Source organism: Sorex fumeus, unplaced genomic scaffold, assembly GCF_029834395.1.
Source record: "Sorex fumeus unplaced genomic scaffold, SorFum_2.1 ptg000055l, whole genome shotgun sequence".
Lineage (NCBI taxonomy): Eukaryota > Metazoa > Chordata > Mammalia > Eulipotyphla > Soricidae > Sorex > Sorex fumeus.
Genome location: NW_026606112.1, coordinates 16,636,567 through 16,708,655, shown reverse-complemented (window position 1 = coordinate 16,708,655; position 72,089 = coordinate 16,636,567). Strand labels below are relative to the sequence as shown.

The 72,089-nt window shown below is 46.4% G+C and overlaps 1 protein-coding gene across 1 annotated transcript; it reads right to left on the bottom strand.

The window, feature by feature from the left end:
- Positions 1-39,914: 39,914 nt before the first annotated feature.
- LGI2 (leucine rich repeat LGI family member 2) lies at positions 39,915-70,134 on the bottom strand. The gene is made up of 8 exons (XM_056125542.1): positions 69,777-70,134; positions 67,971-68,042; positions 65,400-65,471; positions 61,024-61,095; positions 54,539-54,610; positions 53,685-53,854; positions 48,434-48,598; positions 39,915-41,842 (listed from the first exon to the last, which is right to left on the bottom strand). The coding sequence occupies exons 1-8, from the start codon at positions 69,977-69,979 to the stop codon at positions 41,025-41,027; spliced, it is 1,644 nt and encodes a 547-aa protein (XP_055981517.1). The 5' UTR covers positions 69,980-70,134; the 3' UTR covers positions 39,915-41,024.
- Between the last annotated feature and the right edge of the window lie 1,955 nt (positions 70,135-72,089).

Sequence of the window (72,089 nt, the reverse complement as noted above, 5' to 3'; positions counted from 1 at the left end):
CGCCCCCGTTCACTGTCCCCTGTCCTCACTGCCGCACAGGGACACTGATTCCCTAAGTCCCAAAGAGCTCAGACTCCCCGCCAAGAGGAGGGTGACTCGTGTGTGCACGGGCTCCTGTGGTGTGTGTGGATTACACTTTCTGAACACTGCAACTCTGAGTCTCCGCATGTTTATTCCATGAGGGAGTGCTGGTAGCCCCTTCCGTCTGGAAGTGGGTGATGTCTAAATGGCTCCTTAAAAATGTTTTTGCACGGTGGTAAAAACAACCGAATTTTGTGGTGAAACAAAAATCTTCCAATTCAGCCTTCCTACAGAAAGTCATTTACAAGGCAACAAATATTCCTAGGATTCTACTTTGGGGGAGGTATCAAAGGTAGCCGTATTCTTAGAAGCCAGAAGTAGAAGGGGGAGGCGAAATGATCCCTAAAATTTGTTCTGTGGGTGGGGATAGAGGATGAAGGTAGACTCCTTTATTAAGATCCTTTAAAAAAACAGTTTTAGGGGTCAGAGAGATAGTACAGCAGTTAAGGTGCTTGTCTTGCATTCAGCCAACCTGGGTTCGAATCCTGGCACCCTAAGCCAGAAGTGAATCCTGAAACTACCTTGGTGTGGCTCCTACATTCTAGTTAGTAGAATGTAGGTCCTGCCACATGCATAGCCCTCCCACCTCCCTTACATACCCACCTGAGGAGGATGTTTGTTATAATTGATGAGCCTATACCAGCACATCATTGATCAGGCCGTGAATTTCACGTTACAGTTCACTCTTGCTATTCTACAGTCTCTGGGCTTGGACAAATGCATGATCATCCATGTCCGTCAATATGATGTCACACAAAGTATTTTCATGGCCTGAAAATTTCTTTGTCCTTTGCCTCTTTGTTCCTGACCCTCAGCCTCATCAAAATATTGTCACCTTGTAACCCATGAAATTCTAATTTTTCATTTTCCCTCCCTTTAGGGAATCACCATTCTGCTTTCTGCTGCTAACAACTTGGCTACCATAGATATCTCCCGTAAAGTGGAATCATAGAGTAATTCTGGATTAAAAGATTTCTATTAGGAGGCAGTCATGGTGTCACTGAAGCTATCACTCGTGGGATGGAGAGATAGGACAGCAGATGGCCCTGCTTTAATCCCTAGAACTGCATTTGGTTGTCTGAGCCCCACCACAAGTGAGCCCCGAGGGGTCTCCTGGGTAACTCGGGACAAGACAAAGTAAGGTCACATTAGTAGTAGGATTGGTATTTGAATACTGACTACCTAAAATGACTCTATTATGAACAACTTTATAAATCCTGGGGTTTAAATAGAGTTTTCAGAGGAGTGGGGGAAAGGAGTGATCCCTGAGCACAGAGGCAGGAATAAGCCCTCGTACAACTGGTATGGTCCCCAAACCCACCCAACCCCCATCAAAAAAAACCCTGAGATATCACCTGTACTGCTATGCTTCATTAGATCACCCATTAGGGACCTGCACGAGGTGCTCATCCCTTTCCTAAGCAACTCCTACCCACTGATGCTGTGGTTGGCCACTGTCATTTCCACACAGAGACAAGTGGCAAGTGGTTGATTCCGGGGGAAGAATTTCTGAAAGACCTCCAGGCCTGGAGGGAGGTTCCAGCATAGCTGATGCTATGATTTCGCTGCTCCCACCTCCTTTCCCACTGTCTGGATTGCTGAGGAGCCAACTTTCAGCCTGGGAGGGCCCACGGCTCTAAAGTGGCCAGGATAATTCTTCCAGCATGAGAGACATGAAGAACGATTTCCCCTCATGGACAGCAAAGGAGGGAAACCATCACACCAAGGTTATATTTGAAGGAGACTTTTTCAAAAGAAACTAGATCAAGTCCTTCTAGGGACTTTAGTTAAACAGCATCCTCCTCCCCCTCTCCCCAAACTGGAGGGAAGCAATCTTGGCATTAATCTTTACGCGAGAAGATGGCAGGAAGCTTAATGTGGGTATTAGACTCTAGAGGTCTAATTTGCTTCGAAAAATATTAGGCACAATGGTCAGAATATTGAGAGGCAAAAATAAAAGCCTCGAGGTTTTCATGTACTTGCTACCAAATTAAGTGGATCTGTGCTGAGTCATTTCTCCCTTTGCTGAGGTAAAAGCCAAAGTGATTCTTGGGAGATGACAGAAAACCTAGTTAACCCAACCTGACCCCACAACGAGGGTTTCTCTGAACTTGCCCCAGGCCTCATGGTCCCAACTTACCCTCTCTGTGACCCTCTATTAACAACGCGAAGACTTTCAAAGTGACTTCTAAAGCTGTCCTGTTTTGTTTACAGATTTCTGACAACCTTGGGCTCCATTCTCTAGCCTGAATGGCTGAAGAGACTGCACTGGTATTCTGAGAGGACCCAATCAGAGCTCGGAGGTTTCAGGAAATGAGTGTGCATTGTCTTTTGTCCCTGATCTATATTACACCAGCACAAACCTCACGCTCCCATCTTATTCTGGCTCTGCCGGATCCTCCCACACTCTCATGCCTATAACACAGCATTCCTAAGGTAAGCTGGGAGGGCAGACAGCTAATTACCACTCACTGTGTATAAAGGAGAGGTCAAGGAAGGGTGTGGACTAAATTCAGCCATCTTAGTAGAAAGTCATGACCATTTACTCTGTTTCTAGACCTAAGTTGGTTTTCACATGCAGAACCAGTTGACTGAAGAAGAAGATAAGCCTCACACAAATGGATCCTGCAACAGCAGAATAAGTATCAGCTGTCCTTAAGGCTGTCTGGGTTGTTAGTTCAGGCAACAGGGGCAAGAAGCATACCCAGGGCTTTTAAGGGCTTTGAACTTATTAACACTGATACCCAAAATCAAGGGCTGGAGTGATACCACAGTTGGTAGGGCTTTTGCCTTGCACATGGCCAACCCAGTTTCTATTCCTCCAGCCCTCTAGGAGAGCCCAGCAAGTTACCGAGAGTATCCCGCCTGCCCGGCAGAGCCTGACAAGCTCCCCATTGTATATTCGTATGCCAAAAACAGTAACAACAAGTCTCACAGTGGAGACATTACTGGTGCCCGCTGGAGCAAAATTGATGAACAACAGGAGGACAGTGCTACAGTGCTACAAAAATCAGAAGGTAACCTATTAGACAAGTGGGTTTTTGAGGCAAGTCTGTTTCTCACTGCCTTCACTGGGTCTATAAAAATACCCCCTGTTGGGTCTGGGGAAGAACTTTGTGGCTTGCAGCATGAGCTTTATAAATGCAAAGCTGCAAGTTCAATCCCTAGTTCAATCATTTCTTATTCTGAGCGTGGTCCCAACTACCCTGCTATGTGTGCCTGGAAGCATTGTCATCTGTGATTCCCAACACTACTAGTGATTTCTAGTCAGTCCACAGTCAGTGTGTGCAAGCACAGCAACCGAAAGGGGTGTGGGTTCCAGTGACCGCCACAGTCAAGGGTGCGAATGCCTGAACCAGGCAAGCATGGGAACCCCAGTTATTGTAACAACATCTACTGTGAAGAGTGAGGAAGGAGGGGGTGGAGTAAAAACAGGAAAGAAACTATCTACTGGTAACTTCTGTGGTTTCCAAATGTATATGCAGACACTGCAGTCATGAGTCAAGTAGAGCCATGTCTATCAATACAGGTAAACAGTGGTTTCAATAGATCACAGTGGACTATCTTACCAAAATTGCGCAATTCTAATTCATGACATTTGCACCATGATAAGATCACCTAACGATGCATTTCTGAGAACATATCCCCATTGTTCATCCAAGCAGGACTCCAGTTAGCCATTGAGATAGTTCTCACATTCGTTCCTTGATGCTGCTAAATCTTCAGCACCTGACATCCCCAGCCAAGAAACTATAGTAAAGAATATATACACATTTAGAGATACCTGTATCTTTGTGTCTGTCTGTCTAATTCTAGAAAGGGACATAAGAGACATAGTGCCTGGCTTGAAGGCTTGAAATAAATGGGTACAAGCCCCCATCATATCCCCGTTTAATGCATCATTTTTATCCCTGCAAAAATCAGATGGATCATGTGTGATGAAAAGAGACTTCCACAGACTTAACCAATTTATGCTACAAATTTCAGCTAATTTGCCACATATGGTATTTCTACAACAGCAAAATGGTACAATCTCAGAAACATGACATATAACCATGAATAGGGAAATGTGGTGTTTTTTTTCCACCCACACCCATAATAAGGGTCAAAAGCAGGTTGCATTTGTATGAACTGGACATTTGTTTGGGACACAGTTCTGCCTTGGAGTTATATAAAAGGTTTGCCTTGAACACATAGCTCCTGGCATTTAACTGAATTCTGTTTTTTTTTTAAAGAAATGATATATCTGACTATGGAGCTCAAGTGGCTATGTAACCAGAGCTGCTTATCTTAAGTTGGGAGCTGCCAAATCAGTCAAGCGGTAAAGCCGACTGACCCAGTGATGATCCCTTCTAAGATGGAAAAGGTCCCTCTCAAGAGAAATACAAGCAGTCAGAGGACATGAGGAAGCTTCATATAAGTCCTGATCCTCATGTTGCCTACCTGTTTCCTTGATTCTCTGTCACAGCTCACAGCTCCAGTAGATGGGGCTCCCTACAACACTTCGAAGAGGAGAAATAAACCCCAGCTCAGCCCACACTGATTCACTGACCTGATGGGTAGGTATGGGCCTGAAGTAGATCAGCACCATAGTATAGCACCACTCAGAGGTGGTCCTGAACATCAGAGGGAAGGGAAAACCTTTTCTCTGAGGGCAATAAATTTGGCACCTATGTTGTAGAGAACAAGAGATAACATCTAGGGAAAACATGTTCTCAGAGGCAAAAGAGAATGACTTAGTTCATGGACTGGCAAACTCTGGCCCATGAGTCAAATATGACCCCTGCCTGTTTTTGTAAGTAAAGTTTTATTGACACACAGTCACACCCATTTGTTTACATAATGCTCATAATTTCGTTGATGCTCCAGAGGCAGAGCAGAGTAGAAGCAGGAATTGTGTCAGAGATCATGGGTGTAACCTGACAAGGCCATGGTATTTACTAGCTGGGCCTTTCCTTTGCAAGTTGGCTAACTCCTAACTTTGGTGATTGATGAGAGGAGTAGAAGGTGAAATACTGAAATACTGGTAAGAAGAAGGTCTGGGGAAGACTCACATCTTATGTCCACTCTCCTGGGTCTACCCACAAGACGCCATTAAGTGCCTCCAGTCTTGTGGAGCCCCATTACCAAGTAATCCAGATGGACCCATGAGTTCATTCATAATTAATCATCCTGTTATTCGTCGATTGCCTCGAGCAGGCCCCAGTAACGTCTCTTTCATCCTAGCTCTGAGATTATATTCAAGGCTCTTTAGGAGGATGAGACCCATCATTGTTACTGGTATTTGGCATATTTGGTACTCCACGGGGAGTTTGCCAGACTCTGCCCTGTGGGCAGGCTACATTTGATAGCCTGCAAGTTTGTCCAAAGTAGGAATGAGATAATAAGATGTCATAAAAAGATGTCCTGATAAGATGTCATGCGGCTGCAAATGTGGCCGCGCGGTTCCGGGAGCTGGATTTTATAGTCTCTGAGTCTTGGCCGCTGATGGGATTACATGGCGCCAGGGGGCCAGGTGGTGGGTGTGACCCCCGCCTACTGGAATTTGGAGGATCTGGGTTGAGGATTCTCAACTCCAATCCGGGTAGGCTTGGAGATCTCGGCGGGGGTCACACCCACCACCTGGCCCCCTGGTGCCGTGGCTGGACCCATGAGAGTGGACATAAAATAGAGCTTGTTCAACTAGTATGTCAGAGTTTAGCAGAGAACATCCATTGCAACACAGAATTAAGCAGCCAAGTAGACTGATCATTCAAACAGATGGCAGTATCTGTTCTTGGTCATCTTGGTTCTTATGCAAAAGATCTTTACTGGAGTAGTTTTGGTGGCAGATAAAGAGACTTTTCATGAGCAGTCCCTCGCCATAGTCATCTGGCTCCTAATGCTGCCAAATACCTGATTTCTCCAAAACAGAAATCAATCACTGGTCCTTGCCTATGCATATTATTCTTTCAGGAGTCCAACTAGTCACTTTGATTCATCTTGATCTCAGAAGCCTTCCCCCTTGGAAAGAGCTATTCTTCATTCTAACCACGACTGAAATGCCTCTGACTCTGTATTTGCCTTTTCTCCCTTAATGGTACCTTTCCTACCCTACCTATCATCCAGCACCACTGTCAAATAGCAAACAAGGTTTCTGATTACTAGCAGTTGAGTCTCCATAACATTTTTTTCCAGACCATAGGCCTACTGTACAACAAAAGAGGAAGACGCCTAACCTTGGGACCCACTGATGTTAATCATATATCACACTATCCAGATCTAACATCCGCCCAAGATATTGAAACAATCACTATAACTATATTTCATATGTTGGAAGATATCAAAAAGATTGAAATATAGCCTCTAGAGATTAAAAATACAATACCCTAGATGAAAAAAGGTAATTGGCATTTCACTTCATCCATCCTCTGGTTTCAGCAGGGCCAACAGGGAGTTTAGTTTACACTCCCACTGAAAGGCAATAAGTTGGTACAAGTTGGTGCCTCACTTTTGCTGGGAGGATGTCAGCAGCAGTTGAACAGAGAAGAAAACAAGCACATCACTCAGCTATAGAACTATAGCTCAGATGGATTTTCTGCTACAAGAAGTTCAAGTAGGAACTAGAGTCTCTCCTATTTCTATTTTTTAAAAAAGAAGTTTTGTTTATTTGTTTGGGGCCATACTCAGTAGTGCTCAAGGCTTATTCCTGGTTCTATTCTCAGGGATCACTCCAGTGGAATGGGGTGCAATGGGACTCAAGGGACCATAATATGTGGTCCTGGGGGATTAAACCTGGTCAACTGCCCATACAAGATGAATGTCCCATTCTCTATAAGACCTAGCAATAGGGATCCTGAAGTCTCAGTGTAATAATGTTCAGGGCACAATAAAACTTGCTTGTCATACAAGAGCCAAGAAAATCTTGTAAGCATGAGAAACAATCCACAGATCCTAACAGTGACGGGGTGGAGATGTTAAAATTATTTAGCAAGGCTTTTGAGGTTGCCATCATATAAATGCTTCAACAAACCATTACAGAACATCTTGAAATAGATGGGGGGAAAGGCCAGAGCGTTTCAGCAGTGACATACCTCTTAAAAACAAATGGAAACTACAGAACCAAAAAAATCCAGTAACCAAAATATGCCTCTCACTGAATGGACTTGGTTGGAATGGAGGGACAGAGGACAAAATCAGTAACGCTGAGGTTGAAATTTACCCAAATCAAACTAAAAACAATAGATAAGAAAATAAAACCCACAAAAACAAACCAGAACCAAGGGGCTAGAGCCTGGGGAACTTGTGGAATGGTAACAAGAATGCTGGAGTGCAGATGACCAAGCGTCCAGAGTGGAGCCAAAAAGACATTTAATAACTGAGGGCTGAAAGCCCTCAAAATCAGCAAAAGGTATAAACTCAGAGATCCAAGAAGCTGGGTGCCTATGAAAATAGGATAAACCCAAACAAATGGTCAAATATGTTACAAAAATGAAAGACAAAGAAAAAAATTTTTTAAAAATGTTTATTAGTGAAACACCTTGAGGTAAGTTGTGGACCTACAAGTTTTTGTTCTTGGGTTTCAGTTCTACAATGATCGAGTACCCATCCCTCCACCAGTGCCCATTCTCCACCACCAATGATACCAGTATCCCTCCCACCCACCCTCATCCCCCCATCCCATCCTGCCTTTTGTTCTCTCTCTCTCTTTTTGGTTGCTGTGGTTTGCAAAAGAGGCATTGAGTGGCAATCATGAAGAAACAAATTCTTGAGATAGAAAGAATGCATCATACAATACTAACAGAATACCAACTCAACACTGTCTTATTTTATTTCCTTCCTCACTTATCTTTGTTACTGCTCTTATAACACGCAGGTCTCATCGACACCTTAGTGGCTGTGCTCACTGAAGGTCGCATACTTTGTTGAAGCGCTCGCATGCATGTTGCTGGAGATGCCACACTGTATGGTGACATGCAATCGCACTTGGCATGTGGGGTGCTGCTGAGGATTGAACTCAAAGTCCAACACAAGCAAGTCTCTAAGCCATTATTGAGTCATCCCTGGGTCTCCCAATCAAAGTTTGCTTTGAAATTTCACATCTGAAATCAAGGAGGTCAGGAGGAGTAGAAAGACCCATCCTCTACAAGTCTTATGTCTGGTGAAACCATCATTCAAATATTGTAAACAGGCCAAGGAAGATGCTTTTCTTGCACGCAACTGACCTGGTTTTGATTCCTGATACTACACATGGTCCCCCAAGCCTGCCAAGAGTGATCCCTGAGCACAGAGCCAGGAGTAAGCCCTGTGCACCGCTGGGTGTTGGCCCCAAACCAAAACCAAACAACCAAACAAAAGTACTGCAAATCTGAAAATCACAAAACCTCCATGCAATTGTTTAAACCTTTAAAAAAGGATTTACACTAGTCCGGAAATTTTTTAAATAAAAAATTTTTTAAAAGAAAACTTCTTTAAAGAATGGAAGGAAAACTGGCACATTCCATTCTGGAATCACCCATATATTGGTTCACAGTGTATGATTTGTCTTCCTTTATTTTATGAATCTCTCTTTCTTACTATCTCTCTCACACACACAAAGTTTTCTTTATCCTCAAATAAAAAATAATTTTAAATAAAATTATTTAAAAGCTAGAGAGATAGAACAATGATTAAGGTGGTTTCCTTGCATGCTGCCATCTTTGGTTCAATCCCCAGCACCCCATATGGTCTCCAAACACTGCCAGGACCAATCCCTGTACAGAGCCAGGAGCACCAACACGTATGGCAACAAATTTTTAAAAAAGCAAACAAAAAAAAAGACCACAGTAGAACTCAGCCCAGTTGGGGCACGTAAAGAAATGGTATTAGAGTATCAGATGTATTAGAGTATACAAAAAATGTCTACAGGTGACATTTAGGAAAAGTTGGGAGTCAGAGTGGACAGAGGACAGACAATGCCTGTTCTACCTCAGAAGGCAGAGAGCAGAGATGGAGAGAAGTTGGGTTCTTGCTGCTGTTCCTGATCTGCTGGATAAAACCTTTCATGAAGCATATATGGAGTCCTTATTTACTGGCACCTACACTGGTTTGGGTTGAGTTTTTTATTGTTCAAACAAAATTATTCCTAGGTCATTCCTTTTCTACCTTTTCCCCACAATTATGATGACCTCTCTGTGGTGTGAAAACTAAGAGATAGGCTGATGGGTAAACCACACTACCTTTTCCCTTTTGGAATGACAAAAGGGTGCTTGAGGGACATCTGATGGTGGCCAACTTCTCCTCTGACCCAGTATCATTCTAGTGGAGGGAACTGGTGTCTCACTGGAGAACTCATTCTGCTTTTTTCTATACTCAGTCAACTCAAAGTGACCAACTGCATTCCACATTCAGAACACTACTGTTTATGCTGGAAAACTGAATTCACACCGAGAATCTTGCTGTGGAAGCACAAAGACTTAAGAGGTTTCTTTGATGCTCCGGGAATCCGTGCAGAGAAACAAATGGAAAATGACTATGGAGCTATTTCATATACAATATGAAACAATTATTTCCACAAATAATTTATGAAAAATAACTAGGGAAGAAATTTCTCCTGACATTCATACCCCTTTACAAAGCTTCGTGAATTCAGGACATCTGGGCTTCAGAAAGATTCCGCATAACATCTGAGACTGCCCCCAAAGCCTGTCTCTCTTATATTCAGTCCCAAATATACCAGCTCAGATGAATTGGTCTTTTCAGGTTTTGCTTTGGAGGGTGAATGGGGTGGTATGGCAGGGATGAGAGGCAGGGAGAGACAGAGATAAAGAGAAAGAGAGAGACAGAGAGATGAGAGAGGAGAGATGGAGTTGTTTCTATTCCCTGTATAGCCACAAGAGGGGGCACCCAATGATTGCTGCTACTTGAAATTATAGTCCAGTCCATGGAAATTGACAACAAAGACTTGATTTAAAAGGTGTCCTCTGATAAACCTCAGCAGCTTCTTTCTAGCATGCCAAGAACAATCTCCAAGCCCTTTAAGTCTGCTCAGTCTGTCCTCCTGGGATCTGAGAAGCATTGTCCTGTTAAATCTAGGTCATTTGATTTTGGACATCGGTGCATCCTGGGAGCTGTTTCTACAATGTACAAGGTGAATTTTGAAGCAACAAGATTAAAGATTCAGAAAGTGAATAGAGTTAACACTGAACCCGTAGGACTGCTAAATTGACAATTGAGCCAGAATAACTATTTGCCTTTCCAATGCACTGATCCTCACTTCACAATTGTTTCTAAAGAATGCCACCAACACCTCCCCTTTCTGCACTTGCAAGGGTCTTCTCAGCCCCTCTTTCAATTGCTCTCGCTCGCTCGCTCCATCCATTATTATTATTATCATTTTCCCAGGGTCTTTGGATCATTACAAGATTGCTGGTAACGACAGACTATAATTAAGCTTAAAACAGATTTTTCTTTCAGGAGAGAGAAGAATCTGCCTAACTGAGGCTCCAGATTGCCTGGGCTGTAATTTTCAGCACTGTCACAAAGGGGTCCTTTTTCCGCATGGTGCAAGCGCGGTGATGATGAGCACAGAGCCAGAGTCGAGGGTGTGTGCCGCTCCCACAGCCTCTCGGCGCGCACAGAACCGACTCCTAAAGAGCTGAGTCTAGCTGGCGGCTGATTACAGGCCAGATCCTGTTCGCGGGCCTCATCAGTTGTCATTGTTGAGCCTGCAATTGCACTGCGATGTTTTCTCTTTGTCACTTGCTCTGATCCCGTGACGAGGACAGGACTGAGATGAGGTGGTGAGTGCCGGAGGCCCGGGATGGGGGAGAATTGTTCTTCCTCAAGGAAGGGCCTTAGGAAAAGCACATTGGACTAACTTCTGCGGCGCTGCCTGCAGCCTTGATCTCGGTCCAGCTCCCAGATTCAGGTATAATCTCTAGCTGAGGGTCTCTTGCCACTCTTGCTGTGTGGATTTAGGCCAGCTGCCTAACTTCTCTGGTCTTAGTTTGCTCATCTGTCTAATGGAATAAATAATGCTTACTCTCCAATTCCCTAGGCACATCTGGAGATCAATGAAATGAGATATAAAGAGCCTGGAAATAGAGACATAAGAAAAAATATAGATCATAAATATCTGTGAGTATCCACAAATAGTCTATAGATATATCATATGTACTTATGTATCTTGGGCTAAAGCGATAGCACAGTGGGTAGGGTGTTTGCCTTGCACGTGGCCAACCCAGGTTCGATTCTTCCATCCCTCTTGGAAAGCCCGGCAAGCTACCGAGGAGTATCCCACCTGCACAGCAGAGCCTGACAAGCTCCCCGTGGCATATTCGATATGCCAAAAACAGTAACAACAAGTCTCACAATAAAGATGTTATTGGTGCCTGTTCGAGCAAATTGATGAATATGAGGTCAGTGCTACAGTGCTACTTATGTACCTTATAAGAAGTTTTATGCGTTACTTATGGGATCTACAGAACCCATAAATCCTATATCCACACACCTACATAGCTATTCACATACAGTGACACATACAGAAGATATAGTCACTCCCAGTCAGTGATGTGGGAGCATTGTAATGTAGTTTTTACAGTGATAGGGGTCAGATAACAGAATGTTCAAGGGGCCAGGTAATAAGGTCTGGACTAACCGTCTGATAGTAATAAACTGAAGACAAGCTTGCCCTGAATGCTTCCACACATTAAAATGTGGATTCCTAATAGTCTTTGCAGCTCAGTCCGGACCATCCTGGGTGCTGTGTCCCTATGTTTCCAGCAAGGCACTTGCAGGACACTCGAGTTCTCTTCCCACTGAGCTCAGCTAGTGCACCCCTCACTGAGATCTGCTCAACTCGCTGAATTTTATTTTATTTATTTGTGTTTGTTTGGGGGCCATAACCAGCAGTGCTCAGTGCTCAGGGCTTACTCCTGGCTCTGCACTCAGGGATCACTCCTGGCGATGCTTGGGGGAGGGGACACTATGTATATAATGTCGGACCAAACTAGGGTTGGTTGCTTCAAAGCAAGTGCTTTAACCCCTGTACTATCTCTCTGTCCCCTGTGTTGCCCCACCTTATAAAAATCCCTTGAGAATAAATGTCCTAAAGGTATGTGCTGAACTGTTCAAAACCAACCATGTGTGGAACTGCGAAACAATCATGGGGCCCAGGAGGGTTTGACATAAAGCTTGACCAGAGCGAGTGGACAATAGCACAGAGATTTTAAAGACTTGGTATAAAATGAACCTGAATAGCTCGTAAATATCCAGTTCTTTGCTATTGATTACATGATGATAATACCTCGGTCCTATTGTGTTAAATAGTTTAAATTTATCACCTCCCTCTCTCTGTCTCTCTGTCTCTCCGTCTCTTTCTCTCTCTCTCCCTCTTTCTCTCTCTCTCTCTATTTCCACATACACACACTCTCCTTTCTTTCTCATTGCTGTTGTTATGGCATGTCCAGGGATCACACCCAGGTTTATGGTGGGCATGGAGTCATTCTTGGGTCCCAAAGACCACAGCAGAAATCCCATTCAGCATTCTGAGACGGGCTATAAATCTAACTTATGGAAAACGACCACTTTGGACAAGAACTGAGTGCTGAAAGTCGGTAAAGGGACAAACATGATGATAACCTTTCAGTACCTGTATTGCAAATCATAATGCCCAAAAGGAGAGCAAGAAAAAGAAAGAGATAGAGAGACAGAGAGACAGAAGAGAGTGTGAATAAAAGTGCCTGCTATAGAGGCCAACTGTAGGGATGGGGATGGTGGGACAGAAACTGGGGACACAAGTGGTGGGAAATGCACACTTGTGAAGGGACAGGTGGGTGTTGGAACATTGTATAACTGAAACCCAATCATGAACAACTTTGTAACTATGTATCGCATGGTGATTCAATTTTTTTTTAATTTTTATTAGTGAAACACCATGAGGTACAGTTGTAGACTTACAAATTTTTGTGCTTTGTGATTCAATTTTAAAAAACAAAAATAAACAAATAAATAAAGCACTTCTACCATCACCCATAAAGGGGGGTGGGTGATCTAACTTATGGTCTCACATGTGTGAGGCAGGCGTTTCTTTCCTAAGTCACATCTCCCAGTACAACTCTGTTGTTTGTTGCACAGAGACCAGGAGAAAACATGATGGTGCTACACCAGGCACAGTGGGGGTGTTGTGTTTTAAGGGGACCTGGAGGAGGTCTACAGGATGTGGTGGCTTGGACCATCACGGTGCCAGAGAACAACGGCAAATGACAGAGCAGCTAGTGTCTGTGTTCTGTTCCCCTTTCCATGCTAACAAAATCCTGTTTGTGTTTGGACGAACCTTACACTTAAATATTCTTATTCTTAGCTTCCCAAGGTAGCTCTTGCCCCTAAAAAAAGACAGCTAGAAGACAATTGCATGGGGCAGCTGGGTAAATATTGTTAGCAGGAGAAGAATCCTGAATGACTGTGTGTGCCTTTTGTACTCTGGTTGCCTTCTTCCTTGTCCTATCAGAAACATAGACACAATGTCTGGAGGTAAAGCAGCTACTTTGGCACCATGGGGATGACAGTCAGTCACACTCTAAGAAGGATGGAAGGCAAAGGAGTTGGATTCCTTAAGGAGCTGCACCAGTCCAGCACTATCCACCCTGGTTCTGTGCTGGGAGTAGAACAAACACCTCTTTTGTTTATGATTCTGCAGGTGGATTTCTATTATATGAGTTGAACCTGAGTATCATCACTGTTAAATTTTGGTACCAATGCTGTGGATGTTTTTCACATTTTCAGTCCTTCCCAAGCACTGATGCTTTCTTGCTATGCTTGGGAAAATTCTGACATTAAGATGAAATTTTGCCATTTGCAATAACATATATGGACCTTAGGGGCATTATGGTGGTGAAATAAGTCAGACAGAGAGACACAGATACTAGGAGCTTTCACACACACACACACACACAAACACACGCATACACACACACGTGAAATATGAAGAAACAAAGCAGAAAGGGTAGGACGATTCCATGACTTAAGCACTTACCCAGCAAACATGATGCTTTAAGTTCAAAACTGGTTATCACCTACCTGGAACAAGACAATCATGAAAATCCCATGTCAGTAATCCTCAAACAGTGGAGAAAGAACCACTAACAGCAAGACCCCCTAACAGCAAGAAAGGACCAGGAACATGGTTCTGTGGTTTAATGCACCCAGGGGACACATGAGACTGTGAGATTAATCCCCAGCGCCATCACATACACTGAGAGAATCTTGACAGCTCCAAGATCCGGGATCCCCAGAGAGGGACAAAACATAAGTAAAACTTAATAAGAAACAAAGACATGGAACGAAGCCAATAAATATCTAAGACTATAAGGATAAAATAGTGGTCCCAGAAGGAAGAAGGAAGGTAAACCAGGTATAAGGGGTGAACTGTATTGGAGTGGGCAGATAATGAGACGTTTAGAAGTGGCTAAGAGATGTACACAGGTATTGAATCATAGTGCTATGCACTGGAAGCTTATATTATAGAGCAATGTCTGTTACCGTAATAAAATTCTTTTTAAAAATTAAGAACTGAGTCTCCCATGGAACAACTCAGAGAAGCAAAATGCTCAGGAGGAGTCTCTGGCATCAACCTGGAGTGTGGATAGGTTGGAGAAGGGGTTTGTGGATCAAGTCCCCAAACATTTCAATAAACATTTTTTAAATTTTTAAATTTTTTTATTTTTTAATGAATCATTGTGAGAGACAGTTATAGACTTACTTTCATGCTCACGTTTCAGTCATACAATGATAAAGTACCCATCCCTCCACCAGTGCCCATTCTCCACCACCAGTGTGTCCAGTATCCCTCCTCCATCCCCCTCCTAATCCCTCCCCCCCAAAAAATCTCATTTTCTTAAGCAACCCTAATCAGCCTCTGTTTCTGGCAACTTAAAGGCCTGACACCCACCTTGGGCTAAGTTGGGGTGAAGGTTCTGCTGTCCCAGAGAAGTCTCAGACTCCAACCTCAGCCACCTCATAGGAAGCGGATGCCTGAGGTCAGGACTTCTGGCCCAGGTCCCACAGCAGCACAGCAGGACAAATGTGACTGTCCTAATAAAAACACAAATTAAAAATAACCACACCCTAACTCTAACAAGAACTCTAACCTTAACCCTATAGCAATGTTACCCTAGCCTCGGAATAAATCTACCAATTAGCCTAAATTTAACTATCACCCTATACCGAGCTTTCATTTGCATCTTTGGATAGAGCCTAATTTAATCCCTAACCTGAGCACAAAGTTTAAAACAGCAGCAACAACCTTTGTGAAGTCAAAGGTGTGGCACAGGGCTAGTAGAGCAATTGCATCACATGTGGGAGGTTCTGGGTTCACCTCCAAACTAACTCAAAATGCTGAGAGAAAATTAACTTAGGAAATTCTCTTATTTTAACTGTGTACTTCAATGACTCTAGGAAGTCATTTACCAAGTCTACCTCCAAGTCATTTACCAAGTGACTACCATCATAATGCAGGTTTAGCACCCTCACCATCCAAAAGAGATGCTGTAAGCCCATTTACAATTGATCGTGGTGCCATTGCCACAGGAATGTTTCTCAAACTTCTCTCTACCATGTACTTCTTCCTGCAATGTTTCCTTCCTGTGAGCACCCTGTCCTTCAAATGGGCCCCCTAATATCATATGTATATCTTGTCTCCATTTATGTGATTTTCATCTGTGATCTATGGCAGATGAAATATCATGGGGGCTCATCGGGGAGCCATATGACCTCCACTTGAGAAGAGCAGCCTTCAATCACCACTCATCAACTTTCCCTCTCTATGGATTGGCTTATTCTGAATACTTCATAGAAATAGTCATATGACATTCTGCCTTTCTGACTTCTTCCATGCAGCAGGCTTTCAATGTTTTTCCATGTTGTAGCATAAACTGGTATTTCATTCTAAATAAAAATGCTGAGGGCCAGAGAGATCGTACAAGAATGAAAGCAGTTGCCTTACACACAGCAGCTGATCCTGGTTTGATCCCCAGCATTGCATATACTTAGTTAAGTATTGTCAGGAGTGATCCTGGAGTGCAGAGTACCAAAAAAACAAGTTGAAAAGAATAGTTATTGAAAGGCTGTACATATTCATGGATCTGGCCATCACTTGATGGGCATTTTGGAGCATCTTCACATTTTGACTCCTGTAAACACTGCCCCTATGAAGACAGCGCTGGAAAGTTGTGTACAATTTCTTGTGCAAGTGTATCAGAACAACTCTGATCTCCAACATCTTGCAAAGCTGCATGCAGGAGTGCTTCTTGCTGTTGGGGCTTCCTGCCACGTCTCTCTCCCTGGAGCTCAGGGATCCTCCTTGGGGGTGGGGGCTGAACTTCCTCCCAGCACAGCCAAACGCTCATTGCTGAGCATTTCTTGGTAGAAGTTTCTGGTGAGGAGACTAAGGCAAAGATCAAACCTACAGAGGGACATTTTCAAGTGAGGAGTGTCTCAAACTTTAGCCTTCTGACTCAGAAGAGGCCCGCTTCCCAGCTTACCCACTGGCCTTCAGCCTATGACAGTAAATAAAGAGTTAGATCACCTGGATTCTATCATAGATCCATTATTTACCTCCTGTGTGAATGTAGGCAGGTCACTTAACCTCTCTGATCTTGGATTTCTTGACTTCAAGGGTAGATTTGATACTCCATGGCCACGCAGACCTTCTGAACCCCTGTACACACATTCTTATTTTTGTGATTCACTGTGGCCATCTTTCTAAATTTTTGAATAAGAGCTCCTCCTCTTTATTTTGCTCCAGACCCTGAAAATTACGTAGCTTGTGTTGCCCCTTAGAAAAATCAGAAGCTGGGACTACATTAATAGCACAGACGGTAGGACATGTGCCTTGCATGTGACTGACCTGCATTTGATCCCCAGCACGCCATATGGTCCCCCAAGTCTACCAGGACTGACTGAACACAGAGCCAGGAGTCAGCCCTGAACATTGCCAGGTGTACCCTCCCCCCAAAAGAGAAAGAAAATCAGAATCATGGGGTGAGAAATATAGTACAGTAGGGAGGGTGTATATATTGCTTATAGCTGAGCCCAGTTTAATACTCGCACTTGGGATAATCTCCCAAGTATAGTGATCTCTGATCATCACTGGGTATGGCTTCCAAATCCTCCCCTGGTGCCCCAAACCCAGAATTATCTTTATCTCAAGGTTTACCATGAGAATCATATGAGACATGGCTCTTCTCTTTGGGCTTAGCCCAGTCAGAGGGTGGTGGTATGTTCTCAGCAAATACTAGCAGTTCCGAGTCAGCACAGGTTAACTTCCAAGCAGCCTGGCTCCCTCTCCGACCTCCATCTATTGAAGGGCAGGAACCTGACACCCACTGCAGCATCAGGGAAGTGGGAAACCGGAGGCAACCTGTATTCCCACAGCGGGTATCCGGCTTCAGTCCTTCCCTGATAGAAAGGCACGTGAGCTGCACCCTGACTCTGACGCTGCAGATGGAATTTCCTCGAGGACTCACAGATCAGAAATCCAAGTCGGGTGCACAGCCAGGAATGCTACAGGCTCCTTGCCGGAGCTCCGGGCTGCCTTCTTCTTCCAAACAACACGTTGGCATCTGTCTGTCTGCACTAGAGAGAATGGGAGGCCCCAACAGCGTCCTCCTGGATGTACCTGTGAGTCTTGCCTTGTATTTCAGCCACATGTTGAGCCCATTTGGTGGTGGCCACTAAAGTACCATCTCTGTCACCTGTTGGGGAGGGACGTCCATTCTGATGCCTTTGTCTGCTGCCCCCAACCCGGAAGTGGGTGATTTGAATGCCCTTGAGCCCACCTGTGGTCAGTTTCGGGCAGGAGTTAATGGATCAAATCTTCTGATGAGCTCAGGCAGCCGCTCTGAAATGCAGCTCAGAGAGACTAGCATGGTCCCTCCTCCAGCTCCCTAATGCAGATCCTCCTCCAGCTCCCTAAGTACTACACAAAGACCCTGTTCCAGGCTTGCTTCCAGGAGACCCATGTCCACATCCTGGGTCACTCCTGAAAAGGAAATCATTCATGATTAGGATTTCTCCTCATTTTTTAACACATTGACTCCACTGACTCACCCCTGAATGTGGCTTAATTAACACAGACTGCAGCACTGGGGTCAACATGTTGGAGGCATCATTTTCTATAAAATAAGACTTTGCACTCAGTGCTGCGTTGCAGGTCTTTAAAATAGTTCTTATTATTGACTTGAAATGGTGTAAATATTGATATGTTTTAAAGGTACAACATTGTCAAAAGTGTTTGGGGTGCCAGAACTAGGACCAAAGGCCTCAACACTGGACCACAGACCTGGCCTTCCATGCATAATTTTTTTAAGTCTATATTCAACAGTACTGTAAACCACAGTGCCTAAATTTTTAAAAAGTCAGTATGATACTCTGATGCTCTTTTAACAATGAGAGAGAAGGACATTTAAATATATCTCAGATTGTGTGTTTTCAGGCCCCACTGCATTGGAAGACCAAAGGAGTTGAGCAGACCCCTTTGTGCCAAATCCCCATGAGTGTGACTTAGTGGTAAGACCCCCAGGAAGGCCCCTGGACCTGATTCTGGGACTCAGAGCTGCCATTAACCCCTGGTGTTTGAGTCATTGTCTCTGAACAGTCACTTCCTCTCAGATAAAATGTGGCACTGAACTGGATGTGCAGGAGGCAATTGCTGTTGATTCGCCAGACCTGACCCCCTAGGAACCCTGCTTTCCTCTCCCGACCTCCCTCCAAGGAGCATAGGAGAGAGAGAACACTGTAGCACTGTCCTCCTGTTGTTCGTTGATTTGCTCGAGCGGGCACCAGTAATGTCTCCATTGTGAGACTTATTGTTACTATTTTTGACATATCGAATATGCCACAGGGAGCTTGTCAGGCTCTGCTGTGCAGGCGGGATACTCTTGGTAGCTTGCCGGGCTCTCCGAGAGGGATGCAGGAATCAAAACCAGGTCATTCACGTGCAAAGCAAATGCCCAACCCACTGTGCTATCACTCCAGCCCAGGAGAGAGATAAGGTCTCAGTTATTGAGGAGTTTATGCTGAAGAGGAGGAGAGAGAGCGAGCCAGCTGGGAGCTGGCAACTGAGCACACAGTGAACCGGATAGTGAGAGCAACGGGCATAAGCTGACAGGGGGGAGGTGTGTGGGTATGAAGGGGAGGAAGCGGGGTAGAGCTACCCCAAGAGTGAATTTCCTGTGGAGCACATCACAGAGAGTTGAAGCAGGGGAGCAGTCCCCATCAGCTCTAAACAGGCTCCCTTTTGGAAAACCTGGTCTTTCAGTCCTGGCTGCTGTGAGGATGGCAACATGAAGTGACTTAAAACAGTCATATTTTCACCTGGCGGGCTGGTTCTGCTGAACAGGAGGGATTCAGGAAGTGGTCTGCTGGCTAGTTTAGCCTCCAAGTCAGTATCGATGGAGCTAAAACTGCAAGCTTGGGAGGGTGGAATAGATGGGGGCAGAGGGAGGGGGAGATAGCTCCCTCTCTTTCCTTCTCTCTCTCTTTCTCTCTCTCTCTTTCTCTCTCTCTCCCTACTTACCCCCCTCTCTCATTGCAGTCTCCCAGGCACCTCTTTTTTTTGTTTGTTTTGAGAGATAAAAATTTCTACTTTATTTTTATATTTTAATTTTTATTAGTGAAAAACCATGAGGTACAGTTGTAGACTTACAAATTTTTGTGCTTGGGTTTCAGTTATACAATGATCAAGTACCCATCCCTCCACCAGTGCCCATTTCCCACCACCACGGATCCCAGTATCCCTCCCACCCCCCATCCCACCCAACCCAGCCTGCCACTGTGGCAGGACATTCCCCTCTGTTCTCTCTCTTCTTTTGGGTGCTGTGGTTTGCAAGAGAGGCATTGAGTGGCAATCGTGTTCAATCTATAGTCTACTTTCAGCATGCTTCTCCCATCCTGGGAGGATCCTCCCAACATCCTTTATTTGGTGCTCCCTTCTCTATCTGAGCTCCCTTTCCCCCCTAGCATGTGTAGCTGGCCTCCAAGCCATGGAGCAAAACTCCTGGTGGCCACTCTTGGGTGTTAGTCTCCTATTTTGTTAATGTTCCCCAGATGAGTGCAATCTTTCTATATCTATCCCTCTCTTTCTGTTCATTGCAGCACTCTTTACAATAGCCAGAATCTGGAAAAAACCTGAGTGCCTGAGAACAGATGACTGGTTAAAGAAACTTTGGTACACTTACACAATGGAGTACTATGTAATTGTTAGAAAAGATGAAGTCATGAAATTTACATACAAGTGGTACTACATGGAAAGTATCATGTTAAGACAAATGAGCCAGGCACCTCTTTGGGAGAGCTTGAATCTCTTTCCAGCATGGAGGCTTCCATAAAGCCAGACCACCTCCCTGCTAGTGCAGAGTTCCAGGGAGCTGTACTAGCAAATCCCACAGGCATGGAATTTGTGGGGGACTGGGAGGCAGACTTTCCTGAAGATGCCTCCATGATTCTTGGAGCTTCCTAATGTCTTCTCCTCTGGCCACTGGCAGAGACTGTCTCCTAAATCTAACTGACCAACTAAGGCCAAAGCCATGCCTGTCACCCCGTGAATATACTCTAGGGCCAAAGGGGAAGAATTCTTCGGATGCAGTTATGCTCCCTAAGCAGTTGATTTTGTATTCATCCAAGAGACCAGTTGGCTCTGACCTAATCAAGACACCCTAGGGATATGCATGCACAGAGAAATGACCATGTGAGGACAGCGCAAGAAGGTGGTCATCTGAAGGTCAAGACAAGCCCTCTTAATCAACCTGCCAGCATTTCCAGCTTCCCAAACTGTGCAGAGTTCATTTCCGTGTCTTATGTCCCTAGTCCAAATACTTTGTTGTGGTTACACTAGCAAACAAATACCCTTTCCTGGGAGAAGTGAGAGGCCATGAGTGTCCCAGTAACCAGGAAATGAATCCTTCCACAGCTGGAGGGAGCCTGGAATTGACTTCTCTGGCAGAGCCTTACCTGAGAACACGGTGAAGATAGTGCCTTGGTTTCATCCTGGTGAAGCCTCAGTGGAGATTCCCACTAAGCAGGAACAGACTTTTTCTGATCCACAGAAAGTGTGAGATGATAATGACCGTGGAGGTGAGCCCTACTCTATGGTCATTTGTTATGCATCATAAAAGCTGAACCCTTCAGAGTGACAGTGCCGTGTTAGGGCACAAGGCCAGCCCAGGTTCAATCCCTGAGCATCCGACCACCCTATACGATCCTCCAGGAGCACCACCAGATGTGATTTCTGAGTGTAGAACCAACAAGAATTAGCTAGGAGCACCAGGGTGTGTCCCCTTAGACAAACAAACAAAAACCCATCTTTCACATCCCAACTTGAAAGTCACTGCATTATTTCTGCCGTGTTTTTCTGGGTACACATGTGTCAATTGCTACTTAGACTCCAGCACCCCATTGGAGGTGTTGCTGGAAAATATGGCCCCATGGAACCTGCATAATTGAATTTTAATTTGTGGCTCCTATTTAAACCGAAAGCTTGCTTTCTCTCCCTGCGTCAACTTAATTTGCACGGCGTGATTTCTCCGTCCTCACAAGGGCTTTCCACTGACCTCTGTGTGGGCTTCTGAAAAATCCCCGTGTCCCTTGGAGGAGCTCCCGCGACAGGCATCCAACGTCAGCAGAAACCCAAAACGGGCCTTTCCAAACGTGCCTGCCGCGGCTGATGACGCTAGTCAGACGTTTCTCGGGATGCTTTAACAGACAGAAATAATTATTGACGTCACAGATTGTCCTTCGTCCCACTTCTTGCTGCTTCTGGTGTCTGATTCCATCTGGCAGCCCTTGGGGGCACGGAGTGGTGTGGCGAGGAGTCTGCACTGTGTCCGCACCTGTCAGAGTGGCCCCCAAATAGAGCTTCAGAGGTAGTGCTGCTGTGAGCAGCCGGGCAGGCGCTGCACCTGGGCATTAGGAGAAGATCAGAGTGCAGAGCCCCGAGCCCTGGCAGCAACGTCAGAAGTGCCCCGGCCCTCCATTAGCCAGGCCACTGCCCGAACGCCACCAAGCAGCAAGGGCCTTGGAGGACATTTAGGCATCTGGGGCTCAGTTCCCTTCTACAACATCCCCACCTAGTGGACCTCCAGAGAGCTTCTCCAGTGGGCACTGTGATCATTCCCAGTTGCCCTGCGGGGAGGAAAGGGCAGGTTCTCCTGGGAAGAAAGAGGCCAGCCCTTCGCTCCAGCCTCTAAATGCTTTCCCTGACCTCCTTAGCGAGACAATCTGTCTTGACAGTCAGGCACGATCAAAAGAAACAATTTTTTTCCCAAGTGCCACCAGAGCTTGCATTAGAGATTTGAGTTTGGCAGACCGGATTAGAAAGTTGTTCTGTGAGACAGAGGCGAGAGAAACCACCTAGGGAGGAAGAGATGGGAATCTCCTGGAGATGGTGATGGAGGAGGAGAGGGGCAGAGGGAGCCGAGGAAATGGGAGTTTTGCTGCAGAGGTCAAGGCGAGGGTCAAGAACTCTTGAGAACCAGTGACCTGCTTCTCCCAGTAGACACGGCCAGGGTCCAGGAAGAGCCTGGCACATGGCCTGACTGAGGTGAGAATCAGCCGCCCTGAGCGAGCAACACTTCCAGTCCCAACGTGCAGTGTGTGTGTGTGTGCGTGTGTGTATGTATGCATGTGTGCATGCATGCGTGTGTATGTGTGTGCATGCACGTGTGTGTGTGTGTATGTGTGCATGTGTTTGCATGCATATGTGTGTATGTGTCTCCTGGTGAGGCCGAGTGGCTTGCAAGAGGCACAAGGAGGCCACTGCAGGAACTACGTAAGACTCGGAAGGTGGCCCTGGCTAAGATCCAGGGCTGGTCCTGAGTGCCACCCCGCCACCCGCTGACGTGCAATGCAACATTGCCTCAGAGAGAGGCTTTGCTCCTGATCCATTCCACTTATCATCTCATATCATCTTTCCATTTGTCCTGCGAGGTTGGAGTTCTCTTGATTCCAATTTTACAAACCAGGAAACTTGCCGCGGGTCCCTCAGGAGATTAGACAGGATGCCAGACCTAGTGGGCCCAAGACCCAGAATCAAACCTGGCAGAGCAGGGGCTAGGGAGTATTCAGAAAATTTTATGTGCATTCTATGTCCTTCTAGACCCCACTCCAACTGCTATCAGGACCCCCCTAAAATATCTCTCACAAAGGCATGATTTTTTAAAAAAAATCTATTGACTGATTCTCCCTGGGATCCAAAAGTTAATTTAAAAATTATTGATACTAAATTCCTTGTAATGTAAAAATTGTTTTTCTATTTTAGCAGCCTTCACTCTTTGTTTTAAATAAACATTTGACTATAGGGGGGGGAAAAAGGCAGCTCAGCAGGTAGAAACCTAAAAACACTATAAGTTTAACCCATCACAGCTGGAATGATCTGATGAAACTATTTCAATGGTTGAATTAGAGCTGGTTTAGAGGACTGACCTTCATCAGGTTGACTCAGGACCCAGCGAGGGGCGAGGGGGGAGGGGGGGACATAAAGACATTAGGTCAACAAAGGCAGTAGAACTGGAGGCTTGGACTATAGCTGGCATGATAGGGCGAGTAAGAGGAGTTCTTGGGTCATTGACCAAATAGTCACACTGGTGGTGGGTGTTGGAATAATGTATACTTGAAATTGTTGCTAACAGTACTCTAAATTGTGGTGCCTCAATAAAATGGTGTGTGGGGGGGAACTTTGAGAAAATAGGACAATTAAGGAAAAATTTAGGAGCTTCTTTTTTGGAATGTTTGAGAGGGATGCAAGACAACTGGTGCCACGAATTTATTTCTTAGCATGGTCTCTCTGAAAAGCTACTTGGTCTGAACCTAAAATCAGGTGGTTCTGGGTTCGAATTCCAGTTGAGTCTCTCATTCGCTTAGAACAGTCACTGTGCCCAAAAAGGCTTCACTTTCTTCACCTGAAGAAATGGTGGTCTTGAGTGTGTTTTGTCTAGCCAAGGCTAGCAAGCGTTTTCTATAAAAGGCCAGAGATTAAATAATTTAGGCTCTGCCCTTCATAGACTCTTCATTGCAACAATGCAACTCTGAGGCTGAAGGACAAAGGCAGCCGCAGACAATCTATAAATGGATAGTTATGGCTGTGCTCTAATAAACTTTATCTACAGAAGCAGACCGAAACCTAGGTTTGGCCCAAGCACCTTCTTTAGTCAGCTCAGAGTGCACAATGCAGAGCAACCTCTAAATCCAGCACCCCCACAAGCCAGAAACTGACTTCGCCCTCTGTCTGCAATCTGGAGGTGAACCAGCCAGGCAGGTGATGACTCTACTCCATGGGACCATTCGGGTTCCCTGGCTCTGCTTCTCCTCTGTGCCTAAGGAATATTCAGGGAATTTCCAGGACAAGGCTTGGAATGGCTGGAGTCCAGAAAGCAAGGAATGCAATGGCAGAGGAGATCAGAGAGGTTGTATATGTGTGTGACGGTGACGTTGGAGGTGAGTATGTAAATAAATACACATCAAAGTGTGTGAATGAGAGTGTGTTCTGAGTACTGGGTACATATCAATGTGTCTGTGTGTGAAAGTTGTACATGTGAGTAATAGAGACAGAGAGTAGGGTGGATTTTGTAGGCCATGGCTGGGATGGAGCTTTTGTTCTCGGAATAAGCAAGCCCTGCTTTTTTCAAATCTCCTGATCTGGCTCACCTTTGAATAGGAACCATCCAGCTGTCTGTGTGGGGTTTAGACGAGGTCTATATTGTGGGGACAGGGGAGTTAGGAATGCATTAGAGGGACCAGTGATGGTTCATTATAATCAGGTAGCAAAACACTATGGTGGCATGGATCAGGGCAGAGATGATTAGATTCTGGAACTTTTTTTCAATAGGAGTCACCTTTAATAGTGCTCAGAGACCAAGGGCACACTCAGCAGTATTCAGAGGTCTGTGTAATGCTGAAGGTGGAACCCTGGGTCTCACACATGGGAGGCATTCGCTCTACCACTTGAGCTACCTCTACAGCCCTGAGTACATATATATGTAAGCATATATGCCCAGGAATATATATACATATGTATATTCCTATATTATTTATTTGAACACCCAATATTCCAACCCTAATCTCACCCCACTGTTACCTTTCCTCTACCCTGGTCCCCATTTTCCCAATCACCCCTCAAGTCTGCCCCCTTAGCAGGACCACAATAATCTATTCTTTTTACTGCTAAATAGCTAACTGGATGATCAAAAACTACTTCAGTAAAAGAAAATTTATGAAAATTGTTGTATCTCATCATGGGGACATTAAGTCTTTGTCTGAGGATTCACCAGCCTGGTTTTGTTAGTTGAGCCTTCTGTGTTAGTGTTTTTGCTCATCGAGCTTAGCTGGCTTCTATATTATATTCCTATCTAATCTGGTGTGCCCCTACTGGGATGTTAGTATAATCTGTTAGTATAATCTGGAGATGTTGCACAGCTGCAAATGTGGCTCCATGCTCCAGAAAATCTAGACTATCTAACTGGGTGTTGAGCTTACATAGTGCCAGTGGTAGAATGTAGAGGTGGCTGCCAGGGCTTCCAGAAATACAGGGTGGGAGGAAGTCACCCACTCCCATTTCGGGTAGGCCCAGAGTTCCCAGTCAAAAGAAAACTGTGGTGTACCTGAAATTTTTAGTAGTTTGATGTCTCTGCGGAGCTCAGTCTTCAGGCAGTGGAGTCCAGTCAGAGGTATGGTGGTAGCTGTTGGGGTGTAAGTGTGGCTGTCAGGGCTCGGCTTGTCCCCCAGGCCCATCTGAGGTATCCCAGAAGTCTCAGCCAAGACAGGGTATCTGGGAAATTTTTGCAGCTAGCTGATCTCTTTTAAGATTGAATTATGAGTCTTTGGAACAGTTCCAGTGGATGAGTTTACATGGCAACAGTGGTGGAACATGGGTGTGGCTGCCAGGGCTCTGGGAAGTAGGGGGTAGGGGTGATCACCCACCCCAACTCTGAGAAGCCCCAAAGCTGTCATCCCCAAACAGAAAACAAAAACAAACAAACAAACAAAAAGAGCGTACCTGAAATTTTCGGCAGTTTGGCATCTCCGGAGGCATGGTGGCAGCTGTTAGGGCATGAGTGTTCTGGTTATATTCTTAAGCAAATATTTGAATTTGCTTTATTTTTTAATGTGAAGAAAGTGCACAACTTTATTCTGCATATCAAAAAGTGGTTCTCTTAAAAAAGGGTTAATTTTTGTGTTAAGCAGTCATATCTGGGATCAGACCACAGGCCCCTGGGAACCACTTAGTCTTTAAGCAGCCTTACAGCAAACAAGTACCTGTGAGTAGGAACTGCATCTGAGTTCAGTTCCCCAGTGCTTATCCCAGCACATGACACATGAATGAATGAGGGAATGACTGGATTTCTCTAATAAAATGCAGTAAAGCGCACTATATAGAAGTGAACACCATCTGCCAGTAAAGGAGGGGGGAACTTCGATGGTGGAGCACAGCCTTGACTTGGGAGCTTCTGCTAGGTGAGACTGAGAACCAAGTAACCAGGAGGTGTTGGTGGACTTGACACAGCTGTACCCCAACCCAGGACCACAGGCCTCTGTCCAGTGATGCTTCATAACTCACAAGTCACAAAGTCCTCAAACATTCACAACCTTAATTACTCAGAACAGGGATCATTAAAGCTGCACAGGCTACCATGTCCACAACAAGACACAGGTTGGACGGTACCAGGCAGACCACCTTCTGGCAGGACTTACTGATGGTTCATTTACGTATCTAGTTGAATGATCTTGGGCTTGCCCAGATCCATGACTTAAAGGCCATTTCTAGGGTGGCCCAGAAGGTTGCAACACAGGAGGCCCTCTTCTGATCCACTGTGGGCCAGAACTCAAGGAAAGGCTGAGCAAGAGAGGTTTTATTCTCACAGATTACTGTTTTTTGGTCTTCAAGCTGGAACATGGTCTTTTTTTCCAAGGCTTTGTACTTGGAATAAAACTTACACCACTGGTCTGCCTGGTTCTTGGGACTTTGGACCGAGATGTTGTATAGTGTCACTGACATAACTGAATGAGACCATTTCATTTATCTGTCTATCTGTCTATCTATGAAACACATGGTGCTGGTGGAGGTCTCTGGACGACTTATGTGAAGTAGGAAACCTCATGAATGGAATCCATTGCTTTTTTTCTATCCACCTCTGCCACCCGGGGAATGGCTAGGAAAGTCTAGAACTGATCAGAGTCTGCTGTGAGCCTTGCTCTTTGTAGGAAAGGAAAATAACAAGACCCTACCCAGGCCCCTCAGGTCGACTGCCAAGAGGAGAGATCCTGTCATCACTGTCATCACATGCATACATTGGCTGGCAACACACATGTGCATGGCTCCTTTATTCTAAGTTGGCTTTTGTAGGATTTTCCCCAACCTACTTTCTACCTAGGTAAAAGTCCACTGCTAGGGTGGTTACCAAGAGGGAATAGTTGGGACCAGTTTATGGTCTTTGACATTCTTTTCCTGGTCTTCGTTCCTACCAGAGCTTCTCTCTGAAGGGGGTCCGGCCTTCTCTGGGTCCAGTTCTGGCTCCAGTTAAAGATCATATCAGGCCTTAGGTCTTGTGTCTACAAGGTTTGTCCTGGCAGACTAAGGGCTAGTTGGTTTTATCATATCCCAAGAACTCATTGCCATGGGGACGGGATGGGGGAGGGGGGAATCTTTTCCTTTCTGCCTGCTTACTTGCTTCATGCATATCACTAATCTATCAACTAGCCATTTATCTATTATCTATCTCCACCCAGGTCTGTTTCTCTCTGGAGACCCTATCTAATACATCTGTCATCTCAGGGTCCCACTAAATTGTGACAGTGTTGAAATTAGAGACTATCAAGCAATTGTAGCCTCAGGCCTGGTCTCTGTGTCTTGGGCACCAAAGGGAGAGCCTGGCTGGTGGCACAAGAGAAGAACCCGCATCAGCATCTAGTGGTGGGTGGTGGGGTGCAAAACAGCATTGTGGACAGTAGAAAACACAGGCCCCAGGAAGCACTGACTAGGTGGGACTGGACTCCAGGACCAGCTTTTAGCTTCTGGTATCACCCACTGTCTAATGCCAATCAGATTGGTACCTTCGACCTCTGGGACATTTGTAGAGAATGATGCAAACACATAAGGAGACAAATAAACATGCAGAGATTGTCCAAATTTTAAGTGGTCTCCCAGGCTGGCCATGTATTCATTACAATGTTGCTTCCCCACTCAGGCTCCAACACAGGAGCCATTGTTTAGGTTGACAGCGACATTAAGGACAGTTAGTCAGTACATCAATGTTCATCAGCACATCAATGTTCAACAGATACATGGAGAGCAGAGGCTGGGGGACTTCACATACCAGTCAGCAGGCACCCATTCTATTCTTGGTTATATGACCCTCTACATTCGGAAGACCATAATCAGTTTTATACTGTTCTTTCCTGGGCACATTTTTGCTTAGTCTATTATCTATTCTCTCCTGGGGCAAACCCTTTGTATTTTGTAAGGAAAACCTTGAGGATTTCCCACAATTCACCAGGCAGAATGGAGACCTCCCCTTCTGCTGGGCTACAAACAGATGCGTTAGGTTTTTTTTTTTTTTTTGGTCACACCCGGTGATGCACAGGGGTTATTCCTGGCTCTGCACTCAGGAATTACTCCGGGAGATGCTCAAGAGACCAGATGGGATGCTGGGAATTGAACCTGGGTGGGCCACGTGCAAGGCAAATGCCCTACCCGCTGTGCTATGGCTCCAGTCTCCAGATGCTTTACTTTGGAGGTACAGAAAAGATATGACCTAGAGTCAAAGGCATCTTGCCAGCACTTGCACCTCCAAGGGTGGTTTTATTCATACTTGTGAATGAAAGAGGGTGTGTAGCACAGTGAGTATCTACTATCCCATGCCAGACTTCCCTGGGTTCGGATTTAAATGGCATCCTACATTTTCCAGAATCCCAAATTAGGCTCCTCACTCTAAGTTTGTGATTCCAAATCTAAGTGATTCCGAATCTCTTCCTTGACCTCCGGACACCGCTGTGGCTTCCTCTCGGTAGTATGGGGACTAACTGGATCTGTCTTGAAGAATTTGTGTAAAACAACTAATAGGTACAAAGCGTCTGGAATGGGGGCTGGGGAGAGAGTACGGAGGTTAGATGCATGCTTCTCTGGGACCTCTGGCACTACATGATCCCCCAAGGATTGCCCGGTAGTAGCAGTTGGAAGCCTATGGAAATTGCTGGGATGTCTAGGGTGGGCACCCCTGATACCAAGGGCACAAGTTGCACCCACATTCTCAGGTGCTAGCACTGAACACACTGGACTGATTCTCCGAGAATTTATAGGAGCAGCCCTAGTCCCCTCTGAGCATTGCCTGGGAGCACTCTCTCTTTAAAAATTAAGTAAAAACATCTAGACTAATACTGGGCACTGGGAAAGTGTCAAGTAGAGCTTAGACATGATTAGTATCTTCTGTGTGACCTGGACAAGGGACCTGAGTTCTCTGACTCCAGGTCTTACAGGGTGAGGCATTGGAGGTTTGTTCAGGAGGATTACATACAAAGGTTTCTATAGGGCACAAACTGTATAAACTCGCACACTAAAATTAAAATGAGGGTCTCTCCCCAGCTGCTCTTCAAGCATCTCAAAAAGGTGTGGTTAGAAGTGTAGGTTCTGATTTGGGGTCACCAGGGTTAGCAAATAAAAATCCAGGATGCAGGCGGGGGTGTGTTTCTGTGCTGGAGCTTCTGCCTTCCCTGAGGGGCGCTGAGACTCCACCCCAGCTCCACCCCACACGGCCAAGTGCAGTTTCCTCCAGCGCTGCTGTGATCCCTCCTCCCTGGTGTGACTCTGAGACCCCCAACAAGTATGACCTCTGGACACTCCAATATATAGAACATTGCTAAAGGTAAGGTAAAGGTAAAGGCCCTCCCGTTGATCGTCGATTTGCTCGAGCGGGCCCAGTAAGGTCTCCATTGGAGACTTTGTTGTTACTGTGTCTGGCATATCAAATACTCTCGGTAGCTTGCCGGGCTCTCCGAGAGGGGCGGAGGAATCGAACTCTGGTCGGCCATGTTGGCCGCTTGTAAGGCGGACGCCCTACCCGCTGTGCTATGGCTCCATTGCTAAATCGAATTAAAAAAAAATAAGGAACAAGATTTTTGCAAAAGTATACCTCATGCAATATTTGGGACCTCTACACTAGAAAGCAAAGCATTGTTCCTTTGCTTCTAAAATTCCAGGCATGTTACATTTTCTTTCTTTTTTTAATTTTTTTTTCTTTGTTTGAGTTTTGGTGGTTTTGGTTTTTAGGCCACACCTGGTGATCCTCAGGTGGTTGCTCCTGGCTCTGCTCTTATAAATAACTCCTGGCAGTGCTCAGGGGACCATATGGGATGCTGAGGATCAAACCCAGGTCAGCCATGTGCAAAGCAGGTGCCCTACTCGCTGTGCTATCTCTCTAGTGCCTCCATGTTGCATTTTCAATTCCATTCTGGAAATGAGCTAGGTCTGCCCATATTCAGGTCTTAGTCCCTGTCAGGGAACTTGAGTAAGTTCTTAAGCAAGTTACCTGAGTGCTGTGGGCCCCACTACCCTGGTTGGTCACTCTTTAGTGATTTGGTCCGGGGAACGAAAAATGGGAATACAAGAGGTCCTGTTTCCTAGTGCAGCCACAAGTTTGCAGGCGCTATAGCTTCTTTCCTCTCCTCTTCTCTCCCTTTGTGGCTGGCATGTCCCACAAGAGTCCCTTGTGGGATTTGGTTACGATACTCACTGAATTTTGTGCACTTAGCTTCTGTTCTCCCTCACTAGACTGCATCATCTCAGAGATCACACACTTTGTTGTGGCAATGGCTGATCACAGTGGCGGGGTTTCTAGGGCCTCACTCCAAGGTGTAGAGTGTGGTCAAGAACTCACCCCTCATCTCTGGTCCACGGTGCCTTAGAACACTTTCCTAGCACTCAGTCTCAAGAGTCCAACTATTCACTCCATCATGTGCTCTTTTGGCAAATGTCACTTGGGAAGCCTTTTTGGCTTGGTCACAGCTGAATGGGTAGACTGAGTCACACAGACCCAGAGTCTGGCTGAGAGCTATCTCCTACCCATGGCCTCCCTCCCCATTCATGCCTCTAAGAGTTCCTGAAATTTCTACCTGCTCATTTCCTAACCGCTGGGTGTGCATTTGTTCGAATTCCCTTCTTTTTCCTTTGCAAATGTCCACTTTCCCCTCACGGGGTCCATTGGGCCTATAAATCACTGTCTCTGGTCCCATGCTTAGAAACAGCGGGGCTAGCGCCTACTCATTGGAGGGTTTTACTGGGTTATTTATTGTGACAGAAAATGCAAATGCGTTGGCAGTAAACATAAGGGGAAAAAGCTACCTCAGCAGTCCGTGCCCAACGTCAAGGCAGATGGAAACGGTGGGAGAGTGTCATTTTTAGTAAGTAGAGCAGATACTCCACTTTGCTGAAAATAGGAAATGCCAGCAAATTCTCCTGACTTTTTCTGTTACTGAAAGAAATTTAAAATTGACCTGCTTCTTCTTCCAGGACCCTGGCATGACATTGTAGTTCACTACATTGTTGCTCCTCAATGGGAAAAGCTCATAACACAGCAAGTAAAATCCTGGAGAGGATTGTGGGGCAGAATGGAGCTTTCCCAACGAACCTCAGCTCCCTTCGTGCACAGAAAGGAGGCTCGGGAAAAATCTCCCCCACTTCTGCCCACTGGCCTGTTATGTATCAAAAGATCTTTCCAGGGGGTTAAGAGGGTGTTTCCTTGGTCCCTGAGGATGACTTACAGAGGTAGTGAGGAGAGCCCAGAGCCCCCAGACTTGCTGGGAGAGAGGGATTGCTACTCTGCTTATGAGTGGTGACGTTAGCAAGGACATTTCTTGCATACCCTTGATACTTAATTGGGGCGGGGGTGTCCCCAGGTGCATGATCATCTGTCACCCACCTTCATGCATTGCTCTCTGCACCTGACATCCTCCAAGTTGCCGCTAAAGCCATGTCTGACCCCTCCGCCCTGCAGAGCAACATGTCCTCTGTGGGTCAACTCAGAGACTGTGGCCAGCTATGTTGGTCTCTCTCCTCCAGAGCTCATCATAAGGCAGATCTGCAGTTATCAGAGAGAGAATAAGTCACTCCCATTGAGACGGGTTTGTACCTTCATGGGGCAGCTCTCACTGTCCTTCCTACTTAGCGGGTAGCTCCCTGAGTATGAGGCATACACGAGAGAGCAATAAGGAAGCCTGTCCTCAGGAGTTGGGGGCTGGATTCCTGGCTAAAGTCATGACGCATGAGGTCATAAGTTGGATCCTTGGTGCTGCCCACATGCACCTTGTACCACAACGGAGGGGTAACAGCAGCAGCAAAAAAAGAGAAGGGAAGTAGGAGAACCCTAGTCTCAAAGTTACAAAGGTGCGTCTGCCATTGCTTGTTCCTTCTGATACAGCAGGAGCTGAGCTGTGGAGCACTAAGACCGGAGAATAGGAAAGCCCAGACAGGATGACAGGATGACATGCTGGGGTACAGCTGGGAGGCCCGGTGATGATGCAGAGCACAGGGATCTCATCCACATGCATGTGACAGTGGCTTAAGACTGAGGAAAGCAGATACGAGAGAGAGAGAAAGAGAGAGAGAGAGAGAGTGGGGACAAGAACTGACCTTAATTCACGGGGAAATGAGTACACTGCGTGGGACGAGATGGGGAACTCATTCATGAGACTGGACAGCATCGGGGACAGAACTAGTGACATCATTCATGAGTAGAGGAGAGCCTGGACATCTGGGGAAGGACCCAGACCCACCTACTTTATCTGTGCAATAAACTAACTTTCAATCTTCTGAGTTTTGTATGCAAATCTTTCATACAATTCTTAAGAATCCACCAGCGCAGGAAAATCTACTTTCATGCCAACACTTCCTTAGTGGCAAGTCTTTAAGTACAGTTTGGGCTCTGGAGAGAAGCGACCTCACCGTCTCAGAAAGAGGCATCCAAGACCTTGTGAACAGCTTTACAACCACCTCAGACAACACGGTGTAGAAAGCCAAAAAGGTAAAAGAACCTGCCAATGACTACATTTACCAGAGCAGGGATATAACAGGAGTGTTTGAGCTTTGAGAATTTTCTCCCATATTCCCAGAAAAGGGGAAGAAGGGACAGCCAGTGGATAGAATGAGGGTCATTGTGGGATGTGAGGTGTTGGATTTAAGGATTGTGAGGTGGTATCAAAAAAACAGAGACCAGAATTATCTGTAATTAAAAGTATCAGGGTGATGAATCTGGATCCCCAGGGGTTACTATTTACTCAGGTTACATCAAGTTCCCTAAAACTCCCCCCACATATGACGAGGTCTAGAGGGACCAGGGCTAAGGTTTCTTATTTTTTATCCTTCTTAAAACTTTTCTGTAGGGCATGTTGAAGTGTTTCCCTAAGGTAGCACACCTACCTCCAAGGGGTGCTGGAATGATGCAGAGGTGGTCACCTTAGGCACAATAAAGAGATGGCACTTCCTGTTTGTTTGGACTGCAGATCCATTTGTGAAAAAGGGTGCAGTCTCCCAAATAAATATGGGAATCCCAAAGGTCCCAAGATTCGCCAAGAAGAATCTAGTGAAAATCCACTTGGCTTTTCATGTGAATTCAGAGCCAAGAAGCCATCCAGAATCAGAAAGGACAGAGGAACTATGCGAACTCAAAATCAGATACTCTTTGGGAGTTTCAACACGCCTGAGATTCCTCAGAGCCGGGTTAGCAGAAACAAGCATCACTGGCAAGGAGATCGTACACAGGACAGGAGAGAGATGACCTGGGGCCCCAGCCTGACTTTCCTTTGCTCTTTAGCCCATTCTCCTATAGAAAGCAAACAGGATTATTATAGGATGGACTGAGTTAAAGACATAGCCTGGACACTTTTAGTCCACTTATAGGAGTTGCTAGTCAGAGCTCCTGGTCACTTCTGGGGAGGATGGTTGTGGGAGAGGGATCGTGGCAAGCTAGGAAGGTTTCTCTCTGCTCAAACAGCTGTTTCTTGCAAGATGAAGGAATTTACTTTTCTCTTGCAGGAGACCTCCTAGTGCCCACACTTGGATTTAGCTAGAGTGTTTTCAGAGCTCAAGGAGAGATTGCAGAAAGCACTGGGGTTCCAGGTAGCACTTTGACTGTTTCAGGCCCCATTTATATTGTGGCTTTGGTTTGTTCTCTTGTCAAAGGCAGGAGAGGCTCAGGATTAGCAAAAGGCTGTCTCGGGCAGACACCACGAGTTGATTTCTTTGAAGGCATTAGGTCTCTGCTCTGCCACCAATTTCTCAGAAAGGTTAGCCTAATGGTTAGCCAATCACTGTCCTGTCTGGGATGCAGATCAGGAAACCAAATGCAAGAACAGGTGATGAATAAAATAGTGCATCACTGTTGCCTCTACTTCTTAGACAGGGAGCCCTCAATTCACGCTCTGAGAAACTGGGAAAGTGAACTCTGCAGATGGGCAGATGTTGAGAATGGGAGATTTGCATCAGCATTTTAGTTCTAAGATGAAATATATAAAGATATTGGGATTAGTGAGCTCCTGACTTGCAGGTTTGGAAAATTCAGTGTTTTATTGTAGTATTCCACCAATATAATTACTTAGTGGTAAAGCAAAAATAAAAAGGAATCAGGTTCATCCCCCTCTATCTTGGTCAAAAGAGAACTTGCCCTGGCCGGAAGTGGCAACCTCTCCATGAATTTATTATCTATCTTCCCAGCTCATTTCCATGGGAATATTCCAGCTAGAGTAAATGGTTGATTATATTGAGTGCCCATTCTGATCAGTGGGGCAGATGTCTGTTTGGTTGACCATAAGGGGAGCCTCTGAGTCAGGTTCATTAGAACACCTTCCCTTTGTGTGAGAGCAGGCACACAACCTGCTTCAAACCAATAGAATGTGGCAGGGATGACAAGACTAATACCTATGGCTCCTGATGCTTATGGTGTAGGGAGATTCCTGAATAAGTCCCCAGGAATGGAACTGGAATGGAAGGAAGCCTCTAGAAACCCAAAGAGTCCATCCCATTCTGTCCATCCCATTCACTCCCATCCTGTCGAATCCCTCAGGTCCTCTGTCCTGTTCTCACAAGAAAATGAATCCCCCAGCAACCCCCAATCTTTCCCGAGTTGAATCTCCAAACAAGAAATCCACCCATGGATTATAGCCTGGTGAGACCAATCAGCATGACCCGAGTTCCTGACCCACAGGAACACAAGAGAACAGGCATGTTTGCCAGTAGCCACTACAGTTGTGGCCATAAGTTGTGTACATTTCCTACAACAGTGCCCATGCTGTGCCAGAGTGAATATTTGGTGATCTCATTCATTAGAGTCTCATTCATTACAGTCAGACACGTGGTGTTTCACCGTGATTCTTGCCTTATGCAAGTAGGATGTTTGTTCTAATCTAGGCTGTGAGTGCAGGAGGAGCAGACCTCTGTCCTTTCACAGTATGTCAAAGTACTGGGCACACAGTAGGTTCTCTGTCTGGTGTAATTTGACACCTTCAGCATAGGGCGTTTGCCTTGCACACAGCCAGCCTGGCTGAGCAGGGTTCGATTCCTCCCCCACTCTCGGAGAGTCTGGCAAGCTACTGAGAGTATTGCCCACACAGCAACACCTGGCAAGCTACCCGTGACGTATTTGATATGCCAAACACAGCAACAAGAAGTCTCAAAAAGGAGACGTTACTGGGCCCGCTCGAGCAAAAATCGATGAACACCCTTCAAAGAAACCAAATGGATACTGAACAGAGGCACATGGACCCTTTGTACTACATGCCCCAGACATGCCAAGAACAAGTTCAAAGTCCTGTCCTCTAGTTTCTCACAGTAGAAGCCAACCAAAGAACTCTTCCCATTGCATCTCCTTCTTACCATGCAGAATCAGTAATCCTCTAAAGACCCTTACGGTTCTTTGTCAATCTGTCAAGGTTGTGATCCTGCAGGTCAGATGGAGGTATCACGGCAAACTCCCTGATGACTTTTTAAGTTTGCAACTTAGAAGTGAAAGGTCCCTGAGGTGCTCATCTTCCATTTAATCAAGGATTCAATCATCAAGTTAAATGGACACACCCAATCCTACCTCAATAGCCCATCTAGGCATCCCTTCACCTCAACGACTTAATGGATATATCCATATTCAAGCAGACCAGAGATCAAAGCTATATTAGGCAGTAGCTACTTTTTATTCATAAGTTTACAGAATATATTGAATTAAGAGGCATATCGTTTGTTAACTCTATTTATGAAAAAAGAACTAAAGATAAATTTGGCCTTAAAATGCATTCATTGTAGCTTGCATTCTGCAAAATTTGCTTCCATATACATAGAAACAATTCGCAGTTTCCCTAAGTTATGCATCTAAAATACATAAAAGTGTTATCAAATGGAACAGGGCCTATTTTTTTTTTAGCACAGTCCTTATACATTCCTGATAGTCAAAGGTATTGATAGGAAATGCATAGTTTCCTACTAGCAAAAAAGTAGATTCTGATACAAGCAAAGAATGAAGATAAGGATAAGAGTGTCACGGTTTGGATCTGTTAGTATACAATATCATTTATGTCTGAAGTAGCATTACAATGAGTTAACTTCATTCATGGCATGTTGGGATGTTGTTCATTTTCCTGGTCTTTAACCTTCTCCTTGCTTGGCTGAATCAAAGGACGTCAGTATGATTTTTTTTTTACCAGTTCATTTCTATTTCTCTACCCCCATCTCCCACCAAGAAAAGTCCCTCTTAGTCATGTGCCCTATTTGTCAATCTATATCCATTGATTTTCCCAAAAATCTGGATGACCCTACTGTATGCTCCACCCCAAGGTATTATTTAGCAGAATCTTTGGCCACTCAATGCCTAATGCAAGAACTTTCTTCGAAAACTGTGTGCAGAGGGGCTGATACTTCCACAAAAGGATCTGAAAGCTGGCTAAAGAGATTTTCTTTAGATAGCATGCAAATAGACTCCCTCCCGCCGACCTTCATCTCTCTTTCATTATACCCCCAGTTGGAGGAATTTCCATCATGAGTGTTCCTGGCAGCCAAACCTCCAGCATCCCACGCTGATTTCTTTCCTAAAAATACACGGCCTCTTACTCCACAGGGAAGAAAAATGCAACACTGCCTTTTCCAGCATGGTCCCCAAAGGCTGATTAGGGCTGTGAACAATTCATCATCATGCATGCATCTTAGTTTTCAATTTTTCCCTCATAGGACTACTCTGTATGTCTTGCAGATGCAGTGACAAGAACCAGATGCATCTCAAGCTCAAAGTATCCCACCTTAGACCCCCCATCATAGCTATGGGGATATGTGGGTGGGGAATGCCACTAAAACTGCTAGACACCCTCTTTAATAATAAATAATAAAAAATAAAATAAAGACACCCTCTTTAGAAGAGAAAATAATCAGAAACTTCTGGAAATAATCAGAAGTGTCAAGAGTGAAGCCTTGCATGTAACAGTAGTTCCGTAGTGCTTAATCGTTAAGTGGACCAGTTGATTGAATGTTGTCTATTCAGCTATGGTATCTATTCAGTTATTTCCTCCTTCTGGTAAGGCATCTTTTTGTTGCATTTTATTTCCTCTCAAGGTGCTGGTCTATTCAAACGCAGGATAAATGAGAATGTTTTTTTGGAGGGCATGGAGGAGAGTCACAGAAGGAAAACAGGAAAGCTGCTATTCAAAGGGGAAATTCTAGGTCTTTCCCCCTCAATTCTGAATAATCAGAAAATTGAGTCAGATTTCCGGTGTCTATTTCCTTCTGAAACAACTCTTGCTACTCAATAAAGAATTGAGCAAGTGAGATGACCATCCATGGCTTTGCCCATGTTCTCAGGGGACTTTTCTGCATTGTCTGCAAGCATGCAATCATTCCCATGGCCCTTAATTTTAATGTTTGCTAAGACACTTAGTCCCAACAACCCTCCAGTAATCTGAGGGGGACAAGTCCTTGCTGTAAGGTGGTGTGGCTTGGCCATGTGGATTTGTGGAGGAATTCAGTCTGAGCCCGGCCACCAAGATTATAACCTGACCAATTGATCTCTTGCAGAGAGGGCTGGGAAGAGTGAAGAAGCAAGAGCGGATCCTCCTAAAGTCACCCCATGGGTCTGCCTGTTCTGGGTGTTTTGGTTTGGGGAATCTGACATTAAGATCAGAAGCTTCTTCCAGGAAACTTCAAGGGCTTCTCAGGATGGAAGAACAAGGTTAATGAAGCCAGGTTTCCACCCACATCCCCCCCACCCCCTACTACCACTACTTCTCATGGTAAGAATATCTATGTTCCTTTCCTAAATCAGTGAGAATAAACACCTCCATGGCACAGGGACTCTGGAATTCGCAGGCTCTAAGCCTGCCTAAACTTTGACCCCACGCCGCTATCATGAAATAAACTATTTTTTTTTTTAAGGAAAGAAAATCAGAGGAGGCTGAAACAATAGCACAGCAGGTAGGGTGTTTGTCTTGCACGTGGTCAACCCAGGTTCGATTCCCAGCATCCCATATGGTCCCTCGAGCACCGCCAGGAGTAATTCCTGAGTGTAGAGCCAGGAGTAACCCCTATGCAATGCTGGTGTGACCCGAAAAGAAAAGAAAGAAAGAAAGAAAGAAAGAAAGAAAGAAAGAAAGAAAGAAAGAAAGAAAATCAGAAAGAAACCTACTTGGAGCTGACCCCCCGCCCCCCCGCCCCTCATCCCAGCACCCCAACCCCAACTGCTTTAGGTCTTTCTTTCACCTGTGCATGAGACCTCCAGTCTCAATAAGCCCCAGGCTAACACATCACACTTGCTGGGTTTCCGGTACTCAGCAGCTGTCACCAGCATGGAGAGCGCAGGTGGCTGGTCCCCAGCGTCACCTTGCAGTGAGGCTGGGAAGCCAGATCCCTGCTCTGTGGTGGAGAGAGCACGTGGGGCAGACAGACACCCTGGGTGCTCCCTCTCCAAGCAGCTGGAATCCAGAACATTACTCCCACGAATCAGCCCTGCACTGTTTGCCAGGTGCTCTGCTGCCAAGTGTGGAGCGAGGCTCTGAGCATGTGCAGCCAAGTCAAACAGACCAGGAAAGCTGAAGAACACCAAAGTCAGAGCAATTGTGCCTTAAAAATAAAACGAAAATGGCTAACAGACCAATTTGCTCCTGCTGGATCGGGGTTTGGGAGGAAGGTCTCAGGAAGCGAGGCTACTTGTGTGTGGGTGAGCCTACTGATGAAACCCCTGCCGCCCTAGGCTGGCAGTGCTCGGTCTGCAGCCCCAGAATGTACCCAAGAGTGCTGCTATGACATCAGTGACTCGTTCTCTAGAGGCTATTTATTGCCTCCATCTGCACTGCTTCAGGTCCAGCAGCCACAAACACATTTGTATTTGCAGTGAAACTTCCACCAGCTCCTGGCAAACATTCCAAAGGATCCCAATGCAATAGGATTCTGCTCCCTTCAGTGGCTCAAAGAGAGACAGTGGGATTTGCTCTCACCGTGCCAGACTCCAAAGTGCAGATGTTTTCTTAAGAGCCCCAGTTAACCGAGCCCAACATCTATCTGGAATCCTCTACTAAAAGAGACCCCAGGACCTTCCCACCATCTACATCAGAGAGGTCATCCGGAGAGAACCCCCTGCTCCACTGCACTCAGACATGACGTGGGACTCAGTGAACCTGCCCCTGCCCCCCACTCGGCTGCTCAGTCTGAAAGCTCCTGCCTTAGAGATACATCCTGCCAGCTCATGACCAAGTGAATAGAGGCTGGTCAGGCTCAGGGAAGTTTCCTCTGCTAAATACTACAGGACCATCAGTGTCATGGGTGTCCTTGGTAGGTCTTACAAGCTGTTGTCATCATCCCTTCACAACTCATCAGGAGCAGTGATGCCAGGCAATCAGCCCAAGCAGGAACATTACTGGCAGGGCAGTGAGCAAGCAAGCAGCATGGTATTCAATTATTTGAGATAGAAAATCACCTTGAGGGCAAAGACAACATGCATAACCCAAAGGATCCCCGTCTCTTGGTTTCTAAGAACATCAAGTCTCCTGGAGGGCCGCCTGTGACTCCACCAAACCTCCCTTCCAAAATCCTACCAAACGCTCAACAGATGGAAAACCCAGTTTCATCATGCTAAAGGCCTGAAGAAAAATTTAGTCATTGGCCTGTTTGCTGCTTACCCACAAACTCAAAATCTGGTTTTGGAGAAGCAGAAGACTCACCGAGAGCATGAAAACGTATGATTGCTCTGGTACCAGGGGAATCGGGTTTGAATCATGAAGAAGAGAAGATTCTTTTGCTGAGCTCCTGGGCCTCTGGCCAGAGAAGGGCCCAGATACATCAGTGGCACCTTCTCTGTGGCAGAGGAAGTAGCATCAGAGTTTTGTTAATATACCCAAGCATAAGTGGACAAGCCAACACAAGTGGAGGTTCTTCTAATATCAGAGGAGGAGGAAGGGGGTAGGCTTGGAAGTCTGGGATGGCTCAAAATAGCATTGCTGAGTATTATCAGATTTTTAACCTAATCATCAGCAAATCTTTCAGCTGACTTTGGCTTTAAGAGTTCCTACTAAAAACAGACTTAAAATGGAATGCCAAGAGTTCATCATTTGTTTGGTCTTTTATTTTTATAATTATGATTATTTCATTCTAAGAGCTGCCCCATCTTATCTGCTGTACTCCTTCACTAAAAAGCACAAGACTCTTCTAGACAGTGAGAGTTGAAGTTGGTCTCTTTCTCAGAGATTACAGGCTTTAAGATGTCTTTGGAAAGTGAAGGGACATGTCATGCAGTGAGCCCATGAATGCAATCCCTGATTGAAATGTGACTTCTAAAAGTTTGAAAACACCTAACTATTTTCCCAGTGCATTGTCTGTTCTTATTTCAGAGCATGGAACCTGGCTTCTTCTAGTTGTCCTCCTCTGGGTCCTCTCCCACAAGAAAGCCAGGATCCTGTGTTTTTTTAGTCATTCACCAACCACACCTTCACAAACTCAAATCAACAACTATGTGCTCGAAAATCTTTGTCTTCCCTTTGAAACTGGACGCAAAAAAGAAATCTCTCCTGTCAGTGGAGACGGCTGTGAAGGACCGAGGAGCCTGAACATAAATCTCCTTGAATTTTTTAAAGAGCTGCTTCTCCTCATCCCACTGGTAGATCTGGGAGAACGTATAGTCACTCCCCAAGGCCAGGTAGTGATTATCTTTAAATGAAAAGGGCTGCAAGGTCATGGCCCCCCGGGAGGGGAGGGCCTGGACCTCCACAAACTGCTTACTATTCCACCTCATGACCCTGGAGTCCCCAATGAAGCGGGTGAGCGACAGGTAAAGATTGTTCTGCATCCGGAAGCTCTTCACAGCCAGCACGTCCTCCATGTTGGGGATGTCACTGTGAGGGACAAACTTCTTTGAGCTCTTGTTCCATTGGAGGATAATGGGAACCTGGGAGCGGCTGGACAGGATGAGATGCGACTTGCCATCTATATCCACAAACTCCGCATCTGTGTCCCGGAACCACTCGTGCAGAGACTGGTAGGAATAGAAGCCTTTGCTGTTCCACTTATACACTGTCGACAGTCCTGCCTTGGAGCTGTCTGCAATGACAAAGAACGTCTCATCCTCGATCTGAAACAGCTCAATGTCGTTGGGCTTGGAGATGCGAGAGACTTCTATGTCTTGGAACTTGACAAACTTGGTCCAGCTCTCATCGTATTTGTAAATGTGGGAGCCACCGAAGAGCTGGGCCACCACCACAAACACCTGGTCTTCAATGAGAATGGCCTTACAGCCCACGATGGATTGACCTGGACCCAAAAGAAAGGAAAAGGGGGGATCAGGGCTGTCCACTGGGACTCTGGAACCCAAGTGAACTGAGAAGAGAGAAATCTAATATGGTGCCACCTCGAAAAATTAAATGATTATCCCATGACCCAGGAATTCTACTTCTGGGTCTATAAACCCCAACACTGAAAAGTGGGGCCTCACGGAAATGTTTGTACCCCCATGTCCATGGCAGCCCGATTCGCAAGCACCAAAGTTGGAAGCCACCCAGTTGTCTGCTGGTGGAACAACTGCATCAAGGAAACATGGCGCGCACACAAAAGGCAACACTCCCTCACTAGGAAAGGAAAGAAATTCCAACACAAGCTCCAATATTAATGAATATCGGGGGGAACAACGCAAAGAGAAATGAAAAGCTAGGTACAGACCCCCCCCAAAAAAAGGACAAATAATGTCTAATTCTTTTTAAATGAGGTATCTAGAGTGGTCAGGTGCATAGAGACAGGAGGGAGGAGGGAGACAGTGTGTTTGGGAGTGAGAGGTGGGGCGCTGGCGTGTGGCTTCCATAAGGCCACTCCAACAATGCTCAGCCCTGTGGCTGTGGTGCTGTCCCCAGGGAACCCCTGGACCACCACATCCTTTAGAGTCAGGCAAGATGCGCTGTACTGGGGATCAAGCCATCTGGGCTCTCCTCACACTAGGAGCTGTTGGTGAGTGGGTCCAGAGTTCTAGGTTTTTGAGGATAAAGACTCCAGTGATTGGCTGCATGACAAATGTCAATGGAGTTAATACCACTGCAAAATGGTTAAGACAGTGTATTCAATATGATGTATTACTTCCCACAGCCTCTTTTTTTCCCCCACTGTAATGTGCATCCATAAAAACAGGTCAGTGCCAGTCACCTGGGCCTCTGGCATCTTCAGAGGCAGATGGACCATTTGGGGAACTCACACACCAAATGAAATGCTATTCAGAAAAGTATTTCCAAGGCCACAGGACAGAAGGAGGCAATTAAAAGGGCCTCTTCTCTCCGGAGCACGGGAAGGCTGGGAGGCAGGAGGGAGTCAGGTTTCAAAGCAGAAGTAAAACAACCAGGTGGGGGATGGTGAAACATTTGGCCTCTTACGGCTTCCAGAGAGGGCCAGAGGAGGGTCAACTCGGACTCTAGATCTGGTGGTCTGAGGTTTAAAAGTGCAGCCCCACTTAGGATACAGGAGGAACCAACATGGCAATAATAGTGGGGAATGATCATTTTGAACAAGAACCGAGTGTTGAAACCTTTCAGTATCTGTACTGCAAACTATAAGGCCCAAAAGGAAGGGGGGGAGAGAGAGAGAGACAGAGACAGAGACAGAGACAGAGACAGAGACAGAGAGACAGAGTCAGAAACAGAGACAGAGAGAGAAAAAGAGAGAAACAGACAGAGACAGAGAGACAGAGTCAGAAACAGAGAGAGAGAGAGAGAGAGAGAGTATCTGCCATAGTGGTGAGGATGGGGTAGGGGACAGGAGGAATATTGGGGGATACTGCACGGGTCAGTGGTGGGAAACGTACACTAGTGAAGGGACGGGTGTTGAAACATTATATGATGAAATCCAATCACGAACAACTTTGTTAATTTGTATATCACTGTGATTCAATAAAAATAAGTAGTTTTTTTTAAAAAAATGCAATCCCACCCCAGTAAATCAGATGATGCTACGCTCAGACTCCCATCTACACAGTCAGACATTGCTTGGCGGCCTGGGAGTCCCTTCCAGGCTGCGGGCATGAAGAGAAGGTGCTCACGCATTGTGCTCCCTGGCACAGCAACTCCTGGGCTCACATCGGGCCAGCGGTTGACCCGACTGCCTCTGTGCGGGTTGGGATCATAGACCGACACAGGGGCTGCGTTCAGCCTGCACTGCACAGGACTGTTGCAAAGCCTCATAAAGGCGGTCAAGCTCGGGGGGCTTGCTGTACAGCGCATGTGCACACGAGAAGCCTGTCCATCATGACTGAGCACGGTAGCTAAGCTATGGGAAACTGAAGCAAGTGCCATGGCCATCACAAGACCCAGCCCAGAACCGCACCTCTGAAACAGCTGTGCAATGATCTGGCTTAGGCAACATAAAACCAGAACTTTGTGAGAAAAGTTGGGGTTGTTTTCCTTCATGACGCTTCTCGGGGCTACCTCCTGGCCTCCTCTCCCACTCTGCACCCGTTAGCCGGCCCCCCACCCCCCACCCCTCACCCCTCACCCCCATTCCTCGATCCACTCAGCCAGCAATAGCACAACTCATATCCCAAGGAGAACTGACCCTCCATCTAGATCATCCCATTAAAAGTGACTGTTCTCCCTTAATTTTCTGGGCAATTTGGACCAAAGTGAATTTGGTCTGTAAATTATAAGGATAATTACCCAATTTCTGTGCCTGGTATTAACTTTGAGGGCAGGTAGTGGGTGGTTTTTTCAGAATAGTTATTTACTTTTCTCTTTCACTTCTTTGACCTTCTTGCAAGAACCTGGCCCCTGTTCTTTGTTTAAAACCCATGTGCATATTTTTTTCTGAGACCAAAAATTATAAATTTTCCCCCAAAACAAACTTTGAAAATAATGAGAGGTAACACTTTCAAAGTGTGGACATGATATTTGTCTTTTGAATCCTTACACAACTGTAACAGACAGGCACGATGAGACCCATCCCATTTCATAAAGGGTGAAGTCAATCTCAGGGACAAAATTGAACAGAAAAAAGTCATACATCCTCTAGGAGGTGTTGGCGCCTGGAACTCCAGCCCTGACTACGTGGCTGCAGACTACTCTCCTCCGAAGTACTGAAAATTAAAATAACTCTTGCTGCAAATGTTGACATAATGCTGGAGATATTGATGGTTTTGTTTCATCTCTAGTAAGTACATGTGCAAACAGACTTTACAAAGATAAATCTGGGCTTTCAGACCTACACTTTTTTTTATTACTCTTGGGTGTTCACCATAATTGTGAACATTTGCCCGTGTTATCACATCTTCTACAACTTGAATTCTTTGGGGCCCATATATAGCAGTGCTCAGGGATTTCTCCTGGCTCTGTGCTCAGCGATCACTCATGGTTCAATGCTCCGCTATCACTCCTGGCAGTACCGGGCAGGCCCCTGGGGTTGAAGCCATGAACTCAGGTCAGCCATACAAGGTAAGCATCTTATCCATGATATACACTCTTTGCCTTCTATAATTTCAACTCTTATGTTATATTTGCTTGTTAAAGACTTTTTTTTTCTTTTTGGGTCACACCTGGCGACGCACAGGGGTTACTCCTGGTTCTGCACTCAGGAATCAGCCCGGGCAGTGCTCAGGGGACCATATGGGATGCTGGGAATCGAACCTGGGTTGGCCGCGTGCAAGGCAAACGCCCTACCCGCTGTGCTATTGCTCCAGCCCCTATATTTGCTTGTTTGTTTTGATTCAGGTGACCACACGTAGCAGTGTCCAGAGGCCACTCCCAGCTCACTACTTGAACTGGCTCCTGCTGCTGTTCCAGAGACAAACTGGTGCCACACAAAGCATGGACTCCTGCCCTCAGTGCTCTCTGCAACCCACGACTTGAATGTTTCATAGCACCCCATGCAGCGTACCCTGGAACTGTGAGGGTTTGAATTCACGGATACACTGACATGAAGGTAATTTCCAGTAAATATGATGGGTCCTTCTTACCTCAAACTTTGGGATTCACAGACTAAGCCAACCTTGGATCAGGTTGGTTGAATCCATGGGTACATAAACCATGGATACAGGGGGTCAGCTTTGTGTTTGCAGATCGCTATCTCGGAAACGCCCTTCTTCCTTCTCTACATGAGGACTGACCTCACAGTCCTCAGGTCCGACTCAAATAACATTTTCCTTAGGCCCATATGTGCAAGTGCTAAAATTTCAATCCTTCCTCACCTCCTCCTTCAAACCTTCCTGCCTGCCTTTGTTTTCCTTCTTAGCTTGCTTTTATCCAAATGCATTAGATCATTTACCACTGTTTGCTTCTCTCTCTCTCTCTCTCTCTCTCTCTCTCTCTCTCTCTCTCTCTCTCCCATTCTAATGACAACTACTGGAAGCCAGAGGTTTTGACCTGGCTTGCTTATTGCCATGGCACAAGCACCTAGATGATGTTAGTTATATGAGCTCCAGAAATCTCCAGAAAGGGGCTGGAGAGATAGTACAGGATGTAGGTAAGACTCCTTCCTGCTTTGCAATGTGGCTGACCTCAGTTCAGTCTCCACATTTGGTCCCCTGAGGACTGTCAGGAGTGATTCCAGAGCTCAAAGACAGGAGTAAGCCCTGGGCGCCACTGAGTGTGGCCCCAAAATGAAAAAGAGGTAGAAAAATGAAGGGAATGGAAGAAACAGGAAAGGAAAGAAATGAAAGGAAAGGAATGGAAATGGCAAATGAGTGGGGAAGGGAAGGGAAGGGAAGGGAAGGGAAGGGAAGGGAAGGGAAGGAGGGAATGGATGGAAGGGAAGGGATGGAAAGAGAAGGTAAGGGAAAGGAAGGGGAGGGGTGGGAAGGGGAACAGGGAGGGGAACAGGAAGGGGAAGAAGAAGGGAAGGGGAGGTAAGGGGAGGGGAGAGGGAGGAGGGTGAGGGGAGGGAAGAGAGGGATGGAGGGGAGTGGAGGGAGGGGAAAGGGATGTTTGAGAATGAAGGAATGGTTACAATGTCATTCTCAAGGGGACGGCCAGCTGCTAGAGACTGAGGCAGTACTGCAGCCGGGTACCACCAGGTTCCACAAGCAGGGGAAGGGCTGGGAAGCAGCAGGGCCAGAGCCCAGGCCCCTCCCCCTGAGCCTCCACCCCGCCTGAGAAGTGTCCCAAGTGCGGGCCTTGCTCTGTGTCACAGCATCCTCTCCACACTCGCCCTGCCAGTGGTCCCTTTCACAGACTCTGGAGCCGATCGGAAGTTGGTTGAAGCCTGGCCCAGCTGCCGCGTCAGGACTCCAGCTCACGCTCCGGGTCTGCCAGGTGGAAACCCTGAGGCTCGGGGGCAGCGTCTCTCCTGAGCACCACATGGGACGGTGGTGAACTTCCAGAGACACAGCGGCGCCTGGAACAGGCCCAGCAAACGCCAAACTAGGCCCAGCAACAAGCAGCAGCAGCAGCAGCAGCAAGGGTCTGATACAAAAGCACCGCCCCCAGCCCACCCACGCTGCCACTCCCCCCAGGGCCGGCTCCGCCCATCTCTAACACAGAGCAAGTGAACTCGCTGTGCAGGTGGACCGCGAGGCACTTCGCTGCCTCCTCCTTTAACGGGTTAGGATCCCCGGACTCCGGACTCCGGAAAGGCACCTGAATCCACACCTGAGCGCGCAGGGACGCTTGGGCCTGTGCACTCAGCGCCAGGGGACTGGCTGGCGGGACAGCAAGAGCGTGTCCCTGCAAAGGGCATCTCGGGAGCCTCCAGTGTTCTTGCACCAGGCTCGAAGCAGCCTGGCTCCTGGCAGGGTGAGACGCCGCTCTCGCGACGGTCTCTGGGCATCCCCACCTCCCTACACCTGCTGCAGGAACACTTGTTCCTGAGAGACTCCTGGGGGCCTCCCCAGCAGGACATTCCACCAAGGTCCGCTCCTCACTGCAATAGCAAAACATTGGGGACTTCTCTAGTTCCCATCAATAAGTATGGGGGAGGGGGGTAGGAGGGAGGAGGAGGAGAGGCAGAGTTGGGGAGATGAGTAAGAGGAAAAACTAGCAAACATAGAATCTGCTTTCAGAACAAGGAACCATTGGCAGAAGTGAAAGGAGGATAAATCCAATCTTATTCCAAAGAACAGAATTTAGGGTGCCACTTATTCTTTTTTGTTGTGGCGGGGTTTGTTGGGGGTGGAGGAGCTCTTAGCAATTCTCAGCCAACTGGGCTGGCAGTTCAATAAAGGGTCTTGGGATGGGGTTCTGCAGTGCTGAAGTCTGCCTGGGTGACCCCACCAGTGGTCAGGGGCATCCAAAACCACACCCAGCAAGACTGGAAAGGCCACACAGGAGGAAGCACTGTCCTATCTTTCTGGCCCAAACTTATTTTTCCTTCATGCATACTCCTTGAAACAGTAGTGGCCACTGCACTACTGCAGGGGGCAACAGGAACAAGTCAGAGAGAGAACGTGTGTGTGTGTGTGTGTGTGTGTGTGTATGTGAGTCTGTGGGTCCACGTATGTGTGCACATGTGCCTATGTATGCACATGTACACATACACACATGTTTGTAGGCGTACACAATCAGATTAGCATTTAAGTTACCGATGAACTTAACAAAGGCAAAGGTTTAGCTGCAATAAAGCAGGTGCAGTCTTGGGTTGCCATAACTGCTCTTGATCAGGGATGTGACTTCTTCCCACGTCTGGAAAATGCCTCCCAGCGCATACACCTGCCCCCACCTCCCCCTTTTCATTGCCAGCAACACAGAGATCCACACGGGCATTTTTCTTCTATTCTTACCAAAGTCTGGCCATGTCGAGAGAAAATCAGAGATGAGGAGGGCTGGGCTGTGTGTCCCAACACTGACCAAGCCAGGAAGCCAGACCGTCCCTTCTCTCTCTCAGTCTGGGGCCTGAGACTCACACTGAAATATGATTCCCCACCCTTGCCTCAGCCTCACCCACCTGTGATGTTGTCATAGCTGCGGAAGTTCATCTCGATGTGGTCCCACTCCAGGACCATACAGTTCTGCATGCTGGGCTGGGCGATGGTCACGTACACATCATTCTTGGAGTTAAACGTGTCCACCGACACCGACTGGTAGGGCAGAGTCTGGTGAACAACAAAATCTGCAGATGGGTGTTTTAAAAGAGTGTGAGTTGAGCTGGCTGGTGGAAATTCTTACATTATCCTTCTATCCTTTGGAATCCATACCCCTAGCCCTGGGGAGGGGGCAGGCAGAGATGTCTGAATCTAGGAGATGGCAGGATGATGCTCTGGCTGCTAAAATGGCTTCCTGAGGTGGGCCAAAGGCTTGTCAAGCTCTCACCCACTTTGGGGAGTCCCGGCTTTCAAATAGGCAAGGCAGAAAGAATACCATAAGGCAACATTTCTGAAGTGGCATGACAGTAACATTGCACCAAAGGGCAGCTGGAGTTAAAGCCAGAGCTTGGTGGAGAATGTAAAATTTTACCAAGGATGAGGGCTGAAATGCAAGGACGGTTGGCATAGGAGAAGCTAGAGAACTACTGAAAAAGAAACTTTTAGAAGTTTTAATCAAGTTCATGGTGTGTTTGATTGATTTTTTTATGTTTAGGCGGTATTTTGTCGGGGGAGGGAGGCAACTGGTGCTCGGTGGGTGCAGGGACCATTCCTGGCAGTTCTCAGCCAATCCAGCAACTCAGCTGCTCAGTCCTGTACTATATTCTGGCTCCTGCATTATAACTTTGGCCAGAGATGCTGCTGAGATCAAAGTCTCTGGGCAGGACAAAATGACAGGCTGGGTCAGGGAGTCATTGCTAAGAAGACAACCAGGTTTGTGCCTTCTTATTTCAGCCACTCAAGCCCCACCTCCTCTATTGAGCCTTTCCCGACCACTGAAAGACACTGGCTCTTGGCTCACTTGCTAGACTTGTAAATAGACACGCTAGACTCCGTGGCTTACATCTTATCCTTCACTACAGCCAAATCTCTGGCGTCGCAATATTGGGGTGTGATTTGGAGAGAGGGGAGTTGAGCCTCTGCACCCTGGCCACTGCCAAGTAAAAGACAGGAGGGTAGGGAACCTCTGTGCCAATAGCAGGTGAGCATGATGTGCACCCCAACAAGAGGAGGACACCCAGGAGAGTGGCCGGTTCTGAGGCATGAGAGATTGGGTGCTGGGACCTTAAGCAAAAAATGCGAGCGTCAGTGACAGGAGGAAGATGAGTTTCACCAGATTGCTATGGAGAATGAATCTGTGAGCATGTGTCTGTGTGATCACTGACCCCTATCCGGGAAGACACAGGACAAACTCAAACTGCCTGGGTAGATAAATGGTTCCAACCCTCCCCCATACTCCTAAGCCTCCCCAAATATCAGCCTGGCTCCATCATACTTCATACTAGACTAAAACGCACTAGATGTCTAAATTCTGCTTTTTCCTTTTGGCAGAGCCCATGGTGATGTTGGAATGTGCTTATGCCCTCCTCCAGGACCTGCAAAGTAAGAGGGAAAAAAAGGGATGCAGCGGCAAGCACTGAGCACTGTTGCCTCTTCTGGAGATGCACAAGGGCTCGAAGCAGCTCTTCTCGCGACCACCAGCTGCTGACACCGCCACCAGCTTTTTCTCATGCGGGACAGCCGAGGGTCCCGGGCATTCCTGCCCTCTCCCTCGTTCCCCAGCTGCACCTTCAGCTTCAGAAACATGAGTCCCAAAGCATGGGCCATTTCAAGTGCAGACTAAAAAGTTTCCATTCTTGATAAAGAATTCCAGGATGAAAAAAAGAGCACCGCCAAAGAAAAGCACGCCTGGAATGGACCCCAGCCCGCTTCTTTCCCCAAACGCTGCTCTCGCGATATTGTCGACAGCCCAACTCCCGAGCACTTAACGCGGTCCGAAGTTACATCACTTGATTGATGATCTGAGTCTTAATAGGCGATGCCTCCCCTCCTCTCACTGCACTGCCTCCCAAAAAAGAGGAAGAGGAGGAGGAGGAGGCAGAGAATAAAAAGAGGAAGAAAAGGAGATAACAAGATGATTTCAAAATGATTTCAAAAGGAGATAACAAAGTGATTCTGTATATGAAAGCGGGAGGGGGGAGTGAGGGGGAGAAAATTTAAATATCTTTCCCCCCCAAAAAAATTTTAAGGGAGAGCAGAGAGATAGTACAGTGGGTTCAGGTGCTTTCCTTGCATGCAGCCAACCCAGGTTCCTGGGTTGAATCTTCAGCACCCCACACTGTCCTCTAAACTCTCCAGGAGTAAGCCCTGAGCACAGTCAGGTGTGGCTCCAAAAAAAAAAAAACAAAAAAAGAAAATAAAAATTAATGACTTCTCTCATCCCCATTTTATTTTTTTTCTTTCTCTAAAGCAAATCCTTTGCAGAAAGCTCCCCAAAGTGACATCAATTTACTGGCATTTGAGCACCAATGGTACCCGCGCTGGGGATCACGGCCACGGCCGCTCACACAGGATGCGGTTCATGATGTCAGTGGGACTCTTCCCATCTAGGCCTCACTCCCACTGAAATCAAGAGATTTCTACGTGTGCTATTTATAGCACTTGCAGAAAATAAATTATACATGATGCCAATCCTACGGGGAGAGGAACTGCACGTTAATGCATTCTTTCTCTTTGCATTTTCATCAGCCCCGAAACAGGGAAAGCTAACAGGACAATTAGGATGCAAAATTCGCTCCCTCGGAGGAATTTAGCGAATTATCCACCTAACACGAGGAATCATGAGTAGGTAACAGGGATTTTTGAGGTGGTTAAAAAAAGACTTGAAGCCCAGGGTTACAGGAGGGCTGTGATTAAATCTGGAGAGCTAGCCTGCCCAGTGGAGCTTTGGGTGTTAATTACACCCCAGTGGCAGATCCAGAGAGGTGCTAGTCACCTCCCCTTCCTGCTCCGGAAGAAGTCTTCCTTCCCGGAAATCTGAGTTGTGAGGTCAAGAATCTACTCAGTAAAGGGGACTTCTCCCCAACCCCCGACCCCATACACACACTGAGGGGACCGAAGAGCGTGTGACTCTCACAGCTCCATCTTGGTAGAGCCTCCCTTGCCTGCCCCCCACCTTTCATAAATTACCAGGCATGAGATTTGATCTGAACAGAAGACTGGAGCCCTCCCCCCTGAAAATACTTCACCTCTGACTGGCCTGGTTCTTACCAGGAGGACCCAATTTGGACATGCCATGTTTTCTGAAACCTTGGCAAAAACCAACAAGGGAAGCAATGAGGAGAGGGCTCAGCTGTGCGGGTGTCTTGAGCACTAATGACAGGAAAGGCAAAGCCTGGTGTCTCTTTCCGGAGGGACATGGACTTGCCCAATTTTAGTGGCGAGCTCAGTAGACATGCTAGAAAGAACAAGCATCCCTGGCATTTCTGAGATGGGGACGGGTTGCAGGACCCAACTACTTTAGTTCAAGCTGCTTCGTCCCTATGGCAATGCTTAGAGCCCGGATTTCATTCATGGGCATCGCAGGGCAGCTGATGGGTCAGAGATCTCTGAAGAGAGAGAGAGAGGGAGGGAGAGAGAGAGAGAGAGATAGAGAAGGAGAGAGAGAGAGAGAGAGAGAGAGAGAGAGAGAGAAGAAAAGTGCCTGCCATGGAGGCAGGCTGCTGAAAGTGGAGGGGATTAGCAGGAAGGAAACTGGAGACAGTGGTAGTGGGAAATGTAGACAGGTGAAGGGACAGGTGGGTGTTTTGGTACATTGTATGACTGAAACCCAGTCATGAACAACTTCATAACTGTGTATCTCAGGGTGATTCAATTTAAATAATAATAATAATAATAAATCCCTAGACACAATCATGCTTTCGCATATAAATTCTCCCCACTGCCCACAGCCTGCTACAGCCTGTGCCATTTTGCCCATTCATTGGCAATTAATCCACGCACTGGGGCCAGGTATGAAAACACAATGGAAATGTCTCTCTCTTCACTTTGGGGTTTGGAGGACTCTCCAGAAAAACTACAGAAACAGCAAAGGGAAGCTTCCAGGGAGCTTGGGTTAAGCGTTTCATGCCAAATGGCCTTGAATGCCACCCTTTGGTGTAAATGTCATTGGCTATGACCTACGATACACTGCACTGCTCTGAAATACAATAAATCACCTCTGAGTGGCCACGCAGGCCAAAGGGCACCTGCCAATTACACAGTTGAGTGAGCCCCTGTTCACTGATGAAGGACAAGGGCCTGGCCACAGAGGTGAGGTCCCTATCAGAAAGGAAGAGACTTGGCAGAGTCCCTTGTTTATCTAGAAGTCATTATTACTGAGTTGGGTTTTATTCATTTGCGGGCTTGAAGAGCCCTGGCCAGTGAGTGACATTGTGTTCTGGGTGGTTTTCATTTTTTGGTCTTTTCCATTTTCTGTAACTATTTTCTGAATTCTCCTTCCTGCTGCGGCTACAGACAGACACGCCTCGGGGCTTTGCAGATACCAACTCACAGCCTACATGTTTATTTTTCTAAGTCTGGTAAGCAATCTTCATACTAGGGACTGATCCTCTCCCTTTTACAATCTGGCTTTAGAAGCTCTAGAAACTATCTCGGTTTTCATCTGGAATCATCCCCAGCCCCTGCTCTCTATCAGATGTGGCTGGTGAGGCAGTCAGCATTTTAATTTTTTAGCTTTAAACCCTGAAAAACAAACTGAACTCGTAGGCACTGGAAAACCAAATCAAACTTTCAGTACATTTTTCCCCCCTTAACGTGAATTTCTCTTTTGACAACTTGTGAGGGTGCATTTCTACTTTGCCATTGGGTATATTTTACCTAGTCGGCTCTTTCTATGTGGTACTGCAAAAGCAATTTCTGGGTTTTAAATTTTGGCCTTTATTCATGGAAGTGTCAATACATTTTATTTCCAATCAAGAGAAAGTGTCAACAGTAGTTCAAGAAATAGTGATCTAAGTCTGTTCTCGCACTAACTTGCAGGAACCCTCATCTAATTTGGAAATATTCTTATACCAATCCCACTACTTTATGCTTGAATCTTTTCTAAACAAAACTTTTAAAAGAAATTGGAATTGTGTAAAGAATAAATTTTAAGATTAATGCACTCAACAAAAACTTTTCAAAATGTTGAAATATTTTTCTTACCACATTTCTTATTGTAAAGTGTTTTGATTTCCTCTGAAATAATTTGGAATAGTTTTTGACCTATTTTTCCTACTCTTTGGTGAGGGGTTATTCTACTATCTAGTCTTTGGAGAGAGAGGTTCTCAATACCTGTAGTTGTACATTCATAGTCAAAGCTGGTCACATCATTTAGCTTCTTTTCGTGATATTCTGGGGGTCCAATACAGAGTATATCCGAGACTGTAGAATTTGTCATCTTCAGCCACAGATACAACCACTTGGCTTTGCAGTCACACTCAAATTTATTGCCCCTTAAATCTCTGAAAAGGCAAAATCAAAACACATACTCAGAGAAACACATTTGCCTGGCAAGAATTAGTAATAATGGGAACTATTAACATCCTGATACATGTGATACCCACAACAAATGGAATGAAAAAGCTTTTGCACTTTCTACAACTCAATTATTGTATATATCACCGACTTTATTTCATGATCTTCAGTGCCCATAATTTTAAGTGTCTGGCATACAGAGGTCTGACACACACCATCTGCCCAAGTCCTCTGAAAGTTATCCCCATGCCATATTGGGAATGGGGAAGGGATGAGAGAAGAAAGTCACCACCCAACACAATTTCCCAAACAGTATAGGGACGTTATCAGAAGAGCCTCCACAAGCACAATCAAAATGTTGACTAAGATCTGGTTAAACTACATCAGAAAGAAGTGAAAGTCATTAGACAAAAAATAAAGTAGTCCCTGCTACTCCTAAGAGTATTCTAAAAAGGCAAAATACAACACCATACAAACTCCATGCTGTTTCCCAGTGTGCGCTACTATTTTGTCAAGGATTTTCTGCTACAACACACATACACACTACATACACACACACACACACACACACACACACACACACACACACACACACTTCAGTAAAGAGGAGTAGATAGAAAGACACAGGGGCACAATGACAAGTATGCCCACACTTGATTTTCATTACTTACAGTTCAATCAGAGAGTCTAAATCACTGAAGACATCCCTCGGGAGTGCTTTTATATGGTTATTGGCCAAAGAACTAGGACAAGAAAGTCACATTATAACGTGGTTATTATCTTCACACCCTGTTATCCCAACGTCCCTTTAGTAAAGCTAATGATTTAAAGCGGAACTCAAAACCTCTTTAGCACATAACCTTCAATTCCTGGCTTTGATTATTGATATGGAGCAAAAGAAATGAGCTTACTTACACAAAGTGAATCCAAATATTAGGTAATAGATGCAGGAATACAATGTAGGTATGGTTTGGCCTTTATTTCTTTATTTTTAAATGTTTTTTATTGAGGTTCTCTGATTTATAATACTGTTAATGGTGGTTTCCCATGCATATAATTTCAATATGCTTTTATTTTTAAAATAAGCATTTATTTCAAGCTCTTTGCATATCTTCATTAAAACTCAGATGGCATTCCACTAGCCTCGGAATAAAAGTCAATGGGACCGGATCTCAGCTTCCTCACTGGTCTCTTTTTCTCCTGCAGGCCTGGCCCACACCCACCTTCAGGCTTCTCAACGTGCTGCTAATGCCTGGGACTCTCTGCCCCTAAAATCCTCCCACTCGCTCTCCTGCCTGTTCTTCAACTACCATCACCTCCCTCACTTCCATACATCTCCCTTCTTCACTCGGCTGGTCATCACAGCAGAAACATCATCTTGCATTTTTTGTATTGTAATTATATAATGATTTATCGGCATGTATTCTTCCTACACCTATGCAACATGAGGACATAAATATTTGTCTGTTTACAACTGTTTCCCCAAATCCTAGAACAGAGCTTGGCGGAGTAGCACTCACTTAATCTTTGTGAATGAAGCACTAAGATGAGAAATGGTTATAAAGTGAAAAATGCATCCTTATCGCAAGAAATCCCCAGATGATCCTCTAAGTGAATTTTCATTACTTATGACTTCACAATACTTATTTTATTACTTATGACTTCACAATAAAGCCTCAGCCCAAATGTTTACGAGAATATACAATCTCAGTGAACCACAATAGTAGAGTCACAATTGATGAGTGGATCAATTTCATTTTCCCATTGGCAAAGGTTGACCAGAAACCACATTTGCATTTTAGTCATAAAGTTGAAGATCTTTACAAACTTCACTCATCTACTCTATATCTTCAGTAAGGAGATTTGAATGAACACCATCAAGTCTTCCATCAACGAGTCGGGATTTTTCAATGCCCTCATTCTCCCACTGAAGAAAAAGCAAGGTGGAGGACCGTTGATGCAGAAAAATGCTGGGGTCGAGATGAAGTGTATTAAGTCTGTGATTTCCCCAGGGCTCCTGTACTAAAATGTGAGTCAGAAAAACAACTAAGCCTACCCTCACTTCCTTTTATACATTAGTATAACAGTAAACATAAGTAAATGTAAGTATGTTGGCATTGAGCACCAATCTCTGTAGAAATATATATAAAATTAGTCTTAAACCATATTGACCCATCCCATAAAAATGCTTTAATCTTTCTGGAATGATCTGAATTATGTTGCTTCAAGATACTGACAGAACCTTAGGGAGATTCCCTAGTGTCTGAATGATACCCCCTAGGTAACTATAAATAAATGTAAATACATTTATAGTCATACATTATAGTTACCTACTAGGTAACTATACATAAATGTAAATACAATTTTGTGTATTATTTTACTTTTCTTTCCCAGATCATTTATTTATACATTTTTTAAGATGTTGAAAAATAAGTTGAATATGATACTTGCCAAATATTCCCTAGAAGCTGCTTTTTGAAATTAAAAAAATGGGGTTTTGATTGGAATTTGCATACTTTCCCATCCCCATCCCATATTAATGGTAACTTTTTACAGATGACAAGAAAAAAAAATAGCTGAAAGCTAAATATTCGGCTAAAAATTGCAGCTACTTGCATGTGCTATGAGGACATGGTAAGAATATACAGATTGGTTATGGTCCAAGAAACACAGAAACTTCAACCACCATTTCAAGTATTCATTTTAGATTTCAGGAAGCCAAACAATTTAGATAGGCACTCCACCCCACTCACCTCTGTGCCTAAATGTCTCACTTTCCACTTTATTTTGTCTACAAATTCATGACACTTATTTTATTCTTGAAAGTATTTAACAGCAACAGTCCATGGGGTTTTAGAGAATGGGGTAAAAGTTCTAGATTTTAGTTCCATGTAAAAGTCCTAGATTTTAGTTCCACGTTAGCTTTAGTTTCAGGTTGCTTTGAAACCTGATGTAGGTTTCCTGATGCCTGAATGTGAGTCTAGAAAGTGTTGGAAAGTTCACAAAAAGATAAAAATCAGATACTTCATTCATACAAGCAAATGCAAAAAAAAAAAAATGAGCTTCTTGAGCACAGAAAGGAACTTAGAGAAAACCAGTATGTTCTCTCTTAGTTTCCCCAAAGTGGGAAGGTGGGAGGAAGGGTCCATTCTCTGAAAAATGAATGAAATGCTTTAATTCCCACATCCATCTCCAGCCTTGAGGAGTCAACTTTCAAATCACATGTCTTGCCCAAAAGTAGAACACAACTGGAAAATCGAGCTCAATTAGGGGCCTGTCAGTCAATGTACTGGAAAGGATGGCTTGCTGGCTCACCGGCCATTTCTCCAGACCCCAAGCAATTCCACCAGGGCACGTCAGATGGAGCGGGTGTTCCCTCTCCATCCACTCTAAATGAACCTTCAGTGGCCACAAACTTCCAGAAGAAAAACCCAGGTACATGGGATCAGGGACTGAAGACTCCAGGCCACATGGTGGCAGCGGAAATGGGCTATCCCTTCCAGTCTTCCCACCTTTACCCTTCAGGGTCCTGGCTGTCACACCCACAAACTGCCTCCAGGCACCATCTCAGTGCATTAACAGTCTTGATCCAGAGACTCACAAATGAATCTCAAAATGGATTAGCTCCCTACAGGGATGCCTCTGGACATCCAATCATTTACAATTTTATAATTCCAGAAGCAACTTCTCATTATATTCATAATAAGCAATTCACTGTCACTGTCACTGTCCTCCCGTTGTTCATTGATTTGCTCGAGCGGGCCCAGTAACATCTCCATTGGAGACTTTGTTGTAACTGTGTTTGGCATATCGAATACATCACAGGGAGCTTGCCAGGCTCTGCCGTGAGGGCGAGATACACTCGGTAGCTTGCTGGGCTCTCCGAGAGGGGCGGAGGAATTGAACTCAAATCGGCCATGTTGGCTGCATGTAAGGCAAACGCCTTACCGCTGTGCTATCTCTCCAGCCCAATAGAAAATAAATTTATCTAGCATCTGCCTGTGGCAGGCAGGCTTGAATGGTGATGGAAAAATTTTAAATAATGGTGTTGGGAAGGTATAATGGTGGTGGGATTGGTGTTGAAAGATTCAATGTAATCAATGAATGTGAACAACCTTATGAAAATAAAATTTAAAAATTAAAAAAAAAAGAATACTTGCTGGTTTAGCCCTGGGATGGGCACTGGGAGAAGAGCAGAGCTAAAGGAAAGCACACGGGCCTGCCCTCAGGGAGCTTCAAGCCTGCTGGGGACAAAACTTGCATGCATGCAATAGTACCATCCTGATTATATCTAGAGAAAAGCATCTGGCATGTGTGACATCAACAGGGAGTCTCCAGGAAGGGAGGGGGCGGGGATCAGGGATGGCTGCAAGGGGGAAAGAGAACTGAATCTGGACACTGAATTGGGAGATGTGAGCCCAGGAAACAGCATCGGGGAAAGGGAAAGAAGGCAGGAAGGCCAGGTGCTGGAGAAAGAGCACAGGAGGGAGGGTGCTTGCCTCACACGTGGCCAACCCAGGTTCGATCCCCGGAATTCCACTTATGGTCTCCTGAGCATTGCCAGGACTAATTCATGAGTGCAGATCCAGAAGTAAGCCCCGAGCATCGCTGGGTGTGGCCCCAAAATTATAAGTAAATAAATCACTGTCACTGTCACTGTCCTGCCGTTGTTCATCGATTTGCTCGAACGGGCCTAGTAACATTGTGAGACTTGTTACTGTGTTTGGCATATCGAATACGTCACGGGGAGCTTGCCAGGCTTTGCCGTGTGGGCGAGATACTCTCCCTAGATTGCCGGGCTCTCTGAGAGGGGCGAAGGAATCTAACTCGGGTCGGTCATGTTGGCAGCATGCAAGGCAAGTGCCCTACCGCTGTGCTATCGCAAATAAATAAATAAAATAAGGGGGGAACACCTACAATGGAATGAGATGGTATGCACAGGGATGGCAGAAAGCTCAGGGTTCTGAAACCATCTAGAGAAATAGGCTGGAGAACTAGAGGGTGAGGGAGGGGCCAGTAGGTGTGAGCCTAGTAGGATTCACTAGGACAACCAGATGAGCTATAATGAAAGCCTTCTGTGCCCCCAACACACTCGGACCCCAAGCACAGGGCTCTATGTTCCTTCTGTTTGAGCTCCCTCACAGAAAGGTGGGTCTCCTACACTCAGACACAGGAGACATCTGGATGGTGGTGTATGCAATGCACAGGCATGCACACACACAAAATGGGCACAACAGCATGAGCATGTGGGCACAATACTAGCAAATATGCATGTACAACCCAAATGATCATGCCCAGTCTCAGGTGCCAAAGGACCTTAGTCATTCAGTCCAAAGCAAGTTGCCAACCTGGCTAACCCCGTCACATGGTTGTGCCACCAGGTAAATCAATCACCTGCACCCTTTGTTCAGAACCGTAGACTCTCCTTCCTGACTCTGAGAATGGGATTCGTCTCTCCAGATATACACGGCTGTCTTCTTAGCAGATCCTGCCTTGCCACCCAAACCTCCAGGGGTACCCAGCAGTTCATAAAAAAAAGTTGAGAACACGTGGAGGGAGGGGATGCTATTGTTCTTTCAGCTGCTCCTATATGGACAAGGGTGACAGCAGCACTAACCACACCTGAGCAGAGGTCATGGCTGATGGGCTGGATACTTTGCAAGCAGGCAGGAGGCTACCCCATGCAGCAATCCTGTGAGTTGAGGACAACCGTCCTTCTTTTAAGGATGAGGAGACTAAGACCCAAAATGACTCAGCAATCTAAACAAATGATGGCTAGGAGAGCCATAAATGCGGGTCAACGGGACTCTGGTGAAAATCCTTGACCTCTCTAAGAGAATGTGGGGATGTGCGTCGAGGGTGAAGCTGAGATGTCAGCAAGGCTTCAGTGAGAAGCGAGACAGCCAGAGCCATGAGGCCAGTGGGAGTCTGTTGCTCTCTGGGACCGCAGGTGCTGCTCTCCGTGTTTCCAATTCCGTTTTGACGGAACACAGGCCGACAAGGGAGACCCAAATACAGACTGTCTCTTGAGCAAATGGGACTGGGCTCCTGACTCATAAATTGTCCCTGGCTCATCAATCCTACCAATTTTCGCATTTTCATAAACACGAACGCTAGTTTCTCCAGTTTTCTAAATTGGCTAAGTGTATGTACTTGCTTCATCCTGATATGACAATTCAAATCAATTTGTTTCAACTTTTTTTTCCTCCAGAAAGCTATTAAAGAACCCAGAGAGCTTATCTTAAGCTGTAGATTAATCCAACATAAAAGCGGGGTTGTGGGGAGGGGGGAAGCTATTTGCATTCAAATGAGAGAAAACACCTAAAAAATGTCTCTATTCCATTTTGTCCTGATTGTGACCCTATGTTCAGGATTTGGCAATGAGTCTAGCAAGCTTCACTCTCCAAATCTGTTTAGCAAAGAAAATATAGGGGCCAGAGCGATAGTGCAGCAGGTAGGGCATTTCTCTTGTATTCAATCCTCAAGCACTGCCAGGAGTAATTACTGAGTGCAGAGATACGAGTAACCCCTGAGCATCATTGGGTGTGACCCAAATGGCAAAAAAAAATGAGGGTGCACATTTGATTCTGTAAGATAGAGAGGGGGAAGTACAGGAAGCCCATTCCTGCACACAGCAGGAGTTTCCTTCCCACCTCCTCAAAGCCCCAGACACTTGGCCCTCACCGAGCAGAGAGATTCCTGGATCACATGCGTTCTGTGGTCCAAACAGCATTTCACAATGGTGGAAAATATAATAAAGCGAGTGGTCACAACCATGAAGCAGCTGATATTTGGCTCAGTAATGCACTGTATGTACAAAAGCTCCCCGCTAGGATTCAGCATCCCATCTCCGAGGGCAGCAGGCTGTACTGATAAAGTCACTACGCTCACAGTCTATGGCATTCACAGCCCCTAATGACACATTTCTCAGACCCTATCCCCATCTCCCAAGCAAAGCTTGACTTTTATCACAATGGGTGGGAATCTGACTGGCAACATAGAAACCTCATGGGCAAGCCCCATGAATGAATCACCCGCAGAAAATGTCACCTTATGAACATATAGTCAAGAACATACAGTCTCACACAGAGAGACACCAGAAAGTGATTCTGACTCCGTGCATGCAAAAAAGTCACAATACTCTTCTAGGACTTACAGGTGAGTCAGGTCCCGGAGGCCACGAAAAGCATTTCTTGAGATGGTTTCTATTTTGTTCCCTTCAATGAACCTAAGAAGAACAGCAGTATTATTAAATTTCCCATCAAAAATGATACTGCCAACGAATGTAGACTATAGATCAAACACAATGGCCACTCAATGCCTCTAGTACAAACTGCAACACCCAAAAGGAAAAAGAGAACAAAAGGGAATGCTCTGCTTCAAATGGGATGGAGTGGGGGGGGGAGGGTGATGGGGTGGGGGTGGTGGGAGGGATATTGGGATCAGTGGTGGTGGAAAATGGGCACTGGTGGAGGGATGGGTACTTGATCACTGTATAACTGAAACCCAAGCACAAAAATTTGTAAGTCTACAACTGTACCTCATGGTGTTTCACTAATAAAATTTTTTTAAAAAAATTAAAATAAAAAAGAAAGAAAAAGAAAAGATACTGCCTTTGAATTTTTTTCAATGCCAGTGATAGAACCCAGGGATCTACATATGCAAGGGAAATGCTCTACTGTATACCCTTAGTCCCTCAGGATAAAATCTACGGGTATTTATGACTTTAAAAATGCAAGTCTGGGTTAGAGAAATATTACATGGGGCAAAAAGCATTTGCCTTGCATGCAGCTGACTATGATTCCTGGCACCATATATTGGCCCCTGACCACTGTCAGGAGCAATCCCTGAGTACAGCGTCAGGATTAACTGCTGAACACCACTGGCTGTGGCACAAATCCTCTCTAAAACAATCATCTCTGAAGACAAGGTGAGATCCCACATGGGAGCAGGTGTGTGCAGGGCATGTGGAGGATGTGTGCTGGGTGTGAGCAGGACATGTGCAGGGCATGCACAGGGTGTGCTTTGGGTGTATTCTGGGCATGTAAAGGGAGTGTTCTGGGTATATTCTGGGTATGCATTCTGCACGTGCAGGGTGTGTGCAGAGTGTGTGCTGGACATGTGCAGGACATGGGGAACTGAGTATTTTCTGGGCATGTGCAGGGTGTGTGCTGGGCATGCGCAGGGCATGTTCTGAGCATGTGCTGGGATATGTAGGGCATGTGCTGGGTGTACGCTGGGTATATACACCATGCACATAGTATGTTCTCTACATGCCTTTCAGAAGCAACAGGGAAGACTTTAAGTTCAGAATGGCAATGAGAGCACAAGCACCTGAAAGGATGAAAATGAAGATACCGGACCATGAAGCCATGGTATAGAGGTTTGCATGTTTTAATCTCCAGTGCCAAATATGGTCCCCCAAACACTGCCTGGGCATACTCCTTAGCACAGAGCTAAGAGGGTCTTCCTAGTACTACCAAGTATGACCCACTATATCCCAGCCCCCGCCCAAATAAGAAGAAAGGCACAAAAGTAAGACATTCTCCCATCTCTGCAAGACTGGAATGCTTCCAAATATTTTCATCACTCAAACCTTGGTCCATCTCACAGAACTTGAGTATTAACATTTGGTTAATATCATTGTCCCTTGGGGGAAAAACCCATTGGTTTATCTCTATGCTGAAGTATTTGCTAAGAGAAGTTCTATTAAGCTTTGGCTTCCAGCAAACTTGAGTTCATCATATCCTACATAGTCTAATCTCTGAACAAAAGAGTGATGAGGCAGGGGTATTCTCAAGATGCTTAAGCTGGCAAGAAAAAGGAAATACAGTGAGATTAAATATAAGCCAAACTTATTTCCCTAACATAAACTAAAATATTTCAGAGCTGGACCATACAATTGTGCAATAGTAATTCTGGCCACGATCTAAGTCTTTATGGGAAATACACAGAGTGCATGCACTCCAACTACTCCCAAGGATCACAGAGGAATAATTTTCATTTATACATACCATTATATCAAATGTAAGATGCTCCTTTGACGAGAAGGTCCAAGAGAGAAGCTCTGCAACCCAATGCTATTAGTGAAGCAGTTTTGTTTCCCTTAAATGTTGTGGGATCATATGTAACAATGCTGAGGAATCCCTTACAGGGTCAGGGGTCAAACCCAGGGTCTCACACAAGCTAAAAATTTTCTCTGCTATACCAGGCACATTTCTGGCCCTCATTCTTATGTTGAGAACTTTCTGATGATTGTTTGTTAAAAAAAATCAGGGATCTGGGGCAGAAAGATAGCATAGTGTAAGATAAGATGCTCACACACAGATGACCTGGGTTCATTCCCTGGCACTGCATATGGTCCCCTGAGCTGCACCAGGAATGGTCACAGAGCACAGAGCCAGGAGTAAGCCCTGAGAACACCGGGATGTGGTCCAAAACCCACACGCAAAATCAGGGGTATCACCATAGCCATGCCACTGGACCCTGCGCCAGGCTGTTTCATTCAGGGCTCCCCAAAGGGAGCAGGTGAGAGCCCTCCCCACCACAAGGGACCCAGCCCCGGGAACCGAAAACCTCCACAATCCAACTGCCGCAATGTTCAAGGCTGTTCCCCACAAGTTCGGGCTGACCCTCACACGCGAGTGAATGTATTCCTGGACCGCACAGTCACATTTGCAGAATGCAACATACCATAAGACACTCCCTACCCATTCTCCAAGAGTACCACACCACATTTGATCGGGTTCAAATAGTAGGCAACCAATCATAGAGGAAAAAAAAAATATATATATATATATATTCAGATATATATACGAAAGTTCACATCACTCAACCTTTAACATGTTAGTGATATACTAAAGAAGGTCTTAATGGCCCCTGCCAAAATAGAACAATCTTCATACTATTTCCTTTATGAATACTTTTTTTGTAGCATTTTCAGCACTTTTTCACAACAAACAATACCAAATATATTATTTCGGTTGTGCTTTGGAACAGGGATTGAAGCTTGGGATGAGAACATCCCAAATATGGTGGTGGGAAGGTATAATGGTGGTGGGATTGGTGTTTAAATATTAAATGTAATCAAATTTTGTGAACTACCTTATAAAATAAATTTTTTTTAAAAATCAGGGGCATATTTAGTAGTAGGTTTTTGTTGTTGTTATTGTTATTTAATCTTTTTATTAAATCACCATGAGATAAACAGTTACAAAGTTGTCCATGACTGGGTTTCAGTCATACATGTAATAGGGTATTGTCATATGGGTTTGTCATATTCAATGACAAACCTATAGGTTTTTCTTTAAAGTGATTCCAGCTCAGGGCTGGAGAGATAGTACAGTGGGAAGGGTGTTTGCCTTGCATGCTGCCAACATGGGTTTGATCGTTGACATACCATTTGGTCCCCCCAAGCACCACCAGAAGTAATTCCTGAGTGTAAATCCAAGAGTAGCCCCTGAGCATTGCCGGGTATGACCCAACAAAACAAAAATTAAAATAAAATAATAAAATAAAGTGATTCCAGCCCAATAACCTGGACAGGAGATGAACTGCTCATAAGAAAAGTGGAAGCTTGACACTGACCACCTCCATCAGTTGCTCAGACAGAGGCAGTTGTCCAGTCACACTGGTCTTTGCATGTCCCGTGCACTACAGAGTATTATGAGGGAACGCATGGTATGTGTACTCTGCAGAAAGGAGCCACAGAGACAGATTTCTCGAGGACATAAAAACACAGAGTGCTTCCTTAGATGCTGACAAGCTCAGTAGGAAGACAAACACCTACATGAAAGCTACAAAGAAGAAAGAAAGTCAAGCCAACTCAAGTCCAAAGATGGACATTCCATCTGATACTAGGATTAACTACCATCCAACAGGGATGAAAGATGGGTGGGGAGTATGAAAATGGGTAGGGCAGAAATTCAAACAGAGTTCGTGGCTAGGGCAAAACGAAACACCCTGCACATCTATAAATGGAAAATAGGGATGGGGGTTCCTAAAAAATAAATAAAGTTGACCCTCAGTAGCTACTAAAAAATGTAACAAGGGCAGCTGAATGAAAGAAGCTAACGATGGAGGCCAGGGATGGAGCGCATGGGAAAGTGCCTGCCTTTCCACTGTGTGAGGCGCTGGGTTGGATCCCTAGACCTGCCAATAAATAAATATATCATAAATAAAACCCTAACATTGTCTCCCCTCTATGGAGACTTTATTTAAAAATAAGTAATTCTCAGCATCCTTCAACTCTATTGCTGTCTGATCAGCAAATCCCTACCTAGTTACAGGAGGTAAAAGTGTCCGTTGCGATTTCCAATTATGCTTACCACACGACAAATTAAATGTCAGCAAAGAGTGAGTATCTTTCCTTCTCTGTCTCCTTTATCCACAAGTAAACTCTGAAAGGTCAGTGCTAAAAAAAGAACAGAGTTTTCTCCACACAGAGCTCTGAGCTGCTGTTCCAGCTGGAAAGCACTCGAGTCATTCACTGCCATGCGATTGCCAGTGAACAGACAAAACACAAAAACTCACAGGTACTCAAGATGAAAAAGTCCAGCGAAAGCATCATCCCGGATGACTGTGAACGAGTTAGAATTCAGCAATCTGGAAATAAAAGAGAGATTTCAATGCAAAGACATGGCATTTGTTTCACAAGAGGAAGCCTTTTTTGTAGCTTGAGGGTGGGGGTCCAGAATGGTGCTCAGGGTATCTGAGGAGGCCCCTTCAGTGGTTCTTGGGCAACTGGGTGATTGGTTCCATGCTGGAGTCGGCGTATGTGGTTCTGCTGGGGCCCTGTTGGTGCTAGGGACTACCTGGGCCACCTCAATGGTTCTTGGGGGCGACTCAAGGTCCACACCTGGTGGTGCTTGGGGGTCCATATAATGTGTAGGACTGAACTGCAGTTGGCTGCATGCAAGGCATGAGTCCTAACCCCTGTAATATCCCCCACCCCCGCTCTCATTTTTGTTTCTTTCTTTTTTTCCAATGCTCTCATCCCTGACAACCATGGGTCTTCTTGGCCCAAGACTGGCCTGTTAGGTACCCAGCCCAGTTCAAAGATGCTGATGGACATTGCCAAGTTGATCCCCTCTGTTCATATTTTGGGGTTATCCATGCTACTCTACTCTTTTCCCCTATTTGTCTCCATAAATATAACCTTGTAGCTGTTATTTCAAAACATTCAAGTATTCAACGCAACTCAAGAGTCAGAAAATGTTTTTCAAACACCTGCAATCACAAAGATGCCTGAGAAGTTCTAGTCCATCAAAGATGTTAGAGAAGTTTTGAACCCATAGAAGTTAAGTGACTTGACAAAAATCACACAACTGAGACAAAATGTGTATTTATATTTATACAACTTCCTCATGAAACAAAATTCAAGTGCTAAGAAACTTACAGAAGTTTCTTTTGCCACAAAATTTCAAAATGCAACACCACTAAATTTTGTTACAGACTTATGAATTCTCCATAACTGCCAAGTAGGTCTACTTGGTAAAAGACCTAGAGTCATATTACTATCAGGTGGAAAGTATATTTTAGTAGACCTACAATTCTGAAGAAATATCAGTGTTTAAAGGTTCAGCATAAGTTTGTATGTAGGCACATAACCTTAAAGAAGAATCTCAACAGTGAATTTCTGTAAGATAAACAGATCTCCTGTGTCTCCCTATTTTTCTGTTTTGGGTGGCTTGTTTTAATTTTGTTGTCATCTCCAATTACAGAAGCCAATCAAGAGAATAACTTACAGGCTCACAACTCTGCCTGACCAAGATTAGCTCCTGAAAACTGTCCTTTGAATATCAGCAAACATGCACCACACAGACCTCAGAGCACAACTCAAAGGGGATCTGGGATGCAGAGTTACTCAGTGTATGAGCTTAGCAATCTGGGTTAGGGGTGAATTCAGGCTATCATTCCCTCTAGTCAATTTTTCTCAATCATTAAATGGAGAAATAAAGATACCGCTCTGGAGCCAGAGACACGAGCAGGTGTGGTGCATGCCTTGCATGCCGCTAACCCTGATTCAATCCCTGGCACTGTATAGGGTCCCCCAAGCAACCCAAAGAGTGAGCCCTGAGCACAGAACCAAGGATAAGCCCTGAGCACCACTGGGTGTGGACCCCAAACCAAAAAACAGACATAAGAAAGAATTTCTTTTTTAAATCCCACCCATGTTAAATCAAACAATGCCTGTAAGTACATAGTAGGCTGCCTGATGAGGTAAGCTAGACATACCCTTTTTCCAATGCAACACTGAAATTAAAAAACAGGCTTTCTTTTAAAGGGGATGGGGGAGGGGGGTTTAGGGCAATGGTTCATGTAGGTGAACGTCTCTGGTAGATATAATTATGTCGTAGTTGCTGGATACAGGAGCTGGTCCCTAGACCCTTTTTTGAGAAATCACCGTCACTGTCACTGTCCTCCTGTTGTTCATCAATTTTGCTCGAGCGGGCCCAGTAACATCTCCATTGTGACAATTGTTACTGTGTTTGGCATATTGAATACATCAAGAACATCTTTTTTCTTTCTTTTTGGTTTTTTCGGTCACACCCAGCAATGCTCAGGGGTTACACCTGGCTCTGTGTGCAGGAATTTCTCCTGGCAGTGCTTGGGGAACTATATGGGATGCCAGGGATTGAACCTTGGTCAGCCGTGTGCAAGGCAAATGCCCTACCTGCTATACTATCACTCCGACCCCAAGAACATCTTTTTGATGAAGGAGAAGACACAGCAAGGAGCCTCCAGACAAAGCTTGGAGGGGCCCTACAGGTCCTATGAGCAATAAGATTAGCTGTGGTTTGTTTAAAATACTTGGACATCTTAGTAGGGTAATGGACTGGGGGATAGCTCAAGGGCTGGAGGCCTAAGCCCCCAATTCCATTCCCGCCCCACTATAGCACAGGTTGGTCTCTACTACACCCAAGCATGGAACCATCTGATCTCGTTGGTGCATAATGCTGAGGACTGGCAACTGAGCATTGCTTGAAATCACCCCACCCCTCCACACACAAAAAAGAAGAACCAGTATCAAAGATGTAGGTATGAGGCACCACGACACCCATTTCCTAGAGCACACACACACACCATACATCCCATACTCACAGCAGTTGTAGAGAAGGTAGGTGGGAAAACATTCGGTCTTTGATTTCCAAGAAGGTTCCATTGACCAGGCTCCTACGGACAAAATTGGAAAAAAATAAGGCCCAGGTTTGTTTCAGGAGCAGGCGAGGCAGTGGGTCTGCCCGTCTCCACACAGGACACATGGAGGGTTGGCGAGGGCATCTCAGGGTCAGGAGCCAGAAGAGACTGGACCCCTATCCATTTTATTTGACTTCAGCTTGGACCGCCATGCTCCTGGCTTCATGCAGGTGATCTAAGCCCATTCATGTCCAGTCCCTGCCCTCCTGTCCTCAAGAGCAGGAGGCCCCAGCTAAAATGGATTGGGATTGTGGTTTCACTTGCCGGGGATGATGTTGGTGCAGATGTGACATTCATGTTGGCCCATGAAACTCTGGGGTAGGATTAAGAGTACAACCCTGCGAGTTGCTCAGTGCATGTGTGATGGAATGTACCCAGGAAACCTGGGGGTGCCCCCTGAACCCATGTGTGTGTGTGTGTGTGTGTGTGTGTGTGTGTGTGTTTGTGTGGAAACTTGACAGAAGGTAGGGACATCTGCCAGGCAGAACTGCTAACGTGGAGCAAAGAGCTGAGCTCTCTGTACCCTCCGGACCCCTGTCCTTTCAGTCACACAGAATGTTGCCGAATTCTTTCCCAGAACCTGCCTGTCCCGAAAGCAGCTGCAGGTCCGAAGATGTAGCTAACAGGGAAATTCTCCTTTCTGGAATCCTCCATGGCATCTGACTTAGCAATATGAGCCATCAGAGAGGCTCCGGCCAGAGGCTCCTGACTTTTTAGAAATTCCAAGGGGAACCTTCCAGTTTGGCTTCTGGGAGGCATGGGAGAAAGGGCTCTGAGCTGGGTACTCCGTGCCCCGCTGCCTGCTGCCAGACTGGACATCTCCGCAGCAGGCTGGCCTGGAACTAGAGAGTCATTCCAGCAGAGAATGTTTCCCAGCAGCAGCGCTGGGGCCTGGGGCCCCTCCATGGCCATTAGGGGAGCTGGTGATTTGGCCTGCGGGGCTCACAGAGGGCAGGAAGAGACCAGACTGGGAGCAAATGGGGAGGAAAAAAAAAAAACCAGGGCACCCTCTCCTGTCCATTCCAGCCCTGGAAAAGCCGAGTGGGGTGTGGGGTGGCAAGAAGCCTTCCAGCACTTACAGCTGCACCCCCGCCCCCACCCGGCGCTATCCGTTTCTCCTGCTCCTCTTGTCCAGAACACACGGCAGCCCCCCAGTCCAAAAGCAGCTTCCATACCTGAGCTATGGAGAGGTGGGGAGACGTGGAGGGTTGGAGACCCCAGAGGTGGACACAGGCCTCATCCCTTCCCAGTTGGCCTCTCTCTCCACATACCCCCCCTACAGCCTCTCAAACTTTAATGCACCCCCCAAACCGCGGAGGGAGTCTGAGGCAGACTCCCCGGCCCCACTCGAGCGTCATTCAGCCTGCGGGAGGGGTGGGCTGGTGATGTGCGTCCGCACCAGCGCCCCCAGGTGGGTCCCGTGCAGGTGGCCGGCGGGCCCCACTTGGAGAAACACTGCCACGGAGACTTGTCCCGGGTCCCAGGCGCTCGGGGGGACCCTCCATCCTCCCTGGGGAGGAGCGGGGGCTGAGTCTGCATCCATCCACGACCCTGGGCGCTCACCCCCACCCATCCCCACCCCCTCCCCCCCCACACACACACACCCCGCATCCTTCCCATCCTGTCCCGAAGCGGCCGCCGGGGAGCGGGGGTCCCGGGCGCGGCGTCCCGGCGCGGGGCGCGCGGCGCGAGGGGTTCCCACTCACTCACAGGGAGCTGATGTCGCCGGGCACGGTTCGGGGCACCCAGGAGGAGCCCACGCAGATGATGGACTCCTTGGTACAGCTGCAAGTGGCGGGGCAGCGCGCCAGGCGCCTCACCTGCGCGCCGGGGACCAGCAGGCATGCGGCGCCCAGCAGCAGCAGCAGCAGCCGGCCCGGCGCCCCTGCACGGCCGCCCCTCGGCAGCGCCATGCCCGGTGCCCCCCGCTGCAGACGCGGGCGCCGCTCCCGCTCGGCCGCCGCCGCCGCCGCCGCCGCTGCTGGCGAGGACGCGGGCGCCGCGGGTGTGGGAGGCCGAGCCGCAGCCGAGCAGCATGCTGCCCGCCACCCCCCTCGGCGCGCCCCCACCCGAGCCCGGGCTGCCGGGCGCCCGCCGCACCCGCGCCCGCCTGACATCAGCGCCCGCGCCCGCAGCCCTCTCTGGCCAATGGGAGGGGGCCTGGCACCGCCCCGGCCGCGCCCCCCCGGGCCCCTCGGGGGGCTCCCCGCGGGGCGCGGGGAAAAAGTTGGGTGACCTTGGGGGGAGGGGCCGGCCTGGGCCGGGACCCTCTCCACGGAGAGTAGGAGTGGGGAGGGGGGGTCCCGACTGAGCGATGAGCAGGCGTCCGTCCGTGGGGACGGTGGGGAGACACCCCCTGCAGGCCCTCCAGCCGCCCAGAATTAGCAGGCACGGGGACTGGGCTTCTCTGAGCCGGGCCAAAACGGGAATCCACCGGCTACCTCTCCCCCACGCCCCCTCCCCCCCCCCCCCCCCCCCAAAGTAAGACTGGAGGAACTGGAGAGGCAAGATTTGGGGCATGCATGCAAGAGAAGAAATGAAGGGAGGTTGTTTGGCAGCAGGCTGTGGGGCTTGACCCCATCCGGGTTACTGACGCCCACCCTTTTCCCCTCCCCAGGGAATGCAGAGGGGAATGTGGTCACAGCAGCTGGCCTGGGGAGGGGTGAGCCGCCAGGGGCTCCTGTAGAGCTGAAGCACCCGGTCAGGTTTTCTTCTCTGAGTTTCCTCCCTGGCTACCCCACCCACCCCATTAAAGCGCAGGCATCTTCTTCACCCATGAGGGTCTGGGCGCAATCGCTCTGGACACTGCACAGTTCCACTTCTCCTAACCCTTTGAGGCAGGTCCTAATTAAATCCCTGATTTACCCACGAGGAAGCTGACGCATGAGAGAAGTAGACTCTCCCCCAACCCCAACTGAATGGCGGTCCTCCTGGGAATGGATGGGAAGAGATGAAGGGTGGGAGCCTGGGATGGACGCAGGAACTACGGCTCCATCCGCACCACTGGCCAGTTGAGCTTGAATCTTCCACAAAGTAGTGTTCACTGGGAAAATCGGAGACAACGGTCAAAGCAGAATCAAAATAAAGTCTAACAGCCCTGAACTGCTCCCAATGGGAATCAGGGTCCCTGGAGGATCAGGTTGTTAGGTCAAGCTCCTAAGTAAGGAAACATTTCATCTGGTAAGATCGACCCCAGAAAGACAGACCCCCATGCAAAGCTTATTCCTGTGGGAGTCATTAATCCTCTGAGCACACCCTGAATTGGCCTCTGGGAGAGAAGACCAGAAACAGTCTCTCTGCTCTAGGAAAGTGAAGTCTAGCTAGGCAGAGAGCCCAGAAGAAGAAAGTCCACGTGACTCCATGCAGTCACCGATGAAAGGGGACTGGAAATTGAGTTTGTGGTAGGCAGCTTCAAGGAGGAGCTGAACATCCACTGCATTCATTATTGGTCCCTCACCCAGGACTGAGGTGAACCGGTCTATGTTTATTACCAGCTCACCTCTGCCTCACAAGTGGGATCTTCCCATTTTACAAATGGGAAACTTATTTTCCTTTTCCTTTTCTTTTTTTCTAACTTCTCACCCAAGGTCACCCGGGATATAGTCAGGAGGATCCTGCTCACAAACTGTCTGCTGGGTCTAGTTTTCACAAGTGAATTTTGGCTTCATGTTAGGGATGGGTGAGGAAGACGCAAGTGTGTGTTGGGGGTTGGGAGGGGGAGATGCTGTGCTTGAAAGTTGGACTGGAGAGACATGGGCTACTGCTTTAAAGAGGAGGTGAGGATGAGTGAAGGGAGGAGCAAGGGTGAGAAGGGAAATTCTGGTGTAGATCTGACCCTCTTTGGGACAAGGCATCCCAGTCTTGTCCTTACTAACAGGAGCAAGTTATCACCTCCCTGTAAGCTTTGCTTTCTTTGCCTGTAAAACAGGAGATAGTTGTATTCACTGTTGGCACGACATGTTGGCATGAAGGTCAAGCTCCTATGTGATAAGTGGCATGTAGGAGGCACTGCAGACAGGCAGT

Excerpts from the sequence above, each read along its gene's own strand:
- LGI2 (XM_056125542.1), bottom strand. The coding sequence starts at position 69,979 with ATGGCGCTGCCGAGGGGCGGCCGTGCAGGGGCGCCGGGCCGGCTGCTG. Across the intron at positions 68,043-69,776 it reads CCCGGCGACATCAGCTCCCT|GAGCCTGGTCAATGGAACCT; the intron begins GTGAGTGAGTGG and ends TTTTGTCCGTAG. Across the intron at positions 53,855-54,538 it reads TTAGACTCTCTGATTGAACT|AGATTTAAGGGGCAATAAAT; the intron begins GTAAGTAATGAA and ends TTGCCTTTTCAG.